This window comes from Alexandromys fortis, unplaced genomic scaffold (genome assembly GCF_014885135.2).
Source record: "Alexandromys fortis isolate MF-2015 unplaced genomic scaffold, M_Fortis_MF-2015_v1.1 scaffold_3, whole genome shotgun sequence".
Lineage (NCBI taxonomy): Eukaryota > Metazoa > Chordata > Mammalia > Rodentia > Cricetidae > Alexandromys > Alexandromys fortis.
In genome coordinates, this window is record NW_026067909.1 from 23,206,742 (window position 1) to 23,277,485 (window position 70,744).

The window sequence follows — 70,744 nt, forward strand, 5'->3', positions numbered from 1 at the left end:
CTGGTACATTCCTAGGTCCTACCCATCGCTACTTGCTCCTTCCCTCCACACTTCCCACTGCTTCATGTGAAGATGAGGCTGAGCTGAGTCTGAGATCTGAATGTCAGAGGGCCACCACAGCAAGGAGTCAGGTTATTACAAAAGGAGATCAAGAATGGTCCCTCACAACCCAAACTGGAATCTGAAAAGATCGGAGGTCATCTGCTGGGTATTTCAAGTCTCCTTCAATGGAAAATCCACTGTGGTTTGGGATTAGTTATAATCTTAGTAGATATCTATGCTAAGGAAATAAGGACATCATACTTATCAAGAAATAGTGAAAAGGCTGTATCCATTTACTTCTGAAATTTGAATGTCAGTATTTGCTTGCACTTAAATATAGCATTTTATGATTAAAAGCATATTACAGAATCCCAAATGGCAGAAAAATACTAAAAATGAAAGGTTAAATAAAAACCCTCTTTGCTTCCTACTTTGCAAATATAACCATTATTTATGTGACCAAAGGGGTCGCATAAAACCATTGAAAAACACATATATTGACAATAAATTACCTAACAGTAGCAAAATTACAGTTATGACACAGCAATGAAAATAATTTTATTGTTGAAGAACTATATTAAAGAGTCACAGTGTTAGAAGGGTTGAGAACCACTGCTTCAGAATGTTTTCACTATTTTACTTTGCTAATAGTCATGCAAATATTGTTTTAAATTTAGACTATATGATCGAACTTCATAGCCAGATCACTTATATGTTTTCATTAAATTGTTATCTTAAAAAACTTTAATAATTGTTTAAATGTTTTCATCATATATGTGTGTGTATTTTTACAAGTTTATGTGACTATGACCTTGCATAAACTCTTAGAAATGGGATATTGAAGCAAAACTTATTTCAAGATTTATTACATACTGTCAGTTACTTATTTGGAAACTGCCTATATCTTATTCTCTTACTAATATGTACGAAAGCATTTTAACTACTAATATTATTGCTAAGACTGATTATTAGGAATTATTTTGATCTTTGTCAGTGAGATGAGTAATAATCTTTCTGTTTCTATTAGTATACATTTTAAATCTTTTTTTCTGAGATTGAATTGTTTTTTCATATTCATTGATTATTTTTGTTGCTTCAAACTCACTTTTCTGCTATGCTGCTCATCTTTCTTAGTGATTTAAGAACTCCATGGATATTTAAGGTCACTAATCTTTGCCATATGTATCAAGAAACGGTTTCTGCTTATCATCCAGTAGCTGATATTCATGATTGTGTTCAATACTCTTCCTAATGTTCATGTTCACTTTCTCTTACGGATGTTCATTTTATTTGTATTTTTATCTAACTGTGTCTGCATTTCTGGTCAGGGCCATCCTTATCCCTGGATTGGAGGCAGTTCTGAAAGTCTGTGGCAGGCTTTCATTTATAATATGAAGAGTGGTTTTTGCCCCATCCAGAGATACAGGCTTCCCAAGCCCACAGAAATCCTGTTACTGAGCAGGGAATCTCAGATAAAAAGCACAGGTGTGACTTGATGCTGATTTTCTAAGGAACTGAGTCTGACAGACTTGGACAAGTAAATCACAGTATTGTGAGGAATGAAGATTTTGGGGATGCTAACAGGTGGGGAGCATCAGGCCACAGTAGAAGGATTCCTCTCATTCATTGGCTACAAAATTTCAGAGCTCTTAATGCCGACCTTGCCAGGTGTGTGGTTCTTAGAAGTCAGTGGTGGCTTGGGGGCTCCATTGCTCTTACCCTACCAAGGTGGGAGCCACGTTATTGCTTTGTTGATATGTTAAGTTGGAATGGTAGGTTTTGTTGAGGAAAAACAAACGAGTGAATGACTTGGTTGGCCTTTAAAGCATTTGTCTTATTTATGTACGTCTCTTTGGCTCCGTGTGATATGAGTTTCCTACAGATTCAGAATGCTTTCACAACATGGTTCACAGTTACTGTGAATAATTCTTTTGTATAGCTCCTCTGCATGTGATTGGCAAAGTGGTTTTTGTTTTGTCTTTGTTTTGTTTGGTTTTCCATAGAGAGAGCTGTTGATTTTGCTTTCCGATTTCCTCACTGTCTCACAGCTGAACTCTTCACGTTCATTACTTTTTGTGGTTCCCATTTGTTACTACTTTCAGTATTTGCTATGAGAATGCCTGGCTAAAGCAACTTAGGAAAGGAAGGATTTATTTTGGCTCATTCCTTGATGGATATAGCAGAGAAGACATGGTCTGTGCCATTCTTTGGTGGATATAAGACATTATAGCAGATAGGAGGTTCCTAGCAGCAGGTGCCTGGGACTACTCACCTTCTAACAGTTCAGGGCAACAAGAAGCCAAGAATTCACCAGAAGCAGGTCCGCCATCCAAACATGCTATCAACTGGGGCATTCAAGCGCTGGGTCCTAGAGGAACATTGCCATTATAAGGCTGCTCAACAGTTTTTCAAACACAAACACATAACTATGCAAAGAATTGTCATTTTGCTTCCTCATCTAATAGCACAGCCTAAAATTTCCCAAAACCTTCAGAGAACGTCCTCTTAACCTTACCCATCTTACCCATGGGAAACTCCAGTCAGATGAGAAAAAAAAATCAAACAACAACAACAACAAAAACTTCACCTTGCCAAGCAACTTGTGATAGACACCCCGTTGCTCTGAGGAACTTTTTTCTCAGTTAGCAGAACACAGTAAATGGCCTTGTGTCTTACCCATTTTCTTCCTTGTCCTTTCTTTCTTGACCCTTGATACTTCACAGGAGACGTAGCAACTTATTATATCTAAAAGCCAAAGGAGGATCAGATCTTTAAAAATAGATGTTTTGGAAGTTTTTGGACATGTGTGATACCTTCCGTAAAACCTTTGATTTTTCTTCCAGAACGTGATTAAGAATTTCAACTCATGCATTAAGCACAGGTTGCAATTTTTGCTCAGATGTCCTTAGAGATAGGAAATGAGTCTGTGTCTAGTAAAGAAACGGAAAGAATTTTAATGACTACACAAAAACCCAATGCGTCTGTGATCCTTCACCAGAGCATGCTCCTTTCAGGGTCCAAAATTGGTAAGATTCTGTTCAACTCAAGAAATAAATAAGATAGAGTCAGAGGGTGCTTATCTAGGCACACTGTGTTTTATCACTATTTGAAGCCCTGAAAACAGTCCCTGAGAAGATAGGGAAATTGAGAAAAAAGTTAAGCATAATTTGGGATTTTTGAAGAAGGCAAAGTGAGGAGGAAGAGAAGAAAATGAGGTAGGTAAAGAGAGAGGGAGAAGTAGAAGGAGGAAGGGAAGGAGGAGTGTGTGAGGAAGGACTTCAGGAGAGTCTTTTGAAATTCTTCAAAGTCTCCTGGCAGTGCCCTCCAGGAAAGCCAGCCTCTGAGCAGACAACTCAGATGTTAGAACACTGTCTGTTTCATCTCTCTCAGAAAACACAACAAAAAACCTTGCTCTTCTCTTCTCACCCCAGTGCTCTGGCCTGTAAATTCCCAACCTCCTGAATCGTCTCTGTTGGGTCCACTGAACCAACTTCCTCTCGCACTAGGAAATAGAACTGTTTCCCTGTCATTCAGAGCCATCCATTTCTAATTGGCTTACATGCTAAGCCATCGTTCCGAGGCTAGCTCTTACTACTCTGTCTTCTTGGCTTTGAACTACTGGGTATGAAGCACGTGGAGAATGCTGCCTTTCTGTAACAATGAGACTTTCATAAAGATGCAGAATCCTTCAGCTCACTCCTCTCTTTATGCTGATCTCACAGATCTGACATCGGTAATGTGCCCCTGAACTCCCCCTTCAGCTAACAGCATCTTTATCTACATCGGGGTGGCTCTCATTTGCCAATGCCATCCTGAGATAATGAAAAAAGAAGGTATATTGTACTTTGTTCCTAAAAATAAAGTACGGCTTCTCTGTTTGTATAAAGAGCTTCTGTCTTTGGGATAGCTGTAATTTTGCTGTGCCCAGTGATAAGTTCGTGGTCTTGAGCTCTGAAGTTGTAGTAACCAATGCATGACATCTTTTCAGTTAATCCATCTTTAGGGGTGCTTTGAAGAGGGTCTGTTCTAGAGAGGAGAAAATAGGACCAGACAATGGTCAAGTGGAAATTCAGCTTAAATTTAAGTCAAACTCATGCTCAGCAGCACTGTACAGCTTTTCTTTTCTGTGTATTCAATTCTTCTGTGAATATAGGTCTACGAATTGTAAGAACATTGAGCAGGGAATGTAAATATGAATGCATAAAGGTTTGGAGTTTGTAGGTCCTGATTGTAGCTCTGCTTTGGTTAAGAGAGAGAGAGACAATAGAGAGAGAGAGAGAGGTGAGAGCGAATAAACATGTTCTTTTGGTCTAATTGGATCTTCTGGAAAGATGTAGCAACTATGTAGTAACTAAAACTAAGGTGTTGGACCATACAGCCCAATCCCGAGTCCTCCCAGGTCTGACCCTGCTCCTGTGGGCAGCAGAGTACTTTATTCAGTCTCTTCCTTCTGGAGTGGTTGTTGCTGTGGGTTACACTGATGCTCTGATTGTGTTCTGAGCACACTGGTGCTAATCAACTGAGGGAATCTTTGAGTCAATGATTTCCAGGCCATTAGCACAGGCTCTAAGAGTCTTTAAAAATGTATTCCTTCCTGAAGCAGAATTGGATGCAGAGATGATGAATCGTCATTGTCAATTTGGCAGGATTTAAGAATGACCTAGAAGATATATTTTGGGGTATGCCATGAGGTCTTCCACAAAGGTTGAACTAAGTAGGAGCAACTCACCCTGAATGCGGGCTGCACTATCCCATCTACTGGAGTCTTAGACTGAATACAAAGAGAAAGGGAGACAGCAGAATGAGCATCACCTTTCAGTACTTCTTTTCCTGACTGCTGACAGGCTTGGCCAGTCTAAAACCTCCGCAACCATGGACATGGAGGGAGGGGTCCCCTTGCCTGCTTTCTCCCCAGCTTGAAGTCTGTGGAGTGCTGAGTGCCGTCATCTCCACTGTTTCTCTTATTTCAGTTTTCTCCCCTGTACTTGACAGCTCTTAAACTACTTGTGTTGCTTAATTAAGGCTCTCATCACAAAACAATGCCTACTACTTGTGTAATTGAAACAGTATCTTTTTTTTTTTTTTTTTTTTTTTTTTTTTTTTTTTTTTTTTTTTTTTTTTTTTTTTTTTTTGCACACAATTATTGAGGTGGAAAACCCAAGACCAAGAAGGTGACTAGGGTGTTTCATGCTCAGGCCTCCTCCTCAATGCCCAAGATGGCTAATGCTTGCTATTTTACCAGATAACTTTTCTTCTGTGAGCACAACCCTCTGCTGTTGCTCCTTACGAGAGGACTAGCTCTCTTGGTTAAGATGTTCATCAAGTCCAAAGGAAACTCCATTTTCCCAAGTTCTGGTGGTTAGATTAAAGCCACTATTCCTTAGGAACTTGTGAAGCCAGTTTCCCTCTAATCAAGAAGCTATTTCCCTTTTCACTGGTAGAATGGACAAATGGCTACCTGTGGTGCCTAGTAACATACCAAAGTGCCTGCTGGCCTCCAGGCTCCCTCTGCATCACAAGTACCTGTTAGGTATTTCAGAGTCAATACTGGCATCCTAGATCTTCTCACTTCCTCCTCTACCCTAAACGTCTCCAGCTCATGTGCTTCCTTCCCTCCAGCTACTTTTCCTTATAATCCTGCTGTTTTGGCTATGATTCCGCTTTTAATCTCTGTTTTGCCTGCACTTTCTTGGTCTTTGCATCTTACTCCCCACACCTCTCCTGCTCCTCTATTTCCCTGCTCTCTGCTCCTGTTTCTCTCATGGCCAGGTCCAGTAGGCTGGCCATGTTCAGTCTCTCTCTCTCTCTCTCTCTCTCTCTCTCTCTCTCTCTCTCTCTCTCTCTCACACACACACATCTACAATAAAATCCTTCTACTTAATGGTACCATGGAGCAGGCATGCCATCAGCTGATACACCAATAGCCTTATTTTGCTTTGATCACCTCTCTGAAAACTTTGCCTCTAAACACAGCTGCAGAGACCACATTTTTCCTAACTCCAGTTTTTCCCGTGCCCTCTGCAGGTTAGTGCGGGTAGCAAGTCCTCACTATTTTCTGTGCCCCAAAGTCTGGCTTTTTCAAGAACTTCTCCTGCCATGCATATCCTGAACGTCCAGAGTCTGATGACAGAGTTGGTCACCTGTCCACAGCAGGATCCACTAATGTTAGCAGAAGGCACAGTATCCTCTGGTCCCTGTGGAGTGTTCTTGACCCGTCCAGACACACCCAGAGGACGCTGTCCTTCTATTGTTCATTCTTCCCATTCAAGAAAAACACTGTTGCCATCTAGTTCCGGAATTTGTTCATGTGTGCTCACCAAGAGTGTGCAGAGAACACTGATTCTTGCACCTTTTTACTTTGCCCCTCTAGTATCCTTTTGGGGAGACTTAGCCACAATCCTTTATAGGGTATAGTGGGGAACCCCACTTTCCAGGCCCCTTCATGCTGACCCTTGGCCTTTTTGGAGAAAGTAGAACTCTTTCTTTGCCAATACCAAAGAGGGCACTTCTAGATTTCTTTGCCAATACCACAGAGGGCACTTCTAGCTCTCTTTGCCAATATCATAGAGGGCACTTCTAGCTCCTTCCGGGGACTTCAAACCTTTTTTGTTTTTAAAGAAGTCCTTTATGGAAGGACAAACAAGACTGGGGCATGAGTTTATACTAGTTAAAAAACAAAATAATATTGACATAAGGCCAGAGTAGAGACATAAAGGTAGAGTAGGTAGAAGGATTGATCCTCTTAGACTCCACAAAGGATGTCCTTATGTCTTATAGGTGATGACGGTTCTTATTATGAATTCTGAGGGTCATGCCTGAAAAAATATGATTACAGAGACAAAATAAAAATGAATTTATAACCAAAAGGAGCCATGCCATTCTGGGAAGGAACAGCCTTCCCTTTGCTAGGTATTGACAAGGAATGTAAACAAAACATTGCCAAACTCAGTTCCCTTGCCCAGTCCTTAACAGTCTTTGCTATTTACAAAGCACTCAAAGTTCCCAGGAAAGAGATTTGGTCATACTTCCTCATTCCTTTTCCTGTTAACCATAAGATTCTACAGTAAGTACTTAAAAACAATTAAATTGTGGTTTTTATATTTGTTTTTAACAAACAGTAAGCTGACAAATATCAGCACAATTTGATCCTAAGATTTTAAGAATATCTTGAGTATAAAAAGTGTTCAAGACCCTTACTTCAGATAACAAATTAGTAGATATAAAGAAGGCTTTTCCCATCTTTTTAAAGCCCGGGGAGCCAGAAGACACTGTTTCAAAACAGGCTATTTCCATAGTACTCTGAGAGTCTGAGAATCTTAAAGTTAAAATGTTTCAGAGACAGGATGCTAAGGACAGGCTTTAAAGTTTCATTTGTATAAATGTATGTTTTTAAGTAAAGGATCATCTGTATTCTAGGTCTCTAAAATCTAATTAAGCATTTTCAAATGCTTTTCAGAACAAAACAAAACAAAACAAAACAAAAAACTGCACTCTGTAGGTTTTCTTTGTGTGGTAGATTTTGTTTTGGTGATAATTTGAGCAGAGTTCTCAGTCGTAAGATGCTCATTCCCCCTCTTTCCTTTTAGCACGTTCACTCAGGAAATGAGAGGATCTCTCCTTTACTCAAGCTTCACGTAGACAGAGAATATTTGATGTCCTTATGAGGTCACAGTTTGCTAGTCTTTATTATAAACAACTCGTCTTGTGAAAGAAAATATTAATTTGTGGTATTCTTCACTCAGTTTTGTTACAGATTTTTCATAGGATTTAAGACAGTCAAACTAAAAGAACCCTCATTTAAAGATGGCTTGACCATCTTTTGTACCTTGTAAGTTCAAGAAAAATGAAATGTTCATTTTTGTTTTAAAACAATTTTTCAATGTGATGTTTACATTGCTTTATACATGTGCTAGCCTGAAATGTGACCATTTGTGCTGGCATTGGAAAGTCCAGCTAGGTAGGCAGAATTGCTGTGTGTGGTTGATCTTCACATGATGCATTAACTGATTACATTCATTTCAGTGTCAATCCCTGTAAATAAATTGGGAAAAATTATTTTAATTTTTCTCCCAGGTAAAAGGTGATACTTAAGCATGGTTATTTTTTTAAGGAGTGTACTGCCAAGTATTTTTGTCAAGTTCTGTCATTTTCTGTGCTTGCCATATATGCCACTGCCTTTTGTAAAGAACCTTGTGTATCCTTGAGGTAGCACAACAATGTTTTAAAATTTGTAACTGCAAAACAAACCTGTGTCTGACTTAATGTCGCTAATCTAAAGACTACAACAATGTTGATATCTCAATACTTCATTTATTCCCAAGAAAATAATATTCTGTCTTTTATAGAAGGGAGGAGAATGTTTGCATACATTTTTACTCTTTAAATAAAGACACTTATACTACCATAATAACAAGTAGGTATTTCTTTGGTGTTTTTTTTTGTAATTCTACACAAAAAAGTTATTTTCTATTTTTATTCAGATAAAAATATTTGTGCATAAGATGTAAAAATAGTAAATGAGAAAAATAAAACTTATACATCAAAAAAAGCAATCCTAATTCCAGAAGCCCACAAACACATGGAAATTAAACAATGTTCACCTGAATCATCAATGGGTCAAGGAAGAATTAAAGGGAGAAATTAAAGACTTCCTAAAATTCAATGAAAATGACCAGACAACATAGCCAAATTTATGGGACACAATGAAAGCAGTGTTAAAAGGAAAGTTCATAGCACTAAATATCCCACACTGTGAGGTAACAGAACATTTGAAAACTCTAGAACAAAAAGAAGCAAACTCACCCAAGAGAACTAGATGGCAGGAAATAATCAAATTGATAGCTGGAATCAACAAAATAGAAACAAAGAAAACAATACAAAGAATCAATGAGACAAAGAGTTAATTCTTTGAGAAAATCAACAAAACAGATATTTATTCAAACTAACCAAAATGGAGAGAGAAAGAATATCCAAATTAACAAAATCAGAAATGAAAAGGGGGACATAACAACAGTCATGAATGAATCCAGAGAATCATCAGGCCATATTTTGAAAACCTATACTCAACAAAACTTGACAACTTAAAGGAAATGGACAATTTTCTTGATAAATATCACTTACCAAAATTAAATCAAAACCAGATAAACAAATTATATAGACATATAACTGCTAAAGAAATAGAAACAGTCATCAAAAGTCTCCCAACCGAAAAAAAGCACAGGACCAGATGGTTTTAGTGCAGAATTCTACAAGATTTTTAAAGAACTAATGCCAATACTCCTCAAATTGTTCTACACAATAGAAACAGAAGGAACATTGCCAAACTCTTTTTATGAGACTACAATTACCTATATCCAAAACCACAGAAAGACATTACTAAGAAAGAGAATTAGAGACCAATCCCACGCATGAACATTGATGCAAAAATACTAAATAAAATACTGGCAAATCGAATCCAAGAACAAATCAGAACCATCATTCACCATGATCAAGTCGGCTTCATCCCAGAGATGCAGGGATGGTTCAACATATGAAAATCTGTCAATGTAATCCACCATATAAACAAACTGGAAAAAAAACCCACATGATCATCTCATTGGATGATGAAAAAGCCTTTGACAAAATACAACATCCCTTCATGATAAAGGTCTTGAAGAAACAAGAAGAAATACGAGGAACATTTCTAAATATAATAAAGGCAACATAATATACAGAAAACTAACAACGAACATCAAAATAAATAGAAAGAAATATAAAGTGATCCCATTGAAATCAGGAAAAAGAGAAGGTTGTTCACTCTCTCCTGATCTATTCAATATAGTACTTGAGGTTCTAGCTGGAGCAATAAGAAAAGAAGAGGAGATTAAGGTGTAACAAATCAAAAAAGAAGCCATGTGGGGTATAATATTTTAAATTTCAGATTCATTTTAAACATTTTCCTAAGTACCACGTATATGACCAACACTGTATCTACTCCACTTCTCCTCTGGCCCTCTTTCAACCTTCCAACTCCCCCCATGTCCCCAACCAAATTTACTATCACTTTTACTATAATTATTACTGACATATACATATGCCAACTTTTAAATGATTACATATATGCCGAAGTATATAGAACAGAATCCATTTAATGTTGCTTATATATCCATGTGTTCAGGGCTAAGCACTTACGTCAACAGCTGACAATAGGACTTTATAAAAATAAAAACATTCTGTAAACTAATAATAATAATCAGTAAAGAGGAAGATCATGGTGTGGTAAAAACCCTTTGCAAGCTATACATTTGATAAGGATTATTATCCAGGATATACAGAGAGTTAAAAAAACAAAAAACAGTTGATAAAATAACTCAATTGAAAAATGATCTATGGATCTGAGCAGAGAGTTTGGCAAAAAAGAATTCAAAATGTAAAAATGCCCAAAATGAGATCAAGAACCTTCAAGGTGGTATGACTGTACTGTGTGAGCCCAAGTCCGACCAAATTTCAGCAGGGAAATGGGAGCCCTAGCAGGGTTCCTATTGCCATGTCTTAGCTACTTAGAGAGGGGAGGGCTCTCTCTGAGTGCATCCCCTAGTAAATTAGCATGTGAGAAACCTCATATCCAAAACATATGGGCAGCACGAATTCATTCAAATGGATTAAAAAAAAAAAAGAACTTGGGTATGTAGGGAAGGGAGTGGATCTGGGAAGAGTTTGAGGAGAGCTGAGTGTTCTCCCAATAAGTTAATGGGTTATTAGAAACATCCAAAGAACTAATAAAAAATAGCTAAAAAGCATGCTTAAAGTGTAGTGTCTACTCTTACAGTTAGAGTACTTAGCGGTTTCCTCTAATCCCAGGAAGAACGGCTAAGATCAAGAAAACAACTGATAACAAATGTGGGTGAGGGTGTAGGGAAAGGGGAGCCCTCATTCACTGTGGTGGGATGCAAATTTGTGCAGGAACCATGGAAACCAGTGTGGAGACTTCTCAGAGACCATGAGGAAATCTCCATATGGCACAGCTGCACCGCTCCTTGGTAAACACCCAATGACCCAGCATCCTGCTCCACAGATACTTGTCAGTCATGTGCATTGCTGCTGTGCTCACAATAGTGGAGAATGGAAACAGCTAAATGTCCTTCAATAGAAGAAGGGATCGTGGAAATGTGAGACATGGTTCTGAGGGTGAGTCCCATGTAAAGAACAGCAGAGTTGAAAAACAGGAGAAGGAGCAAGAGCAGAGTCACCGAGATGTGACTTTGAACCTACCCTCTGCTCACCCTTGATGTGAGTACTAACCTGTAGCTACATAAAAGACTTCTTTTATAAGGGATGCATAGACGAATCTGAAATGAAGATTGGCAGAGTCCTGACTAAGTCACATAGAAAGCATCAAAGAAACAGATAAGTTTTCTGCACGGAAATTTATTGGAGGACAACCATTGAGGCTAATGACAGATGATGAGGTCTCAGCGCACATGATGATCTTGTCTCTGGTCTCAGCTGCAGCAGAATACGAAGCGCAATGGACCTTTGTTGCAAACCCCAGAGATTTGTTCAGAACGTTTGCAGGCATCTTTTCTACAGGTGCATTTCACCCTTCTTGAGTCTGAGGAAACAGAGAACACCAGGCAGTAAGTATGGTAGCCAGCAGTGTGCAATAGTGCACAACACTATAGAGACGCATGACACATGGTACAGAGCAGGTTTATTTGTATTGGTGACATCACACCCTACACCGTGACCAACTCCAAACACTGCGGAAGAATTTAACAAGTGTTGATCACATGTCGACTTGACATTCATTTCACAGTCCTTCAACTTTTAGTGTATTCCTAACCCAACACATTCATACACTGCCATTTGGTTCCTAAATCTATTCTTTTAAACGAAGCAGATTTTTCTTTCAATAGGAAAATAATCAATTGGATAGACAAAGGACTTATCAATATGTTTTATATTTTAAAACAATCCCACAGATAAATTTTTAGATGAAAAAACATAAAGAATCAACTATACATTTTTGACTCTCACTGTGACTTCATGAATACAACAGTGAAGATCCTATAGGACCAACAGAGAACCCGACCTAAATAACACGGCTCTCAGTGGGATTCCAGGGCACAACGTCAACCCTCTCAAGAGAATCCAGCCCCCTATGAAAATGGGCACCACCACTCACCTGCATCTTTAAGAGCAGAGCCTTCTGGGTCCCCAAAGGAAATGGACACATCCTGGTCCTCAACCCCTGGCTGCTCATCAGTTTTAGTCTCCTCAGCTGCTTCTGGGAGAGGATCAGCCTGGGCCTGGAAGGCCAGCAGGGCAAGGAGAGAGAGGAGAACTAGTGTCTTCATGGCTGAGAGTCACCAGAAAGAAGGGTGAGCAGGAGCCCAGTGTGTAGGGAGTGAGGAGCCCACCTGCATTTATAGGGCTGTCATGAGAAGGAGCCGAGACAGCCCTGTAGACAGAGAGGGCACGCACTGATGGGAACTGGGAGAGACTGTCGTCCTCAAGATGTTGTCCTTTGATGTTCGTGTGTTCTCACAGCTGCCATCATGGTGTTGGTCTGTGTGCTCAGTGACAGCGCTCCCTTCCAGCTGCTGATGATGAAAGGGCCTTATTATCTTCTTCTGTTTCCCATCTGCTTATGTATTTACCTTTCTGTGGTCAAGAAAGAAAAGAGGCAGGCATTTTCCAAGTTTGCAACCTTGCAGAACAAGGGGTTTTGTGTCCTGAGCCTGCAGGTTTCCAAAAGAACAGACCCCTGGGCCAGGCCTGAATACCTGTGGACTGGAAATTCGGTTCTTTGAATGATTCTGGGTATTAACACTTTCATGAAGGAATATTTGGTGAATCCCTTCGTTTGAGGCTATTATGGAGAGAGTAAGCTTGTCCTGGTGAGTTGAGGTCAAGAGGAGACGAGGGACAGAGTTGGTCAGAGTGAAGCTAGAACAGTGTTCTGAATGACCCAGTGTGACCTGAGTGCATTCCAGATGACTCCTCACAATCAGGTAGTCACCAAATGATGTGCCGGGCTTATGTTTCAGAGTCTGCATTTTCTAATTTTTAGAAAATTTGAACTTACATACAAGAAATAACACTCAAAATGTAGGGAGGTTGATATACTTTTATCCTTGTTTTCTTTCTTTTCTTTTTTTTTTTTTTTTTTTTTTTTTCTAAGACAGGGCTTCTCTGTAGCTTTGGTGCCTGTCCTGGAACTAGCTCTTATAGACCAGGCTGGCCTTGAACTCACAGAGATCCTCCTGCCTCTGTTTTCCAGTGCTGGGATTAAAGGCATGCGCCACCACTGCCCGGCCGACGTGCTTCTTTTTAATCCCGAGATTCTTCTACGCTAAGAAGCCAGTGCAGATCAGATATGAACACTCTTCTGTACGTGCTTTTACCCATTTCTCCTCACTATGTATATGCAAAAAGATACATGACATTCTACTAAATTCAGTCAGCATATGGCGTCCCAGTGTTAGTGCTAGCTCCTATTTACATGTTGATAAATATTATTCAGTTATTAAATTGCCTTTATTTACAGCTGTGTGCAATAACTAGCAAAGAGGAAAGAATACTATTTTACTTACACACACACAGAGTCATATTGCCTAATGGCACAATACTTCTTCAATATCTTTGTAGACTTAATCTCTCAGTCAAAAAGCATATCTTAAATTTCAGACACATCCCTCACAGTCTTCCTGATCCACAGAGTTGGCCGCAGTAGCGCTCAGTTAACTTGTATTGCCAATCACCACCGTGCTCATTGTAATGATTAATGCTATGACGTTTTCACTTTCAATCCTTCCCAGCAGTGTTCAGCACAGAACACTGTGCTGGTCATTCAAGACCCAGGGAAACTCAAACCACTGGAAGTTTTAAGTGAGGCAATCAAGATATCAATTGCTTTGCCGTTCTCATGTCTTATCATTTCACGTTCCCACCTCTGTTATGCCCCAAATCCTGGTAGCAGCAGCTGCTCTCTCTCTCGCTTGAAGAAAGACATATCTGCTCATATGGACACCAGGGAAGGCAGGGACCAGAATCTTCTGTCTGTGAAGTCAATGTGACCACTTGCCTTTTGGGTTTGTTGAGCTTTGCGGGGGGGGGGGGGGGGNGAATGTTTGCATACATTTTTACTCTTTAAATAAAGACACTTATACTACCATAATAACAATATATATTTCTTTTTTTTTGTAATTTTACACAAAAAAGTTATTTTCTATTTTTATTCAGATAAAAATATTTGTGCAGAAGATGTAAAAATAGTAAATGAGAAAAATAAAACTCATACAACAAAATAAGCAATACTAATTCCAGAAGCCCACAAACACATGGAAATTAAACAATGTTCACCTGAATCATTAATGGGTCAAGGAAGAATTAAAGGGAGAAATTTAAGACTTCCTAAAATTCAATGAAAATGACCAGACAACATAGCCAAATTTATGGGACACAATGAAAGCAGTGTTAAAAGGAAAGTTCATAGCACTAAATATCCCACACCGTGAGGTAACAGAACATTTGAATACTTTAGAACAAAAAGAAGCAAACTTACCCAAGAGAACTAGATGGCAGGAAATAATCAAGTTGATAGCTGGCATCAACAAAATAGAAACAAAGAAAACAATACAAAGAATCAATGAGACAAAGAGTTATTTCTTTGAGAAAGTCAACACAGCAGACAAACATTTATTCAAACTAACCAAAAGGGGGAGAGAGAGAATATCCAAATTAACAAAACAAGAAATGAAAAGGGGGACATAACAACAGTCATGAATGAAATCCAGAGAATCATCAGGCCATATTTTGAAAACCTATAGTCAACAAAATTTGACAACTTAAAGGAAATGGACAATTTTCTAGATAAATATCACTTACCAAAATTAAATCAAAACCAGATAAACAAATTATATAGACATATAACTGCTAAAGAAATAGAAACAGTCATCAAAAGTCTCCCAACCGAAAAAAAGCCCAGGACCAGATGGTTTTAGTGCAGGATTCTACAAGATTTTTAAAGAACTAATGCCAATACTCCTCAAATTGTTCTACACAATAGAAACAGAAGGAACATTGCCAAACTCTTTTTATGAGACTACAATTACCTATATCCAAAACCACAGAAAGACATTACTAAGAAAGAGAATTAGAGACCAATCCCACGCATGAACATTGATGCAAAAATACTAAATAAAATACTGGCAAATCGAATCCAAGAACAAATCAGAACCATCATTCACCATGATCAAGTCGGCTTCATCCCAGAGATGCAGGGATGGTTCAACATATGAAAATCTGTCAATGTAATCCACCATATAAACAAACTGGAAAAAAAACCCACATGATCATCTCATTGGATGATGAAAAAGCCTTTGACAAAATACAACATCCCTTCATGATAAAGGTCTTGAAGAAACAAGAAGAAATACGAGGAACATTTCTAAATATAATAAAGGCAACATAATATACAGAAAACTAACAACGAACATCAAAATAAATAGAAAGAAATATAAAGTGATCCCATTGAAATCAGGAAAAAGAGAAGGTTGTTCACTCTCTCCTGATCTATTCAATATAGTACTTGAGGTTCTAGCTGGAGCAATAAGAAAAGAAGAGGAGATTAAGGTGTAACAAATCAAAAAAGAAGCCATGTGGGGTATAATATTTTAAATTTCAGATTCATTTTAAACATTTTCCTAAGTACCACGTATATGACCAACACTGTATCTACTCCACTTCTCCTCTGGCCCTCTTTCAACCTTCCAACTCCCCCCATGTCCCCACCCAAATTTACTATCACTTTTACTATAATTATTACTGACATATACATATGCCAACTTTTAAATGATTACATATATGCCCAAGTATATAGAACAGAGTCCATTTAATGTTGCTTCTATATCCATGTGTTCAGGGCTAAGCACTTACGTCAACAGCTGACAATAGGACCTTATAAAACTAAAAACCTTCCGTAAACTAATAATAATAATAATTATTATTATTATAATAATAAATCAGTAAGAAGAAAATCATGGTGTGGTAAAAACCCTTTGCTAGTTATACATCTGATAAGGATTATTATCCAGGATATACAAAGAGCTAAAAATACTAAAACAGTTGATAAAATAACTCAATTGAAAAGTGATCTATGGATCTAAGCAGAGAGTTTGGCAAAAAAGAAATCAAGATGTAAAAATGCCCAAATTGAGATCAAGAACCTTCAAGGTGGTATGACTGTACTGTGTGAGCCCAAGTCTGACCTAATTTCAGCAGGTAAATGGGAGCTGGGTCCAAAAATCCCAGCCCTAGCAGGGTTCGTATTGCCATGTCTTAGCTACTTAGAGAGGGGAGGGCTCTCTCTGAGTGCATCCCCTAGTAAATTAGCATGCGAGAAACCTCACATCCAAAACACATGGGCAACATGAATTCATTCAAATGGATTAAAAAAAAAAAAAAGAACTTGGGTATGTAGGGAAGGGAGTGGATCTGGGAAGAGTTTGAGGAGAGCTGAGTGTTCTCCCAATAAGTTAATGGGTTATTAGAAACATCCAAAGAACTAATAAAAAATAGCTAAAAAGCATGCTTAAAGTGTAGTGTCTACTCTTACAGTTAGAGTACTTAGTGGTTTCCTTTAATCCCAGGAAACAGCTAAGATCAAGAAAACAACTGATAACAAATGTGGGTGAGGGTGTAGGGAAAGGGGAGCCCTCATTCACTGTGGTGGGATGCAAATTTGTGCAGGAACCATGGAAAACAGTGAGGAGACTTCTCAAAGACCATGAGGAAATCTCCATATGGCACAGCTGCACAACTCCTTGGAAAACACCCAATGACCCAGCATCCTGCTCCACAGATACTTGTCAGTCATGTGCATTGCTGCTGTGCTCACAATAGTGGAGAATGGAAACAGCTAAGTGTCCTTCAATAGAAGAAGGGATTGTGGGAATGTGGGACATGGTTCTGAGGGTGAGTCCCGTGTAAAGGACAGCAGAGTTGAAACACAGGAGAAGGAGCTAGAGCAGAGTCACCGAGATGTGACTTTGAACCTACCCTCTGCTCACCCTTGATGTGAGTGCTAACCTGTAGCTACATAAAAGACTTCTTTTACAAGGGATGAATCGACGATTCTGCTATGAAGATTGGCAGAGTACTGACTAAGTCACATAGAAAGCATCAAAGAAACAGACTCGTTTTCTGCAAGAAAATTTATTGGAGGACAACCATTGAGGCTAAGTATGAGGGTAACGGCAGGTGAGAGGTCTCAGGAGACATGGTGACATTCTCTCTGGTCTCAGCGGCAGCAGAATATGTAGAGCACTGGACCTTTGTTGCAAATCCCAGAGACTTGTTCAAAAAACCAGCAGAATTTTCTCCTACAGGCGCATTTCACCCTTCTTGAGGCTGAGGAAACAGAGAACACCAGACAGTAAGTATGGTAGCCAGCAGTGTGCAATAGTGCACAACACTATCGACACGCATGATACATGGTACAGAGCAGGTTTGTTTGCATTGGTGACATCACACCCTACACCGTGACCAACTCCAAACACTGCGAAAGAATTTAACATGTGTTGATCACAATTCGACTTGAAATTCATTTCACAGTCCTTCAACTTTTAGTGTCTTCCTACTCCAACACATCCATACACTGGCATTTGGTTCCTAAATCTATTCTTTTAAATGAAGCAGATTTTTCTTGCAATAGGAAAATAATCAATTGGATAGACAAAGGGCTAATCAATATGTTCTATATTTTAAAACAATCCTACAGATAAATTTTTAGATTAAATAAACATAAAGAAAATCTACTGTGCTTTTATTTTTTTTATTTTTTTTTTGGGTTTTCGAGACAGCGTTTCTCTGTAGCTTTGGTGCCTGTCCTGGAACTAGCTCTTGTAGACTAGGCTGTCGTCGAACTCCCAGAGATCCGCCTGCCTCTGCCTGCCAAGTGCTGGGATTAAAGGTGTTCGCCACCACCGCCTGGTCTACTGTACTTTTTTGACTCACTGTGACTTCTATGAATAAGACAGTGAAGATTCTAGAGGACGAATAGAGACCCCGACCTGAATCACATGGCTCTCAGCAGGATTCCAGGGCACAACTAACTTCAACCCTCTCAAGAGAATCCAGTCCCCTAAAATGGGCACCACCACTCACCTATATCTTTAATAGTAGAGCCTTCTGGGCTCTCAAAGGAGATAGACACATCCTGGTTCTCTACCCCTGGCTGCTCATCAGTTTTAGTCTCCTCAGCTGCTTCTGGGAGAGGATCAGCCTGGGCATGGAAGGCCAGCAGGGCAAGGAGAGAGAGGAGGACTAGTGTCTTCATGGCTGAGAGTCACCTGAATTAAGGGTGAGCAGGAGCCCAGTGTGTAGGGACTGAGGAGCCAGGCTGCATTTATAGGGCTGTCATGAGAAGGTGCTGAGACAGGCCCTGTAGACAGAGAGGGCACGCACTGATGGGAACTGGGAGAGACTGTCGTCCTCAAGATGTTGTCCTTTGATGTTCGTGTGTTCTCACAGCTGCCATCATGGTGTTGGTCTGTGTGCTCAGTGACAGTGCTCCCTTCCAGCTGCTGATGATGAAAGGGCCTTATTATCTTCTCCTGTTTCCCATCTGCTTGAGTATTTACCTTTCTGTGGTCAAGAAAGAAAAGAGGCAGGCATTTTCCAAGTTTGCAACCTTGCAGAACAAGGGGTTTTGTGTCCTGAGCCTGCAGGTTTCCAAAGAGCAGACCCCTGGACCTGACCTGCATATCTGTGGACTGGAAATTCAGTTCTTTGAATTTGGGGTATTAATACGTTCATGAAGGAATATTTGGTGAATCCCTCCTTTGGAACTATTATGGAGAGAATAAGCTGGTCCTGGTGAATCGAGGTCAAGAGGAGACGAGGGACAGAGTTGGTCAGAGTGAAGCTAGAACAGTGTTCTGAATGACCCAGTGTGACTTGAGCCCATCTAAAGAATGCATTCCAGATGCCTCCTCACAATCTGGGATTCACCAGATGATGTTCTGGGCTCATGTTTCAGAGTCTGCATTTTCTAACTTTTAGAAAATTTGAACTTACATACAAGAAATAACACTCAAAATGTAGGGAGGTTGATGTACTTTTTTCCTTGTTTTCTTTCTTTTCTTTTTTTCTGAGACAGGGCTTCTCTGTAGCTTTGACGCCTGTCCTGGAACTAGCTCTTGTAGTCCAGGCTGGCCTTGAACTCACAGAGATCTGTCTACCTCTGTTTCCCAGTGCTGGGATTAAAGGCATGCGCCAACACCGCCCGGCTAATATCCTTCTTTCCAATCCCGAGATTCTTCTATGCTAAGAAGCCAGTGCGGATCAGATATGAACACTCTTCTGTACGTGTTTTTACCCATTTCTCCTCACTATATATATGCAAAAAGATACATGACATTCTACTAATTTTAGTCAGCATATGGCATCCCAGTGTTAATAGTGCTAGCTTTTATTCACATGTTGATAAATATTATTCAGTTATTAAAATGCCTTCATTTACAGCTTGTGCAATAACTAGCAAAGAGGAAAGAATACTATTTTACATGCACACACACACACACTCACAGAGTCATATTGCCTAATGGCACAATACTTCTTCAATATCTTTGTAGACTTAATCTCTCAGTCAAAAATTTTGCACATCTTAAATTTCAGACACATCCCTCACAGTCTTCCTGATCCTCACAGAGTTGGCCGCAGTAGAGCTCAGTTAACTTGTATTGCCAATCACCACCGTGCTCATTGTAATGATTAATGCTATGACGTTTTCACTTTCCATCCTTCCCAGCAGTGTTCAGCACAGAACACTGTGCCGGTCATTCAAGACCCAGGGAAACTCAAGTCACTGAAAGGCAACCTTTAGGAAGAAGTTTTAAGTGAGGCAATCAAGATTTCAATTGCTTTGCCGTTCTCATGTCTTATAATTTCACGTTCCCACCTCTGTTATGCCCCAAATCCTGGTAGCAGCAGCTGCTCTCTCTCTCGCTTGAAGAAAGACATATCTGCTCATATGGAAACCAGGGAATGCAGGGACCAGAATCCTCCATCTGTGAAGTCAGTGTGACCACTTGCCTTTTGGGTTTGTTGAGTTTTGTGTGTGGGGGGGGGGGGTTGGAGAAAGCAGATCTCTATGAGTTTGTAGCCTACTAGACATTTTATGATCTTTGTGTAGGTTCATACATGCACTACGATGCTTTTCTCATATTTCCTTGTCCCAAACTAATATGGAAAAAAAATCGATATTTCAGTATCATACTAGCTTACATAAACTGAAAGCAGATGTGCACATGCCTAAGTAGTGTGTGCATGTGTATGTGGTCAAACGCTCACTGACTGAGGGGTTGGTACATTCATTTTAGTTTTTAAAAGAAAAATATTTGCTTACTTTTGTAAGTAATTTGCCTGCATGTACGTGTGTGTGTGTGTGTGTGTGTGTGTGTGTGTGTGTGTATGTGTATTTCTGTTGCCTATGGAGACTGGGATAGACAGTCCGATCTCCTTGAACTGGAGGTACAGAAAGCGATTATAGGCTTTAAAGTTTCATTTGTATAAACGTATGTTTTTAAGTAAAGAAACATCTGTATTTCTAGGTCCCTAAAATCTAATTAAGCATTTTCAAATGCTTTTCAAAACAAAACAGAACAAAAATCTGCACTCTGTAGGTTTTCTTTGTGTGGTAGATTTTGTTTTGGTGATAATTTGAGCAGAGTTCTCAGTGGTAAGATGCTCATTCCCCCTCTTTCCTTTTAGCACGTTAACTCAGGAAATGAGAGGGTCTCTCCTTTACTCAAGCTTCACGTAGACAGAGAATATTTGATGTCCTTATGAGGTCACAGTTTGCTAGTCTTTATTATAAACAACTTGTCTTGTGAAAGAAAATATTAATTTGTGGTATTCTTCACTCAGTTTTGTTACAGATTTTTCATAGGATTTAAGATAGTCAAACTAAAGGAACCCTCATTTAAAGATGGCTTGACCATCGTTTGTACCTTGTAAATTCAAGAATCATGAAATGTACCTTTTTGTTTTAAAACAATTTTTCAATGTGATATTTACATTGCTTTATACATGTCCTAGCCTGAAATGTGACCATTTGTGCTGGCCTTGGAAAGTCCAGCTAGGTAGGCAGAATTGCTGTGTGTGGTTGATCCTTCACATGATGCATTAACTGATTACATTCATTTCAGTGTCAATCCCTGTAAATATATTTGGAAAAATTATTTTAATTTTTCTCCCAGGTAAAAGGTGATACTTGAACGTCTTTTTTTTTTAAGGAGTATACTGCCAAGTATTTTTGTCAAGTTCTGTCATTTTCTGTGCTTGCCATATATGCCACTGCCTTTTGTAAAGAACCTTGTGTATCCTTGAGGTAGCACAACAATGTTTTAAAATTTGTAACTGCAAAACAAACCTGTGTCTGACTTAATGTCGCTAATCTAAAGACTACAACAATGTTGATATCTCAATACTTCATTTATTCCCAAGAAAATAATATTCTGTCTTTTATAGAAGAGAGGAGAATGTTTGCATACATTTTTACACTTTAAATAAAGACAGTTATACCACCATAATAACAAGTAGGTATTCCTTTGTTTTTTTTGTAATTTTACACAAAAAAGTTATTTTCTATTTTTATTCAGATAAAAATATTTGTGCAGAAGATGTAAAAATAGTAAATGAGAAAAATAAAGCTTAAACAATTAAAAAAGCAATACTAATTCCAGAAGCCCACAAACACATGGAAATTAAACAATGTTCACCTGAATCATCAATGGGTCAAGGAAAAATTAAAGGGAGAAATTAAAGACTTCCTAAAATTCAATGAAAATGACCAGACAACATAGCCAAATTTATGGGACACAATGAAAGCAGTGTTAAAAGGAAAGTTCCTAGCACTAAATATCCCACAACCGTGAGGTAACAGAACATTTGAAAACTCTAGAACAAAAAGAAGCAAACTCATCCAAGAGAACTAGATGGCAGGAAATAATCAAATTGATAGCCGGAATCAACAATATAGAAACAAAGAAAACAATACAAAGAATCAATGAGACAAAGAGTTAGTTCTTTGAGAAAATCAATAAAACAGACAAACATTTATTCAAACTAACCAAAAGGGATAGAGAGAGAATATCCAAATTAACAAAGTCAGAAATGAAAAGGGGGACATAACAACAGTCATGAATGAAATCCAGAGAAATCCAGGCCATATTTTAAAAACCTATACTCAACAAAACTTGACAACTTAAAGAAAATGGACAATTTTCTTGATAAATATCACTTACCAAAATTAAATCAAAACCATAAACAAATTAAATAGACTTACAACTGCTAAAGAAATAGAAACAGTCAACAGAAGTCTCCCAATGGAAAAGAAGCCCAGGACCAGATGGTTTTAGTGCAGAATTCTACAAGATTTTTAAAAAACTAATACCAATACTCCTCAAATTGTTCTACACAATAGAAACCGAAGGAACATTGCCAAACTCTTTTTATGAGACTACAATTACCAATACCCAAAGCACAGAAAGACATTACTAAGAAAGAGAATTACAGACCAATTTCACTCATGAACATTGATGCAAAAGTACTAAATAAAATACTGGCAAATCGAATTCAAGAACAAATCAGAACCATCATCCACCATGATCAAGTCGGCTTTATCACAGAGATGGTTCAACATATGAAAATCTGTCAATGTAATCCTCCATATAAACAAACTGAAAAAAAAACCACACGATTATCTCATTGGATGATGAAAAAGCCTTTGACAAAATACAACATCCCTTCATGATAAAGGTCTTCGAGAAACAAAAAGAAATACAAGAGACATTTCTAAACATAATAAAGGCAATATAATATACAGCAAACTAACTACCAACATCAAAATAAATAGAAAGAAATTTAAAGTGATCCCACTAAAATCAGGAAAAAGACAAGGTTGTTCACCCTCTCCTGATCTATTCAATATAGTACTTGAGGTTCTAGCTGGAGCAATAAGACAACAAAAGGCGAATAAGGGGCAACAAATCAAAAAAGAAGCCATGTGGGATATAATATTTTAAATTTCACATTCATTTTAAACATTTTCCTAAGTACCACGTATATGAACAACACTGTATCTACTCCACTTCTCTGGCCCTCTTTCAACCTTCCAACTCCCCCGATGTCCCCACCAAAATTTACTATCACTTTTACTATAATTATTACTGACATATACATATGCCAACTTTTAAATGATTACATATATGCCCAAGTATATAAAACAGAGACCATTTAATGTTGCTTATATATCCATGTGTTCAGGGCTAAGCACTTAGGTCAACAGCTGACAATAGGACTTTATAAAACTAAAAACCTTCTGTAAACTAATAATAATAATAATAATCAATAAAGAGGAAGATTATGATGTGGTAAAAACCCTTTGCAAGTTATACATCTGATAAGGATTATTATCCAGCATATACAAAGAGCTAAAAATACTAAAACAGTTGATAAAATAACTCAGTTGAAAAATGATCTATGGATCTGAGCAGAGAGTTTGGCAAAAAAGAAATCAAAATGTAAAAATGCCCAAAATGAGATCAAGAACCTTCAAGGTGGTATGACTGTACTGTGTGAGCCCAAGTCTGACCTAATTTCAGCAGGTAAATGGGAGCTGGGTCCAAAAATCCCAGCCCTAGCAGGGTTCGTATTGCCATGTCTTAGCTACTTAGAGAGGGGAGGGCTCTCTCTGAGTGCATCCCCTAGTAAATTAGCATGTGAGAAACCTCACATCCAAAACACATGGGCAACACGAATTCATTCAAATGGATTAAAAAAAAAAAAGAACTTGGGTATGTAGGGAAGGGAGTGGATCTGGGAAGAGTTTGAGGAGAGCTGAGTGTTCTCCCAATAAGTTAATGGGTTATTAGAAACATCCAAAGAACTAATAAAAAATAGCTAAAAAGCATGCTTAAAGTGTAGTGTCTACTCTTACAGTTAGAGTACTTAGTGGTTTCCTTTAATCCCAGGAAACAGCTAAGATCAAGAAAACAACTGATAACAAATGTGGGTGAGGGTGTAGGGAAAGGGGAGCCCTCATTCACTGTGGTGGGATGCAAATTTGTGCAGGAACCATGGAAACCAGTGCGGAGACTTCTCATAGACCATGAGGAAATCTCCATATGGCACAGCTGCACTACTCCTTGGTAAACGCCCAATGACCCAGCATCCTGCTCCACAGATACTTGTCAGTCATGTGCATTGCTGCTGTGCTCACAATAGTGGAGAATGGAAACAGCTAAGTGTCCTTCAATAGAAGAAGGGATTGTGGGAATGTGGGACATGGTTCTGAGGGTGAGTCCCGTGTAAAGGACAGCAGAGTTGAAACACAGGAGAAGGAGCTAGAGCAGAGTCACCGAGATGTGACTTTGAACCTACCCTCTGCTCACCCTTGATGTGAGTGCTAACCTGTAGCTACATAAAAGACTTCTTTTACAAGGGATGAATCGACGATTCTGCTATGAAGATTGGCAGAGTACTGACTAAGTCACATAGAAAGCATCAAAGAAACAGACTCGTTTTCTGCAAGAAAATTTATTGGAGGACAACCATTGAGGCTAAGTATGAGGGTAACGGCAGGTGAGAGGTCTCAGGAGACATGGTGACATTCTCTCTGGTCTCAGCGGCAGCAGAATATGTAGAGCACTGGACCTTTGTTGCAAATCCCAGAGACTTGTTCAAAAAACCAGCAGAATTTTCTCCTACAGGCGCATTTCACCCTTCTTGAGGCTGAGGAAACAGAGAACACCAGACAGTAAGTATGGTAGCCAGCAGTGTGCAATAGTGCACAACACTATCGACACGCATGATACATGGTACAGAGCAGGTTTGTTTGCATTGGTGACATCACACCCTACACCGTGACCAACTCCAAACACTGCGAAAGAATTTAACATGTGTTGATCACAATTCGACTTGAAATTCATTTCACAGTCCTTCAACTTTTAGTGTCTTCCTACTCCAACACATCCATACACTGGCATTTGGTTCCTAAATCTATTCTTTTAAATGAAGCAGATTTTTCTTGCAATAGGAAAATAATCAATTGGATAGACAAAGGGCTAATCAATATGTTCTATATTTTAAAACAATCCTACAGATAAATTTTTAGATTAAATAAACATAAAGAAAATCTACTGTGCTTTTATTTTTTTTATTTTTTTTTTGGGTTTTCGAGACAGCGTTTCTCTGTAGCTTTGGTGCCTGTCCTGGAACTAGCTCTTGTAGACTAGGCTGTCGTCGAACTCCCAGAGATCCGCCTGCCTCTGCCTGCCAAGTGCTGGGATTAAAGGTGTTCGCCACCACCGCCTGGTCTACTGTACTTTTTTGACTCACTGTGACTTCTATGAATAAGACAGTGAAGATTCTAGAGGACGAATAGAGACCCCGACCTGAATCACATGGCTCTCAGCAGGATTCCAGGGCACAACTAACTTCAACCCTCTCAAGAGAATCCAGTCCCCTAAAATGGGCACCACCACTCACCTATATCTTTAATAGTAGAGCCTTCTGGGCTCTCAAAGGAGATAGACACATCCTGGTTCTCTACCCCTGGCTGCTCATCAGTTTTAGTCTCCTCAGCTGCTTCTGGGAGAGGATCAGCCTGGGCTTGGAAGGCCAGCAGGGCAAGGAGAGAGAGGAGGACTAGTGTCTTCATGGCTGAGAGTCACCTGAATTAAGGGTGAGCAGGAGCCCAGTGTGTAGGGACTGAGGAGCCAGGCTGCATTTATAGGGCTGTCATGAGAAGGTGCTGAGACAGGCCCTGTAGACAGAGAGGGCACGCACTGATGGGAACTGGGAGAGACTGTCGTCCTCAAGATGTTGTCCTTTGATGTTCGTGTGTTCTCACAGCTGCCATCATGGTGTTGGTCTGTGTGCTCAGTGACAGTGCTCCCTTCCAGCTGCTGATGATGAAAGGGCCTTATTATCTTCTCCTGTTTCCCATCTGCTTGAGTATTTACCTTTCTGTGGTCAAGAAAGAAAAGAGGCAGGCATTTTTCAAGTTTGCAACCTTGCAGAACAAGGGGTTTTGTGTCCTGAGCCTGCAGGTTTCCAAAAGAGCAGACCCCTGGACCAGACCTGCATATCTGTGGACTGGAAATTCGGTTCTTTGAATGATTCTGGGGTATTAATACTTTCATGAAGGAAGATTTGGTGAATCCTTCCTTTGGAACTATTATGGAGAGAGTAAGCTGGTCCTGGTGAATCGAGGTCAAGAGGAGACGAGGGACAGAGTTGGTCAGAGTGAAGCTAGAACAGTGTTCTGAATGACCCAGTGTGACTTGAGCCCATCTAAAGAATGCATTCCAGATGCCTCCTCACAATCTGGGATTCACCAGATGATGTTCTGGGCTCATGTTTCAGAGTCTGCATTTTCTAACTTTTAGAAAATTTGAACTTACATACAAGAAATAACACTCAAAATGTAGGGAGGTTGATGTACTTTTTTCCTTGTTTTCTTTCTTTTCTTTTTTTCTGAGACAGGGCTTCTCTGTAGCTTTGACGCCTGTCCTGGAACTAGCTCTTGTAGTCCAGGCTGGCCTTGAACTCACAGAGATCTGTCTACCTCTGTTTCCCAGTGCTGGGATTAAAGGCATGCGCCAACACCGCCCGGCTAATATCCTTCTTTCCAATCCCGAGATTCTTCTATGCTAAGAAGCCAGTGCGGATCAGATATGAACACTCTTCTGTACGTGTTTTTACCCATTTCTCCTCACTATATATATGCAAAAAGATACATGACATTCTACTAATTTTAGTCAGCATATGGCATCCCAGTGTTAATAGTGCTAGCTTTTATTCACATGTTGATAAATATTATTCAGTTATTAAAATGCCTTCATTTACAGCTTGTGCAATAACTAGCAAAGAGGAAAGAATACTATTTTACATGCACACACACACACACTCACAGAGTCATATTGCCTAATGGCACAATACTTCTTCAATATCTTTGTAGACTTAATCTCTCAGTCAAAAATTTTGCACATCTTAAATTTCAGACACATCCCTCACAGTCTTCCTGATCCTCACAGAGTTGGCCGCAGTAGTGCTCAGTTAACTTGTATTGCCAATCACCACCGTGCTCATTGTAATGATTAATGCTATGACGTTTTCACTTTCCATCCTTCCCAGCAGTGTTCAGCACAGAACACTGTGCTGGTCATTCAAGACCCAGGGAAACTCAAGTCACTGAAAGGCAACCTTTAGGAAGAAGTTTTAAGTGAGGCAATCAAGATTTCAATTGCTTTGCCGTTCTCATGTCTTATCATTTCACGTTCCCACCTCTGTTATGCCCCAAATCCTGGTAGCAGCAGCTGCTCTCTCTCTCGCTTGAAGAAAGACATATCTGCTCATATGGACACCAGGGAAGGCAGGGACCAGAATCTTCTGTCTGTGAAGTCAATGTGACCACTTGCCTTTTGGGTTTGTTGAGCTTTGCGGGGGGGGGGGGGGGGGGGGGGGGGGGGTGGGTGGGGGGGGGGGGGGGGGGGGGGGTGGTGGGGGGGGGGGGGGGGGGGGGGGGGGGGGGGGGGGGGGGGGGGGGGGGGGGGGGGGGGGGGGGGGGGGGTAGGAGGCAGATCTTTATGAGTTTTTAGCCTACTAGACTTTTTATGGTCTTTGTGCAGGTTCATACATGCACTACGATGCTTTTCTCATATTTCCTTGTCCCAACCTAATAGGTAAAAAAAAATCGATATTTCAGTCTCATACTAGCTTACATGAATTGATAGCAGACTTACACATACCAAAGTAGTGTGTGCATGTGTATATGGTCAAACGCTCAATGAGAGAGGGGTTGGCACATTCTTTTTAGTTTTTAAAAGAAAAATATTTGCTTACTTTTATAAGTAATTTGCCTGCATGTACGTGTGTGTGTGTGTGTGTGTGTGTGTGTGTGCGCATGTGTGTTTCTGTTGCCTATGGAGACTGGAATAGACAGTCTGATCCCCTTGAACTGGAGGTACAGAAAGCTATGACTCATCATGTGGGTTCTGGAACCGAACCTGGGTCCTATGCCAGAACACCAAATGCTCCTCACCACTGAGTCATCCATCCAGACCCAAATTTTCTCTTATTAACCTTTGGCTGTTGTTCATAAATTCTGGAAATTTTCTCCTTGTAACATGTTACAAATCTTTAAGATTACTATTTTTCTTTGTCCTGCTTTGTTTGCTATACCAAACAACCTGAGTTTTAAATTTATTTAATACTATTTCTGAGTTTTATTTCTTTCAACTTAGTTTATAAAACTCAAAATTGGGTGTTTTAGTTATTTATTGGCATTAGTAAAATTACACTCATATTCTGTGGTTGAGACAGAGTTGTTTTTCCAGTGCCAGAGCTGAGAAAGTGCTACCTTCCCAGGGAGGGTTTTCAGGATCACCAATGTTCTGGCATCTAGTATCACATGTGGATGCCCAACAAGCAGTTAGAAAGCAGAGATCTGGATGGGGCTGGTCGGTCAGAGACCTTGACCTGATGGTGGAGAAAGGAAGGAGTCCCCATTGTTCCCTGCTGCGTCTCCTACGCTCTGCTGTATAGATCTTGTCTGAGTACCATCACGTATCCCAAGATTGCCTCTAGAGAACGGAAGTTACCTCCAATGGCCTCTGAAACCTCAGAGTGCAGCCGATCCACCTGTGCTCATGGGAGGGCCACTCCTCTCCCCCCTCACAAGCACTCATACTCTACTGACCCACAGGAGGTGCTGGGTAAGATGGGTCACAGCCCTGAGGACTTGTTTCTTCTTAAGGTCTCCTGGACTCTAAGATGGGAGGGGGTGTGACCGCTCCTGCACTTGCTTTGTGTCAGAAACCAGTGTGCAAAATGTCAACAGAACTCACAGTTACCCTTACTAATCAACTCTATTTCCTTAGCAGGGATTATACTTAGAATTTTTTTTTGATTTGTGATAACTGGCAAAAAATAAAAAATAAAATAAAAAACCTTTTCTTTGGGTATTTCTCAGGAGTGTAGGTTATTCACTGGTGGGTTCATGTCAAATTCCAAAGGAGGAAATTTGCAGAGGAGGAGACCAAGGAGCTCTTGAGAGACCATCTGCCTACCTTCCAAACTAGAGCCACTCTCTGGTTCTAAACAAGGAAAACAATAATCCTAATAAATGATGGAAGTTAGCACTCTAAAATGCAGAAGTTAAGGTGGAACCCAGGGTAGTGGAGAAGTACAGAGGATTTGGCCACAAGCCTGTTGCCTAAACTTTAGTGTTCCTGAGTAAGGCAATTAACCTCTTCCAAGTTACTTTACAAAGCCACAAAGTATTGGTCAATGAAAGCAGCAACTTTATTGGGTTGTTGTAAAAAAAAAAAAACCTCTTATCGCAATAGACAAAAAGCTCTTTGCAATCAATGAATATAAGCTCATACAAATATACTGCATATATTATATACTGTAAGAATGCTAATCAGCATCGTGAGTATCAAATTATCATGATTTCTGGGAAGTCAACCGAAGCTGTCCTGACTCCACAATGAACGAAAATTTAGTGTCCTCATGAGACTTAATAAGTTGTTAAGTTCAAGAGCACTTTAAGGTTTTATGCAATAGTTAATAATTTATATTTGTTGAACAAGCAAGGATCACATTTTACAGTTTCAAATACCTCAATAATTTTATGGCATTAGTAATGTCATTGCTAGAGAGAAATCACACAAAATAAACAGTTTTATAAGTTAAAGTAAAAATGTTCAGTGTTGCTGCAGAAGAGGAGGCATGACGTCTCACCTCAGGGTGGACGAGACGAGGACTAGCTGAGAAGTGAGGTGTAGTAGAAATATGGGTGGTGGGAAGAAGGAAAATAGGAAAAGCCCAGCAGAGTAATGTGCAGATAGTTCTGACCAGAAGACTAGGATGTTAGGATGCTTGATGGAAAGGAAGTTGAGTTTCATATTCGGCTAAGAAATTTCCTCAGACCATGGAGACAATCATCCCCACTTAAAGACGAGTGTTTAGGAGCCAATGAAGTCTTTTGGAATTTTATTATAAAATCGGCACAGGACATCTGACTCCAGTGCAGCTTACACCCCTTTCTCTGTGTTGCTGTGCTTTCCTGGGAGTCCAGAGTCACAGTAAGAAGCCATAACTTGTGCCTGCCACAGAGCTGGCTGCTATGAATCAGTAAGTGTGTGTTGTCCAATCGAAATTTCTGTGATGAGTGGAATATTTTGAACAACCTGGGTTGATACCACCAGTTGTTTACTGGAATTTCTTCAGAGATTCAGGGTAGGGATGAGCGATGGGATCTGGCCCAGTTGGTGGATGTGTTGATGGAGAAGATGTGATTTCAATAGGGACATGTCTTCTGAGCATCATAAAATAAAGTAATTCTCAGTAAGTATATAAACTGGAAGTTCTTCAATGCTTGTCCAAGGCCAAATGAAGTTAACCGTTTGATACTCTTTGGGATTAAACTAAAATAGGGGACCTCTCTATGGGACAAAAGCATGTGTTCTGTAACTGAACCCTGGGGTTCTACTAGGCTTTTTCTTTTGGATCAACAACTAGCTCCCAAATCATGGCCCAGAGACTTCTTATTAGTGATGAATGCTCAACCCAGCTGAGGCTCATTTCTGGCTAGTTTTTTTTTTTTTTTTTTTTCACTTAACCTGTTTCTCTTCATCTACCTTTTGCCTCAGGGATTTTTAACTTTCTTTCTTTGTGTCCTTCTCTGTATCTGCTGTCTTGTGACTGCCTGGCTGGTCCCAGCATCTCCCTATCTTTCTCCCCGATTCTCTCCTCTTGTTCCTCCCTCTTCCCATTCTTCTTCCTCTCATTCTTCTTGAGCTTAGATTTCTCCTTTTATTTATTCTGTCTGCCCACCTACCCCACCTATCCCTCTTCTCTGCCTAGCTATTGGCCATTAAGTTCTCTATTAGACCAATCGGGTGCCTTAGGCATGCAAGGTGAAACAGATGCAACAGGTCTTTGCATAATTAAGCACACATCCTTATATTGTTAAGCAAATAGAGAATAAACAAATTACTTCACCTTTACACAGTTAAAGTAATAGTCCGAAACATAGACAAGTGTAATACATCTTTTCCTAGTTAAAGCATTATTCTACAACATGGAGGAGTCGCGTGAAAATTTGTTTTACATTTATTTACTTATTGCACGTGTAGGCAGAACTCGTGTGTCACAGTCTATGTGTGGAGGTGAGAAGACAGCTAAGGGCAGTCTGTTTGCTCCTCCCACTGTGTGGATGCTGAGTCTTGACCTCAGGTTGTCATGTGTGGTGGTAGCATCTCTCCCACTAAGCCATCTCGTTGACCCTCATTTGTTTAATTTCAATTAACTAGCTTTCTTTGTGCACAGTGTGTTTCCTTGCCATTTTATCTCTTGAGTAGCCTTTCTCTTTGTTTCTCTCTCTCTAGTTCTCACTACACGAAGTCATTGATATTCCTTCTTGAGGTGTCTTGTATTCATTCTCTCAGAATGAGATTGTTTCAGGAGAATATGTGAGCCTATTGCATGAGAGATGCCTTTGGGATTGAGTCCAATGTAAATTAAGACAAAAGTAAGAGAGAAGAGGTCTATAACTGGGCCAGCAGAACCATTTTGAGCTTTTTTTTTTTTTTTTTTTGTCACTTTGCGTCTGGAATCTGTGCTCCTCTTTTCATTTGCTGCTAACTGGAGTCAGGGTTTTGTTTAAAACAGTTTCATTTAAAAGTCAGACACTTACATTCCAAAGACTCTTGACTAAGCCTCACATCTTCATGGGTAAGTACCATGTAATTTTCTGGTCTCAAAATGAGCACTACTTCCAATTTTCTCCATTCTTGGCACATGAACGAGCAGCATCTGTCACCCCTTATTTGTATCTAAAAGATTCGGAATCAGTCAAGTAAACTGTAGACTACTCACACAATGGCAGGACAAGTCTTGGTTAGACCCGCGGTTTCAGAGATTGTATAAGGCACTCAAAGAGTGACACACAACCTTGGAAAGACACTTAAGGTATCCATAATATTTGTCATATTGGCCTCATGATGGTCAGCAGCATGATCAGCTCTCACAAGTGTACTGTGGATGAGGACGGTGGACCATACATGATTTGTATGTATCACTGGGGCCGTGTAGTAATAAAGTCAGCATTTATGCTTCTAGATATGGAGCCTAAACAACTGTTGTTTTAGGCTATATGGAATATTTATATGTATTTTATTATATACATTTATCCACATAGTGGTATATATTGATGTTTTCCTACTTGTTAGAAAAACACAGAAGCAAATACAAATTGGAAAGTAATCTCAAATTTTAAAAATGAATTCAGAGATAATATATACCATAAATAACTTTAAGGCAAGGAAGCAATTTGATATGCTTCTTTTTTCATGCAAAACATGAATAAAAAGAATCTTACTGGAGCAGTTCAGTACAGAAAAGTGTCCTTGTGAGTACTGGTGGTTCCATGGAGAAGCAGGAATGGAGCACTTCCTAGCATGGCTGAGGCTGAGAAACATCTGGTAACACACTGTCTTGTGTAGTTTTGTTTAATGCGCGTTAATGCTCATCTCCTAAAAGTACAGGTCCGAGATCCGAGCCATGAGGCACAGCACATCGTTTGACGGCCCCCAAGTGCGAAGAGGCCCCTGGGATGCTCTCATAGATGTGCTCCGCTCACAGGGGCTTCTTCGGAACCAACTGCTCTGGCTTCACTCTGACCAACTCTGTCCCTCATCTCCTCCCGAGCTCAATTCACCAGGGCCATCTTACTCTCTCCATAATGACCAAGAGAAGCGATTCACAAACCCTTCCTTCATGAAGGTGATTGTGGCCCAGAATCACTCAAAGAACTGACTGTCCAGTCCACAGGTATTCAAGTCTGGCCCAGGGTCCATGCCTTCTGATAACAGCAGGCTCCAACTTCAAATCACAAAAACCCCTTGTTTCACGAGCATACTAAGTTGGTACATGCCTGCCTCATTTCTTTCTTGACCACAGAAAGGCAAATACTCAAGCAGATGGGAAACAGGAGAAGATAATAAGGCCCTGGAATCAGCAGCTGGAAGGGAGGAGAGTTACTGAACACACAGATCGACATCATGATGGCAGCTGTGAGAACACATGAACATCAAAGGGATCTTGAGGACGACAGTCTCTCCCAGTTCCCATCAGTGCGTGCCCTCTCTGTCTACAGGGCTGTCTCGGCACCTTCTCATGACAGCCCTATAAATGCAGGTGGGCTCCTCACTCCCTACACATTGGGCTCCTGCTCAGCCACCCTCCAGGTGACTCTCAGCCATGAAGACACTTGTCCTCCTCTCTGTCCTTGCCCTGCTGGCCTTCCTGGCCCAGGCTGATCCTCTCCCAGAAGCAGCTGAGGAGACTAAAAATGAGGTGCAGCCAGGGGTAGAGGACCAGGATGTGTCCATCTCCTTTGGGGACCCAGACGGCTCTGCTCTTCAAGATGCAGGTGAGTGGTGGTGCCCAGTTGATAGCGGGTTGGAGTCTCCTGAGAGAGGGTGGAAGATGGGCCCTGGAATCCTGTCAAGATCAATCTGGCTCCCTTGGTAACTCTGTCTTACTTCCCGTCTATTTCTTATTCATAGCAGTAATAGTGAGAGTGAAGTAAGTCAATTGGTTTCTTTCTCATAAGGCTTTTGCTCTGAAAATACACGTAGGAATTTAACCAGAATATAGAGCGATGTATTGAGGAGATCCTGATAGACAAAAGCAGTCTTAGGTATTTCTACATTTTCTTTGTCTATGGGAACTCGAATCATTGTAAAAGTACACTCAAGTATATGAATGGTGAGAAAGGGGGGATAAAAATTAACCCTTGAGAATGGATGTCAAGTCCTGCACATTACCAAAACTCCTTAAGTATGTTATTTCTGTTTGCATTGAATTGACCATCTGTTGGCTGTAATGATTCCAACAAAACATACTCATGCTGTATCGCACACCTTCATAGGACTGTATGCAATCCAATCCTGCTGACCTGCAAACTCAATTATTGATTCTTTCTGTGTGTTTCCAGCCTCAAGAAAGTTCTCGATATGCTACTGTAGAAGACGATACTGCAAATTACGAGAACGCATCAGGGGATTCTGCAAAAAAGGCCGCAAACTCTACTTTTACTGCTGCCGCTAAATATGGAGACCAGAAATGAGAAGATGATCATGCTCTCTGAGGCCCATGACAAGTCTTTGATTACCACACATTTGTGCTTCTCTTTTATCTCCAATAAAGCGCTTGTGATACACTCCCTGTGTGTTTGCATTCTTTCAGAATTTGCTATAAGGCTCAGTCTGTATTCTGGATATGAAATACTAGAATCTTCAAGGAAACCTTTGCCAATGAATAAATAATTCAGTCATTATTTACAAAATAGTGACCCCAAATACCAACAATATTTAGGATGGTCTCAGGGTTCATACACAAACTGTAAAGTGTTCATACACAATTCTGCTACATTTTGTTCTTAAGTTTTGCCTCTGCCTTCATGTAGATTCAACTTTCTCTCAAAAACATTGCCTACATGTGAAGAAAGACTATCACTTTTGGCTTCATGTTTTATAGTACTAATATCTTAATTTTTCAGAGAGCCACCATCTCCTTAAAAAGTGTTGAAATTTCGGTGAGCAGGCCTGGATTATGCCTCTGCCTTCTAAGCCCTGAGTTGTTTTTGGCTCCATAGAGACAACTTTACTATTGTTAGAAAAAAAATTCTGTACAGAGGCAGACTGGGTAGGAGGAAAAGCAAGGCACCCCACTCTCTGATGTGCACATTATCTGCAGCACCTCTGTCTGTGTATGACAGGATGTATTCTCTACACAGAAGACTGTTCTTCACATACAAAAAGTGATGTGCCCAATGACCCCTGTGCGCTCAGCAATGTACACTCAAGTGAGTTACTTTCTAGCTTTGGTGGGATTAATGCAGCTGGAAGTGGTTCCAAGAAAAATAAAGAAATCAACAGACAGTTCTCCCTCCAGCCTAGAGTCTCCAGGGGTGCTACAGGGTGCTAAGACTCAGTCTCGAGGGCGTTGCACGCTCCCTAAGGGAGCTATGTGTGATACCTGATGGAAACACAGAAGCAATGACCTCTTAGATTGCAGACTCCAGCAGCACAGACAATGTGGGTTCACAGCAGATGTTCTTGTGGGCATTCAATAAGGGAGGAGATGTGATGGGAGAATAGAACACCCCATCGGCCCTTGAGGAAGAAAGGATGCTAGAAGCATTTCACTTGGTAGCTGCTATAACTATCTGTGCTGGGCCATGGCAGGTACCAGGTGCACCAACTGAACCCATAGTAGAGAAAGTGTAACTCTAGCCAGTACACCTCTCCTCACCTCAAATATCACAGAATACGGATCAGTGAATTGCACACATAATACGCAGTTGTCAAAGTCACATAAGACACTCGTGTCCTGGGCCAAGTAAATTTAAAAGATTTAACAAAACGTGGCATCATATTTTGAAATGTAACTATCCAGGACATAGGTTTGTTTTCAGGTACAGTTAGCATAACTCCAGTAAGTGTCAATCAGCAAACACATGACACAATCATTGTTCTGTTGACTAACTTCCCCGCTAAAGTTCTTCCAACCTTTCTCCCTATTGCAAATTCTTGACCCTGGATGCACTAATCTCATGCATTCTTCCTTCACATTTTTGAAGTTTGGGATGAAACCTTCTTGTAAAATGAAAGAGCTCATTGTTTTTAAACTCGCCAATTGTAATGGGGGAAATTTATGGTGCATAATGGTAAGGGCTGATACAAACATGCAGACTGTGAAATGAATAAATTGGGGAATTAGCATGTCTGTCACCTCACACACTTATAATTTCTTTATTGTGAAACACTGAAATTCTACTGTCCTCGCTATTTTGAAATTCACAGTCCGTTACTACTTATAGTCATGTTATTGTATAGTAGTTGGCCAGAACTCATTGCTCCTACCTAAAATGTAATTCTGTACTCATTGATCAACCTCTCCTCAACATCTCCTGACCTTACCAGTCACCAATAGCAAGCATTCTATTCTCACTTTGCATGATGTTGGTTTTTTATCTTGTATGTGAGAACATGTTGCCTTCTCTTTGTGCATCTGGAGTTCACACAGTAAGTGTCCTCCAGGATCATCTCAGTTATTGACAATTCCACCTTTTTATGAAGAGTGTTCCATGTGTATACATGCAAACACAAACAATACACAATGCAATGTTTATGCAAACCACATTCTCTTTATCAATTCATTCGCTGTGGGACATGAAGGTCAATGCCATCTCTTGGCAATAAGGTACAATAATGTACAAGATACAGAGCAATAACACACAAAGATATCTACATCTCCAACTTATGCTCACTTTCATTTGAGAGTTTTGTTTTCTAAACTCTTTCTACAACCAGAAACAGAATATAAGGGATTGAGAAAATATATTTTTCTGTGCTTTGGGAACTTTCCTTTGTCACTCAAAGCTCCACAGATCATTTTAGAAATTTACAGGTTAGAGGAAAATGTTCTCCAGTCTCTGGCCCGGATGTTCACCTTCCCAGTCTCTCTTAGTGCTTTGCCACCTCAGATGACAGTGTCCCTCTCTCTCTCTTCAACCCTTTAACCACACTCTTGCCTTTGCATAGATTCACTCTCGTTTGGGAGTCCACCTAAGACTCCTGGTTTATACCCTGCCCCACTGCCTTCCAGTCTTCTGATGTGGGTGACCATGGTTATTTGGTAATTAGCCCCAGGAAAGTTGTGCTTTAGAATGACCTGAGAACTCTGATACCCAGACTATACCTAGAACAGTTGTAACCAATCCTTTTGTATTGAATGCTCTGATTGGAATTGATCGTGTTTCCCAAGTGTATTAACTGGAGTCTTGGATGCAGAGTTCAGGAACCACCTCAGGCTGAGGCAGCCTTCTGACTCAAGTCTTTGAGAACTGTAAGGAGGAATCTTGACTAGATTAAGTGGTTGGTTCAGGGAATAAAAGTGTGGTCCTGGCCTTTCTCTCTCTCTCTCTCTCTCTCTCTCTCTCTCTCTCTCTCTCTCTCTCTCTCTCTCTCTCTGTCTCTCTCTTTCTCTTTCTTTCATTTTTTTTTTATTTTCAAAACAATCTGAATTTGAATACCAATCCCCCAAAACTTCTACCAGGGAACTCCTACATCTGATAAACACCTTCAATAATGTGGAGGATACAAGATTAACTCAAATAAAACTAGTAACCCTCCTATATACAGATGATAAATGGTGTAAGAAAAAAATCAGAGAAACATTACTCTTTACAATAAACACAAACAACATAAAATATCTTGAGGTGATTCTGACCAAACAAGTGAAAGACTTGTATAACAAGAACTTTAAGTCTTTAAAGAAAGAAATTGAAGAAGACATCAGAAAGTGGAAAGATTTCCCATGCTCTTGGTAGGATCACCATAGTAAACAAAAATGGTAATCGTACCAAAATCAATCCACAGTTTCAATGCAATCCCCATCAAAATCCCAGCACAATTCTTTACAGACCTTGAAAGAACAATATTCAACTTCATATGGAAAAATAAAAAACCCAGGACAGTCAAAACAATCTTGTACAAAATAGAAACTTCTGGAGGCATCACCATCCCTGACTTCAAGCTTTATTATAGAGCTATAATAAAGAAAACAGCTTGATACTGGCACAAAAACAGACAGGTGGACCAATGGAATTGAATTAAAGACTCTGTTATTAATTCACAGTCTACGAACACCTGATTTTTGACAAAGAAACTAAAATTATACAATGGAAAAAGAAGGCATCTTCAACAAAACTTCCTTGGTAGAAGTTTTTGGGGATTGGTAATTCAAATTATGGTTCTGGCATAACTTGATGTTGACCTGTAGAAAAATGCAAATTGAGTCATATCTGTCTCCATGCACAAAGCTCCAGTCCAAATGGATCAGAGACCTCAACATAAATCTAGCCACACTGAACCTCATAATAGAGAAAGTGGGAAGTAGCTATGAACGCATCGGCACAGGAGATCCCTTCCTGAATATAACCCCAGTAGCACAGACACTGAGATCTCCCTTTTTTTCTGGTGGCTCTGATATGATGGCAGAGTGAATGAAGTGCAGATATATGGAATTTTACTAGCTTAAATTCACAGCAAAAAATCACTTTCTGATTTCCTTCATGTTCTAGCAATTGGCAAGGTCATACACCTCTCACTAAATCTCTCTGTAAGGACAGAGACCTGAACCACACTCGGGTTACACACTAATCCTGCATCCCCACTGTAGAAATTCAGATGAAAAATAAGTGATGTTCACCACAACATCCCAGTGAGTACAGGGCATTATGCCACGTACTCGTTATATGTTCCCAGTTATTCCTGAGAAATTAAGTGAAATGATGTAGTCCCACTTCACAAATAATACATTGACCAGGCAAAAATTGACATCTAAAATAATCCATAGGTCACAGGTTCTCTCGCTATATACATGCCAAAGCTCTGTTCTTCTACTGCTGTGTCAGAAATCATTGCAGTAAGAAATGGATTCCGTACAGCGCATGCATGTGTTCTAACTCAAATTTACCACTTGGACATTGGTCAATGCCATGGGCAAAAGGAGAAGTGGTTCTCTCGGATTTGGAGAGTTTACTGCAGAAGAACTCTCCAGCTTGGTAAGCAAGCCTTACTGGTTTCAGTCAGGAGGAAGCTCAGCAGGACCGTGAGCTGAGACAAGACGCGCAGAGTATTAATTTCCATCCTGACTCAGGAGGAGGTAACCACCAGACAGATGTCCCTGTCTGAAGCTGAGTGGGTTTTAATCATGGATATTTGTAAACATTATAAATCTAACCAGTTTGCCATGAGCAAGGTGGCTCTAAGTGTTTCTGTTCTACCACCATAAGAGGCCTTGGTTCCTCCCCTGTGGTCTCCTCCACAAGACTCAGAGTTTCTCAAAGTATGGCAGATGGGTTCCAGTGTGAGCATATGTCTTAGTCCATTTAGTTCGACATAACACAACACTATGTATCAAGCCATTGATAATCGTATTATACACAACAGATGGTACCAACTTCCTGCAGTTCTGTAGGCTATGAAGTCTAAGATGAAAGTGTCAAAAGGTTTACTCTGTGGTGATGTCCCATTTCCTGATTGATAAATGGCGGTTTCAGGAAATGTCCCCACCTGGTAAAAGGAACAAGGCAGTTCCTTCAGCCTCTTTTATGAAAGAATTACCCCATCCATGGGGGTTCTTCCCTTTTAACCCAATCCCCTGACAGAAGACCCCACTTGTAAATTTCATTAACTTTCGGAGTAAGATTTCCACACGTTAATTTTAGTGAGACTTAAACATTCAGACAACAACATCATCCAATAAGAGGAAAATTAAAATATTAATATTTAAATCTTGGAAACAAAAATACAGCATGGTGACATGCGTGAGATTTTGTTACTGGTCAAGAAATTACCAAAAAAGATGCTCAAGAGGAGCTGGGGCAAGCCTGCATTCTGAGAGCAAGTGTCTCAGGATTTGAGGTCACTTTTAAATGTTGTTTTTCCTCCTAGGAACTGTCTGGTGAGAAGCTGGTGCATCTCCAGCATGCAATGTCCATTCTGATCATGCTGGTTCTAACACAACCTTATAGAGGACCAGTATTGGTTTACACATAAAGCCTCTGAAGACATGTCACTTGGTTAGACTGTCGACTGCCAGTCTCTCTGCTATCAGTCCAGTCTGTGGGACATCCAGAAGGCACTATGTCTCCAGTAACAATCTCATGAGTGTTATGCCCATGTTGCTCTAGATAACTGTTTGTCCTCGACTAGTGCCCAAGAAAGGTTGCGTCTGGTTCCTCCAGAGAACGACATGATGTCGACATATCAATCACACTGGAGACTCCATCAGTAACTACAGTCACACTGCAAATCTAATGTACAATCTTATCATAGTGCAACATCCTTGCTCCTCTGAATGGCTTAATCAGCTCTAATAGGGAGGCTTAACTATCTCTAAGAGTTGTGACCTAGGTCCCGGAGAGGCTCACTGAGAATTAGCTTTCAAATTCTTCTCTACAAATTCATTGACTATTTCAGTCATTTTCACCAAGTATAAAGCATGATTCGTAAGCCACGCATTTCCTTCGTGCTCTTTCATATTGTCTGACATCAGTGATCTCACACGCCCGTGCAGCACCGGCTCAACTGTGTAAGCAGTGATGGGCAAGCAAGTGCTGTCTAGTTCTGAAAAGGAAGATAAGGGGTCCCTCTGGGAAGTCCTGCCTTGGCCCAGCTTTTCCAACTTGCGTAACCATCCTTGCACCACAGATGCTGGAAGCACCCAACAGAAATTAACCACAAAAAAAAGGGCATCCCAACTGGCTATTAAATAGGGCAAGTCTGCTCCATGAGGGCACAGCTGCTGTTGCCCCCAAGATCTGAACAGAGGAGTGCCATCTCTCCTGCTCTGCTCTCTGCACAGCCCAAGGATCTGTGAGTAACGAAATTCCCTTAATTTTCAAAGTATGGGCATGTCATTGAGGCCCAGCTGCAACTGATTTCCTAAAGGCAAGTTTGCCCTGGGATGCCCACATATGCAGAGACACTTCTCAGGCTCTCCTATGTGGGCTTCTGGTGGCTTCTAAGGACAGTGGTTACTGGTTAAGGGGAAATTCACAAAGCTTTCTTCAAAACACAGATGTTTTCCTTGTCATTCAGGTAGGGAGAATAATATAATCTGAAAAATGTCTTTCTGTTTTAAGGAATATCTCTTTGGGTCACTTGCCATTTGTCGTCTAACTTGGTTTTGGCTTCTGAGTTGCACACATTGCCCGTATATGGACAATAGTTTCTTATCAGGTTGTGCTTTGCCAACCTTTCCCGACATGCTCGAGTTGGCCATTTCACTCCCATGCTCATTCGCTCCCCTATGTAGAAGCTGTACAGTCCAGCACAATCCCATTTGCCTGCCTTTGCTTTGTTCCCATACAAGAAATATCTGTTCCATTCTTGCTCTGTACTTTCTTCTCGTAGTTTTATACTTTCAAGTCTTGTGTCTTTAATTCATTTTATTGGAGATCAACATCCGATTGTGCATCAAGTCATTGGGTTGTGTGCTTTAACTCTGACTGTCTCAATTGGCACTCATAGATGCAGAGAGGTAGAAAGAAGAATCATTCCTCCTTTTTGGATCAATGTTTTACCTAGCATCACAGGAGTTCATTTCGTCCATAGTTTGATAAGGTCAATGTGCTATCAGAACCAACCCTATAAAGCCTTGATTAACACGCATCATCAGGATCCATGTCTGACCCCAGAGTCGACAACTTCAGAAGGCCTCAGAGTCCATCCTCAGAGAGGTAGAGTCTTTGTGTCCTTGAACTTAAAGCATGAGAGTGCCGCTTCTTCTCATCTATTTTAACATTAAAAAGTAAACACTCATTTCAGTGCTAAGTACAAAATCCAAAACAACAGCGGAGTCCTCCTCATCCTCACCAGCTTAAACCAAAGGTGGAGGCACTCGAGATGGAAGCCGTGAGAACGAGAGCATCAGGAGAACCTTAAGGACAGATCTGCTTCCTTATCACTGTTGACCTTGTCCAACTGCAGGGCCTGTCTCGGACCCTTCTCTTCACATACCCCCCCCACATGGTTACTGATTATTCCATCCGCTAGGAAACCTACGGCCATGAGGACCCTCATTCTACTCATCGCCCTTCTCCTGCTGGCCCTGCAGACTCAGGCAGAACCTCTCCCAGGAAGAGCTGAGGAGGTTCTAGACCAGGAGCAGCTGGGAGAGGATGAGCAGGGTGTATCCATCTTCCTAGGAGGGCGTGACAGCACTGCCCTCCAAGATGCAGGTGAGCGGCGCCAGCGTGTTAGAGATAGGAGCGGGGAGAAGGGGTGGAGCTAAGCTCTGAAATCAGCTCACCCAGGGGAATGAATTACTTCTTTATTTTTTTACATTCAACAGCAAGAGCTCAATAAATCAATTTCTTTCTGCAAAGATTATTGTTCCAAGATAATTTTATGACTATCACTGGGTTTAATACATAAAACGATTAGTAACTGTTTTTTTTTCTATATCTAACTTGGTAGACTTGGTCAGATGGAGAATATTTTATTGTGTCTATTATATTTTAGTATCTGGAGGTTTGTGTTTAGATTTTTATATAATGGCCGGATGCACAAAGTATGTGTGATGGTAGGAGAACAAAAATGAAAAGAAACAGAATTAAGACAAATTGTTATTGGTCTTTAGTTTTGTGCAGGGCCGATGTTTAACATGCATATTTATTCATATTGATTGTGATTGCTCAGGCTGTTGTCAGTAATGATGAATGTGGGGGACCCACTTCACCTAGCACATGTCTTACCCAGGGTCTCTTCCATCCTGCTGACTTGGGCACTGAGTGCTTCCTGTGGTTTTTGTATCCCCAGATGTGAGGTCAGGCGTGACCTGCTACTGCAGAAGAGGAGGCTGTCATTTTCCAGAACGACTTCTTGGCTTCTGCAGGGACCGCCGTAACACTGTCTACCGACTCTGTTGCCGCCGATAATTAAGAACAAGATGACTACGTTTTCATAGTAGTCGAAAACCTGAAGGATACTGTTTGTCCCATGCTGTGTCCTTGAGTTTCTTCCTATTTTCTATCTAAATAAAGTCCTTGCAGCAAGCTTTTTCTCTGTGTGCTTGTGCTTGTCTGTTGCCTCCAAGGAAGACTCTGAGAATCAAGTACCAAAATACAGTAAAGAAATTCTGAACTGCAGATCATAGGAATATCAAAGCTATATCACACAGGCTTCTGGTGATTAATAAGAGAGGTCGGTTCTATTGTAATAATTTCCATCTCTTATCTTATTACTCCGCCTCATTTAGATGAGAACCACATTCAAAGCCATTGGCAATGGGGAGGCAAAAAAACATCATGATTATCTTCAAATTTCCATAGTCTCAATGACCTGACTTCTCAAAGATGCCAGCATCCTCATTTTGAATGTTAGGATTTAGCTGAATATGCTGAGATCATATATGTATGTGCCCATAAAGCCCTACATTTGTATCACCTTCACAGACACAACTTTAAGTAGCATTAGGAAAGGTTAGCACATGCTGCCTTCCACTGTCCCAGAGAGGCGAGGTAACAAGGAGAAGTCAAACAGGGACTCACGGATGTCCCTGGGAAGAGGAAGTAGAAGAGATTTCCTGGGTAAACTGGGGGCAGGCGAGGGTGGGAACATAAGGGATCAGGGGCAGAATAGAAGGAGAGAGTGATCAAAGAGGGGACAATTTGGGGGCCGTGTAGAAACCTGGTGCAAGGGAAATGGCCACAAATCGACAAGAATGACCCTAGCTAAGACTCCTAGCAATAGTGGAGAGGCGGTCTGAACTGGCTGTCTTCTGTAATCAGATTGGTGACAACCCTAATTGTCATCTGAGAGTCTTTGAGTAGCTGATGGAAGCAGATCCAGAGATCCACAGACAAGCACTGGGCTGAACTCCATAAATCCTGTTGAAGAGAAGGAGAAAGGATTGTAAGAGCCAGGGTGTCAAGGTTATCACAGAGACAACTAACCTGGGCTCATAGGAGCTCAAAGACACTGGACCGACAGTTAAGAAGTCCACATGGAACTGATCTAGGCCTTTTACATATGTGTAACAAAAGCATAGCTTGTTCTACTTGCGGAACTCCCAACAGTGGGAGCCCTGCCTTCTCTGATGCTTTGACAGGCTTTGGGGAACCTGTCCCAAATATTGGGTTGCCTTACCAAGCCTTAATAGGATAGAGCTCAGTTTTACCTCAACTTGATATGCCTTGCTTTGTTGACACCTATAGGAGGCCTGCCCCTTTCAGAACAGAAACAGAGGAGGAGGAGATTGAGGTGAGGCAGAAAGGGAGGAACAGGGAAGGATGGGAGGAGAGGAGGGAGAAGGAACTGCAGTCAGGATGTAAAATAAATGGATAAATTTAATTAATAAAATACTTCTGGAAAAGAAAGGTTAACAGCAAAGACACTAAGTAGGAATTAAAGCAGGAAATCCCACCCAGATATGTTCCTTGTCAGACTATGTCTGCCCACATCCAGTGAAGATGGGATTGATATACGTAGCCCAGGCTTTTAGAAACACGAAACCCATGTGTTCATGTCTTTATCTATACCTTAAGATAACTAGGTGTAGGTGTCTTAAGAAACCTTTATCTATACTTCTCAATTAGTGCTAAGCAGTTGGAAAATGTGCCTGACATCGCTCACATAACAAGACATGCCAGGACACAGGAAGGTACAGCAGGAGGGACCAGGTGCCAGAGAACAGGGTCCTCAGTCGCCACCCCAGATCATGCCTCTTGTCCAGGTGAACTTAGCATGGTGGACTACAGAGGGAACCGGAGGCCCTGAGCTTCCAAACTTTAACAACCATCCACAAATCCATCAGACATACTTAAATGTGGACATGTGAGAACGTATGGAAGTTACTAGTTTAACTCTAGCAGAATAGGTTCCCAGGCCTTCCAAAATCAGAAGGGATAAGAAGGAGTCATGGTTGTTTTTATGAACTCTACCCTCACTGATGTTCAGAAGATCTTCTAATTCCCAGATTCCAGCCTCTTTTATGGAGTCTCTTTTGTTCTTCTTGGAGTGCTTGCTTTGGATCTAATGTGGTCACTGTGAAGAGTTCAGAAGACTGGAACTTGATGCCTACTGCTCTGAAGACTCTGGGGAAAGAAGCTGTGCCACCTGCCACGCCATCTGTCCTCTTCTGATGGAGCTGGTCTTTCTTTACTGCGAATTCGTGGTCAGTGTCTCACGCAGAAAGACATTTCAGTATGGAAGCTCCCTGGAGCAGCTGAGCATAGGCAAACCGACCTGGGACGCAACAGACACTGTTTCAATGCGGCCTCCTAGACGACTGGCGGTTAAACTGGCTTAACTGTGGGAGTGAGAGTGGAGTGAAGAGTCAGACACAGAGCAGAGCCGAGACCTGCATGACTGCCATCCTGGAGGCTCCTCTTTAGTCTAATGCCATCTGATGGGCGGGGTGGGGGATGCTTATCTTGTTTGTGTTTGGTCACTAGAAGGTGGATCACAGAAAACTGGATCCTTCAGAATAGGGTTAGAGTTTAGTGTTTGCCTCTGTGTAAGGGAAGGCATGGAAATGTGGACGGGAACCGCACAAGGCTCCCTTATTCTCCTTTGACCCTTTGATGATCCAGGATTTCTGCTTACACCACATGTTGCATCTCTTTGATGGCTGACTATGACTATGAAAAAATGATGATAAGCTCCCTTGATCCCCAGCAGCTTAAATATTTATCAGCTGCCATGTTATTGCTCTCTGCTGTAATCTACTGTTTTTAGAACAGATCAGGAACATTCATTGATCCTCAAAACCACATCCTGCACTTCCATTAATATATATCCATGCAATTTAATGGAACTCATCCAAAAAGGGCTAGAGAGTGTCTAAATATCATGACTCTGCAGTAATGTCAGGGATGGCCTTTGAGGAACAGTCTCTGTATCCAATGGAGGAGCTTCCGTCCTGACTCATCGTGACCTAGGTATCTAGTGTTTTCTAAAAACCAAGTTTCTTTCAAACACAATTGAGATTGGGCCTCATGGCACAGGCTTATGACTCCAGCACCAGGGTGAAGCAAGTAGGAAGACAGCAATGCCCATGCCAGACTGGGCTGTCTAGTAAGACCCTGGCTCACATAAGCAAACACGCCCACCACAGGGGCTGTGATCACTCTACTGACTTTTCAGAGAAGCTAAATAATAAAGTGAACCCAAAGAAAAACATATAGTCATCCTCCTGGATATTAACCTTCATCCTGTGACGAAAGGAGACAGAGACAGAGATCCACATTGAAGCACCGGACTGAAATCCCAAGGTCCAAATCAGGAGTAGAAGGAGAGAGAGCACAAGCAAAAAACTAAGGACTGTGAGGGGTGCACCCACACACTGAGACAATGGGGATGTTCTATTGGGAACTCACCAAGGCCAGCTGGCCTGGGTCTGAAAAAGCATGGGATAAAACTGGTCTCGCTGAACATAGCGGACAATGAGGACTACTGAGAACTCAAGAACAATGGCAGCGGGTTTTTGATCCTACTGCACGTATTGGCTTTGTGGAAGCCTAGGCAGTTTGGATGCTCACCTAACTAGACCTGGAAGGAGGTGGGAGGTCCTTGGACTTCCCACAGGGCAGGGAACCCTGATTGCTCTTTGGGCTGACGAGGGAGGGGAACTTGACTGGGGGAGGGGGAGGGAAATGGGAGGCAGTGGCGGGGAGGAGGCAGAAATCTTTAATAAATAAATTAATTAAAAAAGCAAATAAAAGACTGCAACACATATAAGTATCTGTATAAATATGCACATATAGATTTGATGAATTTTTCTCATCTGGGCTGATAAATCTCCCTCCAAGAGCCAAAAACTATCTAACAAAATCTCCCATACCAGGCATGGGAAGCCTGCTTTTGAGTTGGTGATTAGGGTTATCCAAGAGACTACTTAAATAGCAGTCTGTTCATGGCTCTCACAAGATTTTGGGGCCTAATTCCGCATAGTCTTCCTCACGGTTGAGACTGATGGACATTGTCCCCTAGGTAGATTATGAATACAGTAATCATCAGATTTGAAGCACTCTGGCACTTGTTGGGCTTTTAAAATTTATATAATGATTGAGAAATAATTTTTTGGTTTCTCTCTGTGGGCTTAAGTTAATTCTGTTGTTTATTTCGAGTCAGTCAACAGAAAGCAGCGCGTAGCACCTGAGAAAGGCCTGGTAAACAGCGCTGCGGGAATGAGAAGCAGGAGCTCCCGTCAGTACTCGGGCACTGTCTGAGACGCTTGTAGTTGGCTCAAGGGACAATGGTTGGCAACGGTGTGATTTTAAAAAGAATCTTTGAAAATCCAAAAAAAAAAGAAAAAAAAAAAAGCAGTCTGTTGCTATTGTCTTTGGTTGCCCTCTAGTGGTGGAAGATAAGTTCCTTATTACTGAAAACCCACGACCACCATTTTACGAAGCCAGCACAATGACTAACTCCACTTACGTATCTGTTCTTATATTCACAGATGAATGTAGTCCTTTCCACTCGTCAAGGAAACATTTCTTTGCAACCAAGGGAGACCATTACAGAAAACCATAACCAAGCAATATGTAGAGTCCAGTCCCAACAGATACATCTACAAAACAACTGGCCCACCTAAGGCTCAAGGGCAGGAAGACTGGAAGAGAGAGATGATTAGGCAGTTTGCTATTATATATTGTGTCTCCAAAAAATGTCAGAAGTTACACCCTTAAAGTCTCTCCAGAATGATTTCCTAAGCATGAGATGAAGAAGGACAATAACAATAGATATGCTGAAGTGGATGTGGGAAAGACCAGGAGTCATCAGCCCTGCACAAAAACTACAGGCAACCAGAGAATACGTAATAGTAGAAATAGTCTTCATTGGTGGAAAGCATGACAATTATTTATCCAATAATGAATGATCATCACTGAAAACATCATGAAAGTAACATATTCATGGAGGCAAGGTGTATTTATGTAATTAGGAACACATATGTACAAACACATGTGTATCTAACAACAATTAATAAAAGCAGAGGCCATAAATCTGAAAGAGAGAAGGGAAGGGTTTGTAGGGAAGAAAGGAAGGAGAAAATGATGTAATTGTATTTTATTCTCAAAAAATAAGAGACATTTGAAGGCTTATTTCAGAGATAATGGTTATGTAAATGGTACTGTGATCACCTCACGGTGTATACATGTACCAAATCACGTTGTAAAAGAGGTGGATGAATCCCAGTTCTTGCCTTTTGTTGCCTTTCGTTCATAGAGATGTGAACATCTACCCCTCCTACAACTTTAGGGGTGGCTAAACGCTATGGTGAGACCACTGTGAAGGGTTCTGCATGTGTTATCCCCAAACTCCCGCATAACAGCTGTAGGACCTGGATGAGTTCTTCACACTACAGTGCTAACAGCTGGCAGGGCTACCCACATGTGATCAACAGTTTCTCTCAAGTTCTCTAAATTCTGAAGGCTCCAAGGGTCATCATTTGTTTTTGTAAACAAGCAGCTTCGTTGGTACTCAATATCTCATACATTAACTCATACATTCCTTTGGTCACACCTTCTTGGGGCTACCAACCCTACTCTCCAGAGAATCACCCTTCCTGTCTACAGACGCTATGGAAACTCAGCTAAGGCTTTCTGGACAGCAATGCCACCATCTGGCCATGAAGTGCCCTTGCAGTGCGGACACCAGGTCTGTGCTTAAAGTAAGGGAGCGTCTAAGGAGAAGGGCAATGCCAGTGCTTGGTCTTTTCCTGGTTGTTGATCAGTCTTAGGTTTGGAGATAAATATGAGGCCAGTGAAAAAGAGAATTGTGGGACACAGTCCAGGAATGGTGTTGTGTGGAGAGAATTGTGAATGCTTGTGTGGCAACTCCAAGATAGCAAACCAAGAGTCCTGGGACCTCGGTTTCTTCAAAATGCGAACTGTTCTTGGAATGTGTTTTGGTGCCCATCCCAGGTGTGGTGGGTAGGAATGAGTTTACATCAGATTAGTCCTTAATTGCTTCCTGCTGTTACTCATTTAAATGTTTAAACTATCCTTTATAAGCCCCTACGGAAAGATACATTTTTGTCAAGTGTGGCTTGTCCTTGTGGTTGTACAGAGTTTGAAATCACGGGAACGTTACTCACGTGGCCTTTCTTAGCCCTCAGAATATAAATTGTCTGGGGCTCCGAATAATGTTGGGTGTGGCATGAGACTTTAGTCTGCCTACCTTTGGACTCCATCCTCTCAGGCCCCACTTCAGATGAATGCCCCCCACATTGCCTAAAGCATTATTATCACATACCACCACGCACAACCGAAATGTCCTATGAGAGTTGAATAAAGAAAATAATTCCTTAAAGAAAATTGACACGAATCAACTCAAAGGTGTTTTGGAGGTATTTTTGTCTCCTATCACTTTGTTAGGGATTTTAAAAATTCTATTTTTATCTTACTGGACTTTTGCTTGTATGTTATAGTTTTCAGTGCTGTGGTGTTTTAATGTGTTTTCTTTGTGTTTGCGTGTGTGTCTTGAGTGTCTCATGCTTTTTCTTTGTTTGTTTGTTTATTTCATTCCTTTTTGTTTGTTTGTTTGTTTTGCCTGTTTGTTTTCAAAACAGAGAGAGAGAGAGAGAGAGAGAGAGAAGGCAATAAGTTGGAGTGGAGGAGAAAATATGGGAGGAGATTCAAGAGGAAAAACCGTGATCAGAATTTATTGCAAAAAAGAACAATTTCAATAAATGTCAGAAACAAAGCCAGAAATGTTGGTGTTATGTGTACAAGGTGACTGTGAAAGGAAGCACGTACTGAGTCTGAGGCCCGTCCTGGGGTTCTGCACCGCAATGGACAGAAGTCTGAATGTCTTTGAAGGAGAGGGAAAAAATTAGCTTTCTGAGTGCAGAAACTGGTCAGGTCAAGATTAGAGATGATAGTCTAGATCAACTTTGGATCTTTGATTAAAAGGTTTATGTGTTTGCTCAGGATGGAAAGAAGGCTGTGCACAGAAGAGAAGAAACAGGAATATCCCAGGAAACTGTCCTTGATGTCACCAAAGACACTTCTCAATGTCTGACCCATCAGTGCCATCTCCAGTCCTATTTCCTGTGCTCTTACTGGGCAAATGCACATGCTGTTTACGTCAGGACAGCAAGGTTCATGAACCACTGCTCGCCACTCGGAGAGAGTAACCTTGACTCAGGATGTGGTGTAGAAGGCCTGTGTTTATGCCAGGAAATCACTAATACAGAGTGTCCTAGGTTTACAAAGTCAGTGGGAATGATAGAGGATTTATGAACTATGGAATCAAAGCCAGAGAAATCTGTAAGCTTTCAAAAATTTTGTAAAACCTAGGAAACGGTGCCAATTTATTAAATTTATGAATAGTTATTAACACTAATCTTGACCAAAATGCAAAATGAGCAATAACAAGAGTATACCAGGAACTACAATTTATTCTTTCCATGCAAACTGAGTACTAACTAATACAAAAAACTGAAAACCTTCCCTATAGCAAATAAAAATAGTAAAAAATCAGTAAAGAGGAAACTCCCAGTAAAGACCCTTAGTAAGCTATACATCTGATAAGGATTATTATTCAGCATATACAAAGAACTAAAAAGATAAAACAGTTAGAAAATAATACAATTGAAAATGAGCTATAAATCTGAACAGAGAGTTCAGAAAAAAGAAACAAAAATGGGGGCTGGAGAGACGGCTCAGAGGTTAAGAGCACTGGCTGCTCTTCCAGAGGTCCTGAGTTCAATTCCCAGCAACCACAGAGTGGCTCACGACCATCTGTAATGAGATCTGGTGCCCTCTTCTGGCCTGCAGACATCCATGCAGACAGAATGGATAAATAATAAATGCAGACATAATAAATAAATCTTTTTAAAAAAAAGATTATTCCACAACACCTGGCCAAAGGAAACACATTATTAAAAAAAAGAAACAAAAATGTCTTAAATGAGATTAGGAATATTCCAGGTAATATTCAAGGTGGTGTGCCTGTACTGCGCAAGCTCAAGTCTGAGCAGATTCCAGCATGGAAATGGGAGTGGGTACAAAAACCCCTTTCCTAGCAGGGGCTGGATTGCCAGGTGTTAGCTAGAGAGGGGAGGGCTCTCTCTGAGTGCATCCCCTGGTAAATTGGTCATGTGAAAAGCCTCACATCTAAAAACATATGGACAGCACAAATTGGTCCAGATGGATTTAAAAAAGAAAAAAGGGACCCGAACTTGGGTTGGTAGGGAAAGGGGTAGACCTGGGAAGAGTTTGGGGAGAGGTAAGTACTCTGCCAACAGGTTAACAGGTTTTGGGAAACTTTCAAAGGACTAATAAAAATAGCGAAGATGTATATTTAGACATGTTCACCAAGGTCAACAGGGAAATGTAAATTAAAAGTTCTCAAATGTTTTATCTAATCTCAGTCAGAACGGCTAAGATCAAGAAAACAACCAATAACAAATGTGGGCAACGGTGTAGGAAAAGGAGGACCCTCATTCACTGTGGTGGGATGCAAATTTGTGCAGGAACCATGGAAACCAGTGCGGAGACTTCTCAGAGACCATGAGGAAATCTCCATATGGCACAGCTGCACCGCTCCTTGGCAAACGCCCAATGACCCAGCATCCTGCTCCACAGATACTTGTCAGTCATGTGCATTGCTGCTGTGCTCACAATAGTGGAGAATGGAAACAGCTAAATGTCCTTCAATAGAAGAAGGGATCGTGGGAATGTGGGACATGGTTCTGAGGGTGAGTCCCGTGTAAAGAACAGCAGAGTTGATAGACAGGAGAAGGAGCTAGAGCAGAGTCACTGAGATGTGATTTATTTTTTTTTTTATCTAACCTCCTGTTCACCCTTGAAATGACTACTAAAATGTAGCCAATCCTTCCTTTATAAGGGATTCATTGAAGATTCTGCTACCTAGCTCAGCAGAGTCCTGACTAAGCCACATAGAAAGCCTCAAAGAAACATAAAAACAGACTTTTTTTTCCCAGAAGGAAATTTATTGGAGAAATAGAAATAATGGAGGCCAAGTTCGAGGGTAATGAGGTGAGAGGTCTCAGAGCACATGGTGATCTTCTCTCTGGTCCGAGCGGCAGCAGAATACGAAGCGCAATGGACCTTTGTTGCACAATCCAGAGACTTGTTCAGAACGTTTGCAGGATTTTTTTCTACAGTAGCAGCTCACACTTCTTGAGGCTGAGGAAACAGAGAACACCAGGCATTAAGTTAGGTAGCCAGCAGTGTGCAATAGTGCACAACACTATGAAGATGCATGATACACAGTACAGAGCAGGTGTGTTTGCACTGGTAACATCACATCCAGCACCGTGAGCAACTCCAAACACTGGGGAAGAACACATTTAACAAGTGTTGATCGCATGCATGACTTGACACCCATTTCACAGTCCTTCAACTTTTAGTGTCTTCCTGACCCAACACACTCATACACAGGCATTTGGTTCCTAAATCTATTCTTTTAAACAAAATAGATTTTTATCTCTATAACAAAGTTGTCAATTGGATAGCCAAAGTGCTAATCAATGTGTTCTATATTTTAAAACTATTTCACAGATAAATGTTTAGATTCAAAAACTTAAAATCAATTTTACATTTTTTTTTATGTCTCTTACTTACTCCTCCATATAAGACAGTGAAGATCTAGAGGACCAACAGAGAACCCGACCCGAACCACACAATTCTTGACAGGATTCCAGTCCCATCTTCCACCCTCTCTCAGGAGACTCCAACCACTATCGCACTGGGCACCAGCACTCACCTCCATCTTGAAGAGCAGAGTCTTCTGGATCCCCAAAGGAGATGGACACATCCTGGTCCTCTACCCCTGGCTGCTCATCAGTTTTAGTCTCCTCAGCTGCTTCTGGGAGAGGATCAGCCTGGGCCTGGAAGGCCAGCAGGACAAGGACAGAGAGGAGAACGAGTGTCTTCCTGGTTGAGAGTCACCTGGAGGAAGCACCAGCAGAAGCCAACCTTGGGGATGTGAGGAGTCAGCTGCCATTTATAGGGCTGCCGTGCTAAGGTACAGAGACAAGCCCTGTAGATAGAGAGGACACACACTGATATGAACTGGGGGAGGCTGTTGCCCTCAAGATTCCATGGATGTTCCTGTGTCCTCACAGCTGCCATCATGGTGTTGGCCTGTGTGTTCAGTGGCAGCCCTCCCTTTCAGCTAATAATGATGCTTGCTATCGTCTCCTGTTTCCCATCTGTGTGAGTATTTACCTTTCTGAGGCCAGGAAAGAAAAGAGGCGGGCATTTTACAAGTTAGTAACCTCCTAGAACAAAGGGTTTTGTGTTCTGAGCTTGGAGCCTGCTGTTTTCAGAAAATGTGTACCCTGGACCAGACTGTAATTAATAAAAACCCAGAGACAGATATTGAAGTTCAACCTGAATGTCAGAAAAGCCAAACAACCGGTCTTTGGCTCTTAACCTCGGACTCAGTTCGAAGTGGCAATCCTGCCTCCAGGAATCCTCAGAATGAGACTGTCTCCGAGAGCTGTCTTCTCTTGGCTTATATTCCTCTCTAGGGCTGGTATTAAGGGTGTTCACTACGGCAAACTAATGTAGCTTTTGGGATTAAAGGTGTGTGTCAGCCCTGCCTGGTCTGTATGGCTGATCAGTGCAGCTGTTTTACTCTCGGATCTTCAGGCAAGCTTTATTTATTAAAATACAAATGAAATATCACTACAAATAAGGCAATCAAGTTTTGGTGTGCACCATAGTTTTCATTCTCTTGTTATTTCACATTCTCTCCTCTGTCTCTTCCCACATCTGACAGCAGCAGCTCTCTCACTTGAAGGAAGACATCGGCTCATGTGGACACCAGAGAGGTAGAGACCAGAATCCTCCGTCTGTGAAGTCAATGTGGCCACTTAGCTACTTCTGGGTTTGTTGAGCCTTGGGGGAAAAGCAGATCTTTACTTTGTGAGTTTATAGACTGCTGGAGTTTTTACAGTCTTTGTTCATACATGCACTATGATGCTTTCCTCATATTTCCTAGTCCCAACCAATCTAACAGGAAAAAAATCGATATTTCAGGATTATACTAGTTTACATTTTCTCATGAATGGGCAGCAGAAGTGCACACGCCTAAGTAGTGTGTGCATGTGTATGTGGTCAAATGTTCACTGAGGGAGGGCTTGGAACATTCATTTCACTTTCATTAAGAAAAATATTTACTTATTTTTATTTTATAATATAAGTAATTTGCTTGCATGTATGTATGTGTTATCTGCTGCCTCTGGAGATCAGAATAGGCAGCCAAAACCCCTAGAATTAGAGATACCGAAAGCTATGAGCTGTCATGTGGGTTCTGGGACTAAACCTGGGTCCTCTGCAAGAGCAGCAAATGCTTCTAAACACGGAGCCATCCCTACAGACCTATTTTTTTTCCAAATAATCTTTAGCTGTTGTTTATAAATTCCGAAAACTTTCACCTTGTAACATGTTACAAATTTCTAAAATTGTCCTTTTTCTCTGTCCTTCTCTGTTTGCTATACCAAACAAACTGTTTTAAAATTTTTTAATATTATTTCTGAGTTTTCTTTCTTTCAACTTAAATTTATAAAATTCAAACTTGTGTATTTTAGTGATTATTGAAGCTAGCAAATTTCCTCTCATATCCTGTGATGAAGAGAGGGTTGTCTTTCTTACCCAGTGCCACAGCTGAGTAAGTTCCACCTTCCCAGGGAGGGTTTTCAGGATCACCAATGTTCTGGCATCTAGTATCGCATGTGGATGCCCAACAAGCAGTTAGAAAGCAGAGATCTGGATGGGGCTGGTCGGTCAGAGACCTTGACGTGATGGTGGAGAAAGGAAGGAGTCCCCATTGTTTCCTGCTGCGTCTCCTACGCTCCGCTGTATAGATCTTGTCCGAGTACCATCACGTATCCCAAGATTGCCTCTAGAGAATGGAAGTTACCTCCAATGGCCTCTGAAACCTCAGAGTGCAGCCGATCCACCTGTGCTCATGGGAGGGCCACTCCTCTCCCCTCTCACAGGCACTCATATTCTACTGACCCGCAGGAGGTGCTGGGTAAGATGGGTCACAGCCCTGAGGACTTGTTTCTTCTTAAGGTCTCCTTCTTAAGGTCTAAGATGGGAGGGGGTGTGACCGCTCCTGCACTTGTTTTTTTTTTTTTTTTTTTAAATATTTTATTTGTATTTTATGTACATGGTGTTTTGCCTGCATGTAGTCTGTGTGAGGGTGTCAGATCCCTAGAACAGGAGTTATAGACAGTTGTGAGCTGCCATGTGGGTGCTGGGAATTGAACTCAGGTCTCCTCTGGAAGAGCAGCCAGTGCTCTTAACCCCTGAGCCATCTCTCCAGACCCTCCTGCACTTGTTTCGTGTCAGAAACCAGTGTGCAAAATGTGAACAGAACTCACAGTTACCTTAATAATCAACTTTATTTCCTCAGCAGTGATCATACCTGGAATGTTTTTGATTTGTGATAATTGTCAAAAAAAAAAAAAAAACCCTTTTCTTCAGATGTTTCTAGAGAGTGTAGGTTATTCACTGGTGGGTTCACATCAAACCCCGGAGGAGGAAATTTGCAGAGGGAGAGACCAAGGAGAGGTAGAGACTGTGGAGGTAGCACCTGACAACAGATGTCTTCCAACCTTGAGCCACTGTTGGGTTCTAAGCAAGGAAAACAAATAATGCCAATAAATGATGGAGGTTGGCACTCTAAAACGCAGAAATTAAGGTGAAAAGCAGAGTAGTGGTAAAGTACAACGGATCTGGCCACACCCTGTTGCCTAATCTTTAGTGTTCCTGAGTAAGGCGATTAGCCTCTTCCAAGTTCCTTTACAAAGATACAAAATATTGGTCTATAAAAGCAGTGACTTTATTGGGTTATTGTAAAAACTCTTATTGGGATAGATTAAAAAGGTCTTAGCAATCAATAAAGATAACAAAAACACACTGCATATATTATATACTTTGAGAATGCTCCCTGACATTTTAAGTTTCAAATTATCATGTTTTCTATGAGGTCACACAAAGCTGTCTGGACTCCACAATAAATGAAAATTTAGTATTCTCACCTTACTTACCAAGTAGTTAAGTTCAATAGCATTTAAATGAGTTTATCTAATGGTTAATGATTTATATTAGTTAAACTGGTGAAGATTATATTTTCTAGCTTCAAATACCTCAATAATTTTATGGCATTAGTCATCTCACTGTTAAAGAGAAATCGCAGAATGTAGGCGGTTTTCCAAGGTCAGGTAAAAAGGTTAAGTGTAGCTCTAGAGGGGTGAGTTATGACGTCTCACCTCAGGGTGGGCGAGACGAGGACTAGCTGAGAAGTGAGGTGTAGTAGAAATATGGGTGGTGGGAAGAAGGAAAATAGGAAAAGCCCAGCAGAGTAATGTGCAGATAGTTCTGACCAGAAGACTAGGATGTTAGGACGCTTGACAGAAAGGAAGTTGAGTTTCATATTCGGCTGAGAAATTTCCTCAGACCATGGAGACAAACCTCCCTCTGTTAAAGGTGAGTGTTTAGGAGCCAGTGAAGTCTAGAGGGATTTTATTATGAAGTCAGCGCAGGGCTTCTGATCCCAGCGCAGTTTACACACAGTTCTCTGTGTTTCCGTGATCTAATAGGAAACCAGCGTCCTAGTAAGAAACCATAATGTGGGCCTGCCATAGAGTTGGCTGCTAGGAGCCAATGTGTGATGTCTATTTGAAATTTCTGTGATGAATGGGATATTTTTTTAAAAAAAAATTGGTGGTTTTTTTTCATGATATTGTCAGTTGTTTACTGAAATCTTTTCAGAGATTTGTTGTAGTGATAAGCAACGTCATCCGGCCCAGTTGGTGGACGTGTTGACCATGCCGTGTTGATGGAGATGTGCTTTCAGTATGGACATGTCTTCTGAGCATCACAACCCAGAGTAATCCTCAGTTGGTATACAAATTGGCAGTTCTTCAATGTTTGTCCGAAGCCAAATGCAGTTAACTGTTTGAGACTCCTTGGGATTAGGCTAAACTAGAGACCCATCTGTGGGACTAAAAGTATGTATTCTATAACTGACCCTGAAGTTGTACCAGGCTTTTTCTTTTGGATCACCAACCAGCTCGCAAATCATGACACAGAGACTTGGTAGTTATGTATGCTTAGCCTAGGCTATGCTCATTTCTGGCTAGCTCTTTTTCTTGATTCAACCTGTTTCTCTTTATCTACGTTTGCCTTGGGGCTTTTTACCTTTCTTTCTACATGTCCTATTCTATGTGCTGTCTGACGACTGCCTGGTTGGCACTGGTTTCTCCCTCTTTTTCTCCCTTGTTCTCTCCTCCTCTCTGCTTAGCTATTGGCCCTTCAACTTTTTATTAGAACAATCAGGTGTCTTAGATAGGCAACATGAAACAGCGGCCACACATCTTTACACAACTAAACACACGTTTTTACATTGTTAACCAAAAGGAGTATAAAAATACAATACCCTTTTACACAGTTAAACTAATATTCAACAACATGGTAGAGTCAGTCTCATGAAGGTTTATTATTTTCTTAAAATTTCTTTGACATTTATTACTTATCGTATATGTAAGGAGAACTCATGTGCCACAGTACGTGTGGAGATGTCTGAGGCTAGCTAATAGCAGTCTATTTGTCCCTCCCACTGTGTGGATCCCGAGTCTTGAACTCAGGTTGTCAGGTGTGGTGGTAGCATCTCTCCCACTAAGCCATCCCCTTGACCCTCATTTGTTTAATTTCAGTTACCTGGGCTTCTTTGTGCACAATGTGTTTCCTTGACATTTTATCTCTTGGATAGCCTTCTCTTTGTTTTTCACTCCAGCTCTCACTGCATGAAGTCACCGATATTCCTTCTTGAGGTGGCCTGTATTTATTCTATCAGAATGAGATTGTTTCAGAAGAATATGTGGGCCTACTGCATGAGAGCTATTCTTGTGACTGAGTCCAGTGTAAACTAAGACAAGCATAACTGGGTCAGAATCATTTGAGCTTCTTTTTCTCACTTTGTGTCTGGAATTTGTGCTCTTCTTTTCAACCTGCTACTAACTGGAGCCAGGGTTTTGTTTAAAACAGTTTCATTTAAGGGTCAGACACATATAATTCAAAGACCTTAGACTAAGCCTCAAGCATCATGGGTAAGTGCCATCTAATTTTCAGGTCTCAAAGAGAGCGGTGCTTTACTCTTTTTCCATCCGCGGTACACAGAATGAACAGGATGGATCACCCCTTATATGCACCCTAAAGATTCAGAATCAGTCAAGTAAACTGTAGAATACTACCATAAGGGCAGGACAATCTTGGTTAGGCCTGGAGATTCAGAGAGAATATAAGGAACTGATCAATAAAATTACCAGTGAATTGCCGCACACCGCGCCCCTGTTTCTGCGCTCTGTGCGCTGGCACCCAGTTCGCGAGCTTGGGGCAAGGAGGCTGGAGGTTAAAATACACAGACACACACAGACAGAGAGACAGCGACACGGGTCATCCTTGAATTCCCCAAGAACGCCCCCTTTATTGTGTTCAGGGGCAGATTATATAGAGATAGTTACGCCCCAGCCAAACCCACCAGAAACCACTCTCCTGCCATCAGGAACTCCTGAAGGTCTCATGCTCAGAGCAGCTGTAGGCACTCAGATCAGGGGATTACAAGAAATTCAGGATCTGGGGTCTCACTGCTCCCAACAGTAAATGATATACAGTCTTAGAAAGATACTTGAGGTATCCATGATGTTTGTCATGTTGACTTCATGATGGTCTGCAGCATGATCAGCTCTCACAGGTGTACTATGGATGGGAACAGTGGAGCATGTATAATTTTATATGTATCACTGGGGTAGTGTAGTAATAAAACCAGCATTTCTGCTTGTAGATATATAGTCTAAACAATTGTTGTTTTGGGCTATATTGTATATTTATATGTATTTTTTAATGTTCATGTATCCATATAATCATATATATGGATGTTTTCCTGCTGTGGGAGTCCCCTCTGTGTGCTGTAATTACCATTAATGAATAAAGAAACTGCTTTGGACATCTAGCAAGGCAGAACTTAGGTAGGCAAGGACAGCTAGGCTGAATGCTGGGAGGAAGAAGGGTGGAGTCAGAGAGATGCCATGGAGCCCCACTGGAGACAGACATTGGAACTTTAGCTGATAAGTCACAGCCACACGGTCATACACAGATTAATATAAATGAGTTAAATTAATATGTAAGAGTTAGCCAGTAAGCAACTAGAGCTAATGGGCCAAGCAGTGATTTAATTAATACGGTTTCTGTATGATTATTTCGGTTCTAAGCTAGCCGGGCGGCTGGGACCCAAGAAGTGGCTCACTCCCTCAAACATTTTCCTGCTAATTAGAAAAGCATAGAAACAACTAAATTCTACTCATTAGGAAAGAATCTCAGTTTTTAAAAATGAATTTAGAGGTAGTATACACTGTGACTAATTTAAGGCAGGAGAAAAACATTTTTTTGCATGCTCACCATGAGTAAAATAATCTTCCTGGGGAGTGCAGAACAGGATCCTGGTGAATACTGGTGGTTGCCTGGAGCTCGAGGACCAGAGCATTTCCTAGCGTGGCTGAGGATGAGAAACAGCTTTCAACACTTCTTACTGTGTGGTATTTATTGCGCCTTAATTCTCACCTCCTAAAAGTACAAGTCCAAGATCTGAGACGTGAGTCAGAGGGCATCATTTGATGTTCCCGAAGTATGAGGAGGAGGCACCTGGAATGCACTCATGAGATGTGTTCAGGTCATGGTGGCTTCTTCAGACCAACTTGGCAACTTGGTCTAGCATCACTCTGACCAACCCTGTCCCTCATTTCCTGGTCATCTCGATTCACCCAGGCCATCTTACTTTCTCCATAATGGGCCCAAAGGAAGCGATTCACAAAGTCTTCCTTTGTGAGGGTGATAATACCCCAGAATCAGTTAAAGAACTGGCTTTCTAATCCACAGGTATTCAGGTCTCAGAACACAAAAATCCTGTGTTCCGTAAGGTTACAAGCCTGTAAAATGCCCACCTCTTTTCCTTCCTGATCACAGGAAAGTAAATACTAAAGCAGATGGGAAACAGGAGAAGATAGCAAGGCCATTTTATCATTGTTAGCTGGAAGGGAGCGCTGTCACTGAGCACACAGACCAACACCATGATGGCAGCTGTGAGAACACACGAACATCAAAAGATAACATCTTGAGGACAACAGTCTCTTCCAGTTAATATCAGTGCGTGTCCTCTCTACCTACAGGGCCTGTCTCTGCACCTTCTATGACAGCCCTATAAATGCAGGCGGGCTCCTCAGTCACCACACACTGGGCTCCTGCTCACCCTTCCTCCAGGTGTCTCTCAGTCATGAAGACACTTGTCCTCTTCTCTGCCCTTATGCTTCTGGCCTTTCAGGCCCAGGCTAATCCTCTCCCAGAACCAAATGAAGAGGCTAAAAATAAGGAGCAGTCAGGGGTAAAGGATCAAGATGTGTCCATCTCCTTTGGAAGCCCAGAAGGCTCTGCTCTTCAAGATGCAAGTGAGTGGTGATGCCCAGTTGATAGCGGGTTGGGTTGTAGCCTCCTGAGTGAGGGTGGAAGATGGGCCCTGGAATCCTGCTGAGAGCTGTTTGATTCGGGTAGGTAACTTCTGTTGGTCCTCTAGGATCTTCATTGTCATATTTGGAGGAATAACATTGAGAGTCAAAAAGTATAATTGATCAATGCTTGTTAAATGTATGATTTCCAGTGGTTGGAGTTGGTCCCGGGGGCTGGGTGTGATGTCGCCAACACAAATAAGCCTCCCCTGTACCGTGTATCATGCATCTTCATTGTGCTGTATGTGATTGCACACTGCTGGCTACCATACTTAATGCCTGATGTTCTCTGTTCCCTCAGCCTTTAAAAGGGACTTCTCATGCTCCTGTAAAAAATCCTGTAATTTTTATGAAAATGTCGCTGGATTCTGCAGCAAAGGTCTTATACGTTATCTGTTCTGCTGTAAATGAGACCAGAGACAAGATCACCACGTGCCCTGAGACTTCGTCATCTGTCATTATCTTATACTTAGCCTCAATGATTTTTCCTTCTCCAATAAATTTCCTTGCAGAAAAAGAATTTGTTTTTGTTTCTTTGATGCTTTCTATGTGACTTAGTCAGGACTCTGCTAAGTAGCAGAATCTTCAATGAATCCCATATAAAGGAAGTCTTGGTTACAGGTTAGTAGTCAATTCAAGGGTGAGCAGAGGGTAGGTACAAAGTCACATCTCGGTGACTCTGCTCTTGCTCCTTCTCCTGTCTATCAACTCTGCTGTCCTTTACATGGGACTCACCCTCAGAACCATGTCCCACATTCCCACGATCCCTTCTTCTATTGAAGGACATTTAGCTGTTTCCATTCTCCACTATTGTGAGCACAGCAGCAATGCACATGACTGACAAGTATCTGTGGAGCAGGATGCTGGGTCATTGGGCGTTTGCCAAGGAGCGGTGCAGCTGTGCCATATGGAGATTTCCTCATGGTCTCTGAGAAGTCTCCGCACTGATTTCCATGGTTCCTGCACAAATTTGCATCCCACCACAGTAAATGAGGGCTCCCCTTTCCCTATACACTCACCCACAATTGATATCAGTTGTTTTCTTGACCTTAGCTGTTCTGAGTGGGGTTAAATGAAACCTCTAAGTACTTTTAATTTGTGTTTCTCTAACTGTTAAGAAAGTTGAACACTTTTAAAAAATACATCTTAGCTATTTTATAGTTCTTTGAAGGTTTCTAACAACCTGCTAACCTTTCTGGTGAATACTTTTTCTCCCGAAACTAGATCTAGTTCTCCCCTTTCCTTACCTACCCAAGTTTGTGCCCCCCTTTTTCCCCCGTCTGGACCAATTTGCACTGCCCACATGTTTTCAGATGTGAGATTTTCTTATGGCCAGTTTACCAGGGGATGTACTCAGAAAGAACCCTTCCCCTCTCTCAGTAGCTGACACATGGCAATACAAACCCTGCTAGGGGTGGGGTTTCTGAACCCCACTCCCATTTCCATGCTGGAATCTGGTCAGACTTGGGCTTGCGCAGTGCAGGCACACCACCTTGAAGATTTCTGATTTTATTTTAGGAATTTTTATTTATTTTTTTAACCAAACTCTTTGTCCAGATTCATAGCTCATTTTTAATTGGGTTGTTTTCTGAACTGTTTTTATTTTAAGTTCTTCGTATATCCTTGTTAAAATTCTTATTAGATGTGTAGCTTACAAATTTTCTTTACCTCACCATGATTTCTCTTTTCACTCTACTGATTATTATATTATTATTTGCTATAGGAAAGATTTTTAGTTTTATAAGATCCTATTTTCAGTTTTTGGCCTAAATCGAAAGTGGTTAGCCTGGACACGCAGACATATAAGCAATGTTAAATGGACTCTGTGATACATGTCTGTGTACATATGCATTTGAACCTTATGCACATGTGTGTATATATTTAATAATTATGATTAAAGCCGGGCAGTGGTGGCACACGCCTTTAATCCCAGCACCCGGGAGGCAGAGGCAGGCGGATCTCTGTGAGTTCGAGACCAGCCTGATCTACAAGAGCTAGTTCCAGGACAGGCTCCAAAACCACAGAGAAACCCTGTCTCAAAAAAAAATAATAATAATTATGATTAAAGAAGAGATAGTCTATTGGGGACGGGAACATGGAAGGAGTTGGGAGGGTGCACGAGGACAGAAGTGGAGTAGATGCAGTGTTCTTCATGCATGTGGTTCTTAGGAAAAGTTTTAAAATGGCAGACATTGTTGACTCCCCATGGGAGACCTCACTTCTCTGAGGAGTGGATGGGAATGGGGTAAGGGGAAGGTGTGGGGAGCAGAAGGACGGGAGGGAGAGGAAATTGAGATTGTTATGTGAAATAAAAAAAGGATTATCTTAAAAAAAAGATTATCTTCAGATAGTCAAAGAAAGAAATGAATCTGAAATTTAAAACATCATATCCCACATGGGTTCTGTTAGAGGCCTCATCAAGCTCCACTGTGCAAATGCACATGCTGTTTATGTCAGAATAGCAAAGTTCATGGACCGCTGCTCGGAGAGAGTGATCTTGACTCAGGGCATGATGTAGAAGGCCTGTGTTTATGCCAGGAGATCACTAATACAGAGCTTCCTGGGTTACAAAGTCAGTAGAAATGATAGAGGATTTATGAACTATGGAATTAATGCCAGAGAAAAGTATAAGCTTTCAAAAATTTTGCAAAATCTTGGAAACAGTGATAATTGTTAAATTTATGAAGAGCTATTAATACTACATATTAATCCAAATGCAAGTTGATCAATAACAAGATTATACAAAGGAACATCAACTAATTCTTTCCATGCAAACGAAACACTAACTCATACAAAAATGTAAATAGCACTTCAATGGCGTACCAATTTTCTTCCTACCAACTTAGGAAATATTTTTTTAAAATTATCTTTCCAGGTGGTGTGGCATATCCCTTAAATCCCAGCACCTGGGAGGCAGGGGCAGGCAGATCTCTCTTAGTTTGATGCCAGCCTGGTCTACAAAGTGAGTTCCAGGACAGCCAGGACTACAGAGAGAAACTGTGTCTTGAAAAACAAATAAACAAATACATATCAATATCTATCTATCTATCTATCTATCTATCTATCTATCTATCTATCATCTATCTATCATCTATCTATCTCTATACATTTAACACTTATTGATTGCTTTCAGCCCCAAAGACTGGGGGAACTCAATGAAATCACATCATATACCTACTTGTGCAAGGACGGGGGGCAGATAGGTGAAGAGGGGAAGAGTCTAAAACTGGTCTTGAGGATACAGAACTTCCACCTCCATCTGGTCCAAAATCAATCTTAAATATGTACCAATAGAACAAAATCTATATCAATGTATTTTTCTCTATGTCATAGCCTCCTTTTTTAATAGAAATTGAATGTGACCATTAGTAACTTATAATTAATCCCCTTTAAATGAAAATAAACATTTACCAACAATCATTTTGAGAATTTGGGTGCAGTTTTCTTCAATCTTTTTCCTGCTGTTTGTTGGCTGAAGTGATGTAAGGGTTCATGCAGACCTTTCAGAGGGGCTAGTTCCATCGAACCGTATTAGCCAAGAAGAAATCCACAGGTTCTCATCTTCTCTGGAAACAAAAGCAGAAACTTTTTTCCAAACTAACATATCCTTAGATTCAAATTTTGAAGTCAAAATACCTTAAAAACATATATGTTAGTTTAGCTTAGCAGTCCCCAGAATCAAATGTCTCTCTGCAGTTAGCTCATTAACAGTCAAAAAATTAAAAGAAAACACAATAATATACATAATCCAGATGTTCTGTGTATATTCCATTGTTATGTGGCTTATTTTTAACTCTATTACTTTATAATACTTATTTTACTATCTTTCCTTCTTTAATCTATGATTGTCTGTACTCTTGTCTATTCTCTCTCCCAAGCCTATGTACATTTTTTAAACATACTGTGACCCATTAAGAAGTTTATTTTTGCCTCAATCTGTCTTTATTGCATATCTGTAATCATTTTCTGATCAGAAGAGCCTTTTTTCCGTGCTAAGTGGGCATGGGTAGGAACAACTCCATGGCCCTGCCTGTGGACTCTACCCCATCCAACATGGTGAAAGTATGTTTACTGTCTCTGGGAACCATACTTACTGCCCAGTTCCAGGGACGCGGAGGGTCTATGTAGCCATTAAGCAAACTTGTATGACTCTGCTCACAAATGCTAAGGGCGCTGTAGCAGAACCTCCCAAAAGAACCAGAGCCTTTCATGCTGTCAGTACAAACCAGGAAACTGTTTCTTAAAGAAGCCACTCCGTTTTTGCTGATAACACTGAGTCAGGAAGCCTTCCTTTGAAGAAGATGCACTTGCCTCTTGCACACAGAGCTCACCCGAGAAAATGCTGCTACCAAGAAATCATGCTTAACTCTGTTCTTTTGTGTCTAGAATTCCTTTCCAAGATCTGTCAGGTTTCATGTGGACATAGGTGGCCCACATGGGTTATCATTTTGTAAGCAGAGACTGCTCATTCGTTCCCCACTGCTCAAACCTGATTAATCACACGGAAATTATTTATTTTAACACTGCTTGAACAATGACTCAGACATATTTCTAGCTATCTCTTATATCTTGAATTAACCTATTTCTATTAATTTATGTAACACCACGACTTCAGCAGCTACATGGCATCTCTTTAATTCCACCTACTCTCCTCTCTATATCTCTGCTCAGATTTCCTACCTGGCTTTGCTCTGCTAAGTCATGGACTGAAACAGATTTATTCATCAACCAATAAAATCAGAACATATATACAGAAGGCTATCCCTCATCAATCAGAGGTGGCCAGTTCTGCATTAAACACAAGCTGGAGGAAAAGACATTGAGCAGGGCTAACACCAAGGCTTCTGGAGGACATTCTGTTGAGCACAGCATCTCCTAGACATGTAGAATCTGGGAGGTCCCTGACAGAATCCATGTGAGATGTGATGTTTTAAATTCAGTATCATTTTAAACATTTCTGAGAACCACATGCATGAACAACACAGCACTACTCTATTTCTATCTTCCTTTCCCCTTCCAGTGCCTCCCAGATCCCTACAGCAACTTTACTACCACTACTTTAATTATAAATATTGCATACATATAAACATGTACAAAAATATTAAAGTAATACATATACTCACATGTATGTATAACAGAGCACACTTATCACTGTTTATATGCCCATGTGTCCAGGGCTAATTACTTAGGACTTAGGCCAACAACTGATAATAGGACCTTATAAAATAAAAACCTTCCTTTAGGAACTTTAGGGTATGGTGAAGACCTTTTGCAAACTATTCACCTGATAAGGGTTACTAGCCAGCATATGAAAATAGTTTAAAAAAAAGATAAAAATAAAACAGTTAAGAAAGCAACCCACTTAGAAAATGAGCTATGGATTTGAACAGAGCGTTTGGGGGAAAAAGAAATAAAAATGCCTAAAATGAGATGAGGATTCTTCAAGTCGGTATGTCTGCACTGTACAATCCCAAGTCTGACCAAATTCCAGCATGGACATGGGGGTTGGGTACAAAAATCCTGCCCCTAGCAGTTGTTGGATTGCCAGTTGTTAGCTACTTAAGAGGACGAGGGATCTTTCTGAGTGTATCTCCTGGTAAATTGGCCATGTGAAAAACCTCACATCTAAAAACATATGGGCAGCACAAAGTGTTCCAGAGTGATTTAAGAAAAAAAAAAAGAATGTGAACTTGGGTAGGTAGGGAAGGTGGTAAACCTGGGAAGAGTTTGGGGAGATAAATATTTTCCCAACGGGTTAACAGGTTGTTAGAAACTGTCAAAGAACTAATAAAAATAACTAAGAACTCTAAACATGATCAACATTGTCAACAGTTAGGGAAATGTGAATTAAAAGTACTTGGAGGTTTCATCTAACCCCACTCAGAACAGCTAAGGTCAAGAAAACAATTTCAACAAATATGAGTGGGGGTGTAAAGAAGGGGAGCCCTTACGCACTGTTGGTGGGATGCAAATTTGTGCAGGAACCATGGAAACCAGTGCGGAGACTTCTCAGAGACCATGAGGAAATCTCCATATGGCACAGCTGCACCGCTCCTTGGCAAACGCCCAATGACCCAGCATCCTGCTCCACAGATACTTGTCAGTCATGTGCATTGCTGCTGTGCTCACAATAGTGGAGAATGGAAACAGCTAAATGTCCTTCAATAGAAGAAGGGATCGTGGGAATGTGGGACATGGTTCTGAGGGTGAGTCCCGTGTAAAGGACAGCAGAGTTGATACACAGGAGAAGGAGCTAGAGCAGAGTCACTGTGATGTAGATTTGAACCTAACCTCTGTTCACCCTTGATGTGACTACTAATATGTAGCCAAGACTTCCTTTATATGGGATTTATTGACGATTCTGCTACCTGGCTCAGAAGAGTCCTGACTTAACCACATAGAAAGCATCAAAGAAACATAAAACAAATTCTTTTTCTCCAAGGAAATTTATTGGAGAAGGAAAAACAATTTAGGCTAAGTACAAGGGCAATGACAGATCATGGGGTCTCAGAACATATGGTGATCATGTCTCTGGTCTCAGCGACAACAGAATAGGTTCCTTCTGTTGCAGCTTCCATAGACATGTTCAGAAAGTTCGCAGTGATTTCTACAAGAGCATGTCAAGACGCCTCTTCTGGCTGAAGAAATAAAAAACATCAGGCATTAAGTAAGGTAGCCAGAAGAGTGCAATAGTGCACAACACTGTGAAGATGCAAAATACATGGTACAGAGTAGGTGTGTTTGCATTGGTAACATCACACCCAGCATCGGGACCAACTCCAAACACTGGGAAAAAAATACATTTAACAAGTAAGTGTTGGTCACATGAACAACTTGACACCCATTTCGCAGTCCTTTCAACTTTTAGTGTCTTCTTGACCCAACACATTCATACACTGGCATTTGGTTCCTAAATCTATTATTTTAAATAAAAGAGTTTTTTTTTCCTTTCTATAACAAAATTATCTGTTGAATAGACAAAGGACTAATCAATATGGTCTATATTTTAAAACTATTCCACAGATAAATTTTTAGATTAAAAAAACTTAAAAGAAAGAAAATTGATTATAATCTTTTGACTCTCACTGTTACTTCAAAGAATAAGACAGTGAAGATCATAGAAGATCAACAGTGTTGATCAAGAGTGCCTGAATCACAGAGCTCTCAGTGGGATTCCAGTCCCATCTTCCACCCTCTCTCTGGAGACTTTAACCCACCATCACACTGGGCACCAGCACCCACCTCCATCTTGAAGAGCAGAGCCTTCTGGGCCCCCAAAGGAGATGGTCATACCCTGGTACTCGGCCCCTGGCTGTTCATCAGTGTTAGTCTCCTCAGCTGCTTCTGGGAGAGGATCAGCCTGGGCCTGGAAGGCCAGCAGGGCAAGGAGAGAGAGGAGAACGAGTGTCTTCATGGCTGAGAGTCACCTGAAGGAAGGGTGAGCAAGAGCCAGAGTGTGGTGACTGAGGAGTCAGCCTGCATTTATAGGGCTGTCATAGAAGGTGCAGAGACAGGCCCTGTAGATAGGGCACACTCTGATGGGAACTGGGAGAGACTGTTGTCCTTTGATGTTCCTGTGTTCTCACAGATATCATCATGGTGTTGGTCTGTGTGCTCAGTGACAGCGCTCCCTTCCAGCTGATAATGATGAAAGGCCCTTGCAGTCTTCTCCTGTTTCCCATCTGCTTGAGTATTTACCTTTCTGTGATCAATAAAGAAAAGAGGAGGGCATTTTCCAACTTTGCAAGGTCATGGAATAAGGAGTTTTGGTATTCTGAAGTTGGAGCCTGCTGTTCTTAGAAAGTGTGGACCCTGGACCAGACCCAAATACCTGTAGATTTGACAGTCAGTTCTTTGAGTGATTCTCAGATATTACTACCCTTGCAAATTCGTTTCTTTGGAGCCATTATGGACAAAGTAAGATGGCCCTGGTGAATCAAGCTCAAGAGGAAATGATGGACAAATTTGTGGTCAGAGTGAAGCTAGAGCAGGTTATTCTGAAGAAGCCAGTGTGACCTGAGCACATCTCATAGTATATTCCAGAAGCCTCCTCACAATCAAATCAATGATGTGATGTAGCTCATGTCTGAGATCTTGGACTTTTTACTTTTAGGAGATTAGAATTAAAGTAAATAAATAAAACCACACAATAAAGTGTGTTACCAGCTGTTTCTCATCCTCACGCCATGCTAGGAAATGCTCCATGAAACCACCAGTATTCAACAGGACAATTGTATGTACTGAACTGTTACCTTTATCCTACTACGTGACAGGACGGCACTACTCCTCTATGGCAGCGCCTGCACTACAGGACCATTCGTGAGCCAGGCAACGGCCTGGGGATTTAAACACACGAAGACACACATACAGAGTGACACGGGTCATCCTTGAAACAGGAATGCCTCCTTTATTGTATGCAGGGGCAGCTTATAGAGGGATCCTTAACTGATAGCCACGCCCCAGCCAAACCCACCAGAAACCACTCCCCTGCCATCAGGAACGCCTGATGGTCTCGAACTCAGAGCAGCTGCAAGAATAACACGTTGTTTACAAGAAATTCAGGATCTGGGGGGTTCATAGCTCCCAACAGCATATCAAAGTTTTCTCTTGCCTAAATTATTCGTGGTATATGCTATATCTGAATTAATTTTTACGAATTGAGATCCTTTTCCAATACATAGAATTTTGTTATCTCTGTGCTTTTTTTCCAAAAACGAGGAAAACATCAATGTACATCTTTATATGGACACATGTATAACAAAACCACGTATAACTATATTATACAGCCTAAAAGTAACAATAGTCTTGACAACAGATCTAGAAGAAGATACTACACTACACCAGTGATACATATAAAATCATATATGCTCCGCTATTCCCATCAATAGTACACTTATGATAGTTGATAATGCTGTTGACCATCATGAAGCCAATATGACGAACATTCTGGATACCTCAAGTGGTCTTTTAAAGACAGTGTGTCTTTCACTGGTAACTACTTTGATCATTGTCTTATATTCTTTCTGCATCTTCAGGCCTAACCAAGACTGTTCTGCCATTATGGGAGTAGTCTACGGTTTACTGGACTGATTCTGAATCTTTCGGGTACATATAAGGAGTGATTCATGCTTCTTATTCTGTGTACCAAGAATGGAGAAACACTAAAGTACTGCTCACTTTGAGACCTAGAAATTACACGGTACTTAGCCATGATACTGTGGGGCTTAGTCAAGGGTCTCTGGAATGTAAGTGTTTGACTCTTAAAGGAAACTGTTTGAAACAAAACCCTGGCTCCAGTGAGTGACAGTTTCCAAGAAGAGCACAGATTCCAGATACAATGTTCAAAAAGAAGCTCAAGTGATACTGCTGGCCTAGGTAGATGCCTCCTCTCTCTTATGTCTGCCTTAATATTTTTTTACAAAAATCATCAATGTGTATTCTTTTAATATGTATTGTAGAGTTTAAACAGATTTAATTTTTAAAAAAACAAATAAAACAAAAATAACACCACACATTAATTTTTAATTATTACAAAGTCAGATTTGTGTGACTTCAAAGGAAACATGATAATCTGAAATTAAAGATGTCAGGTAGCATTCTCAAAATACATAACATATGCAGTATATTTGTATTAGTTTATATTTATTGATTTCTAAGTGCTTTTTTATCTATTCCAATAAGAGGTTTACACAACAACCCAATAAAGTTGCTGCTCCTATTGGCCAATACTCTGTGGCTTTGTAAAGGAACTTCGAAGGGGTTAATTGCTTTACTCAGGTTAATTGCCTAAAGATTAGGCAACAGGGCTGTGACCTGATCCCTTGCACTTAACCACTACCCTATGTTCCATCTTAACGTCTGCATTTTAGAGTGCTAACTTCTGTTACTTATTGAGATTGTTTGAAAGCTGCTACAGCCCCTCCAGATATCAGTGTGGCAATTTCTCAGAAAATTGGGAAACAACTTTCCTCAATACCCAGCAATACTACTTTTGGGTATATACCCAAAGATGTCAACCGTGCCACAAGGACATGTGCTCAACTATGTTCATAGCAGCATTGTTTGTCATAGCCAGAACCTGGAAACAACCTAAATGCCCTTCAACTGAAGAATGGATAAGGAAAATATGGTACATTTACACAATGGAGTACTACACAGCAGAAAAAAATAACGACGTCTTGAATTTTGCAGGAAAATGGATGGAGCTAGAAAACATTATTTTGAGTGAGGTAACCCAGACCCAGAAAGACAATTATCACATGTACTCACTCATAAGTGGTTTTTAAACATAAAGCAAAGAAAACCAGCCTATAAAAACAATCCCAGAGAACTTAGACAACAATGAGGACACTAAGAGAGACTTACATAGATCTAATCTACATGAGAAGTAGAAAAAAGACAAGATCTCCTGAGTAAATTGGGAGCATGGAGACCTTGAGGGGAGGGTTGTAGGGGAGAGGGGAGAGGCAAGGAGAGGAACAGAGAAAAATGTAGAGCTCAATAAAAATCAATTTAAAAAAAGAGC

The 70,744-nt window shown here is 40.9% G+C and overlaps 7 protein-coding genes across 7 annotated transcripts; 2 read left to right on the forward strand and 5 right to left on the reverse strand.

Annotated features, from left to right (window-relative positions):
• Positions 1-11,452: 11,452 nt before the first annotated feature.
• LOC126498576 (alpha-defensin 9-like) lies at positions 11,453-12,380 on the reverse strand. Its single transcript, XM_050137347.1, has 2 exons — positions 12,206-12,380; positions 11,453-11,632 (listed from the first exon to the last, which is right to left on the reverse strand). The coding sequence occupies exons 1-2, from the start codon at positions 12,375-12,377 to the stop codon at positions 11,523-11,525; spliced, it is 282 nt and encodes a 93-aa protein (XP_049993304.1). The 5' UTR covers positions 12,378-12,380; the 3' UTR covers positions 11,453-11,522.
• A 4,872-nt stretch (positions 12,381-17,252) lies between these two features.
• Positions 17,253-18,361, reverse strand: LOC126498713 (alpha-defensin 9-like). Its single transcript, XM_050137606.1, has 2 exons — positions 18,190-18,361; positions 17,253-17,433 (listed from the first exon to the last, which is right to left on the reverse strand). Exons 1-2 carry the CDS (start codon positions 18,359-18,361, stop codon positions 17,324-17,326), a joined length of 282 nt encoding a protein of 93 aa, XP_049993563.1. The 3' UTR covers positions 17,253-17,323.
• Positions 18,362-24,636: 6,275 nt separating this feature from the next.
• LOC126498692 (alpha-defensin 9-like) lies at positions 24,637-25,764 on the reverse strand. The gene is made up of 2 exons (XM_050137577.1): positions 25,576-25,764; positions 24,637-24,819 (listed from the first exon to the last, which is right to left on the reverse strand). Exons 1-2 carry the CDS (start codon positions 25,745-25,747, stop codon positions 24,710-24,712), a joined length of 282 nt encoding a protein of 93 aa, XP_049993534.1. The 5' UTR covers positions 25,748-25,764; the 3' UTR covers positions 24,637-24,709.
• Positions 25,765-33,357: 7,593 nt separating this feature from the next.
• LOC126498569 (alpha-defensin 9-like) lies at positions 33,358-34,237 on the forward strand. Its single transcript, XM_050137338.1, has 2 exons — positions 33,358-33,529; positions 34,097-34,237. Exons 1-2 carry the CDS (start codon positions 33,358-33,360, stop codon positions 34,207-34,209), a joined length of 285 nt encoding a protein of 94 aa, XP_049993295.1. The 3' UTR covers positions 34,210-34,237.
• A 6,199-nt stretch (positions 34,238-40,436) lies between these two features.
• Positions 40,437-42,735, forward strand: LOC126498736 (neutrophil antibiotic peptide NP-1-like). The gene is made up of 3 exons (XM_050137634.1): positions 40,437-40,547; positions 41,730-41,914; positions 42,495-42,735. The coding sequence occupies exons 1-3, from the start codon at positions 40,462-40,464 to the stop codon at positions 42,611-42,613; spliced, it is 390 nt and encodes a 129-aa protein (XP_049993591.1). The 5' UTR covers positions 40,437-40,461; the 3' UTR covers positions 42,614-42,735.
• Positions 42,736-51,678: 8,943 nt separating this feature from the next.
• Positions 51,679-52,587, reverse strand: LOC126498811 (alpha-defensin 9-like; the record flags this gene model as incomplete). The annotated part of the gene is made up of 2 exons (XM_050137714.1): positions 51,679-51,832; positions 52,413-52,587. Coding segments are annotated over 2 exons (315 nt in total), but the record flags the coding sequence as incomplete, so codon positions are not given.
• Positions 52,588-66,601: 14,014 nt separating this feature from the next.
• On the reverse strand, positions 66,602-67,865 carry LOC126498809 (alpha-defensin 20-like). Its single transcript, XM_050137713.1, has 2 exons — positions 67,462-67,865; positions 66,602-66,857 (listed from the first exon to the last, which is right to left on the reverse strand). The coding sequence occupies exons 1-2, from the start codon at positions 67,631-67,633 to the stop codon at positions 66,757-66,759; spliced, it is 273 nt and encodes a 90-aa protein (XP_049993670.1). The 5' UTR covers positions 67,634-67,865; the 3' UTR covers positions 66,602-66,756.
• Positions 67,866-70,744: the final 2,879 nt, after the last annotated feature.

Bases quoted from the DNA above. Each gene is read 5' to 3' on its own strand.
- LOC126498576 (XM_050137347.1), bottom strand. From the start codon at position 12,377: ATGAAGACACTAGTTCTCCTCTCTCTCCTTGCCCTGCTGGCCTTCCAG. The intron at 11,633-12,205 runs GTGAGTGGTGGT...CTGTTTCCTCAG, and splicing joins CTCTGCTCTTAAAGATGCAG to ACTCAAGAAGGGTGAAATGC.
- LOC126498692 (XM_050137577.1), bottom strand. From the start codon at position 25,747: ATGAAGACACTAGTCCTCCTCTCTCTCCTTGCCCTGCTGGCCTTCCAA. The intron at 24,820-25,575 runs GTGAGTGGTGGT...CTGTTTCCTCAG, and splicing joins CTCTACTATTAAAGATATAG to CCTCAAGAAGGGTGAAATGC.
- LOC126498713 (XM_050137606.1), bottom strand. From the start codon at position 18,361: ATGAAGACACTAGTCCTCCTCTCTCTCCTTGCCCTGCTGGCCTTCCAT. The intron at 17,434-18,189 runs GTGAGTGGTGGT...CTGTTTCCTCAG, and splicing joins CTCTACTATTAAAGATATAG to CCTCAAGAAGGGTGAAATGC.
- LOC126498736 (XM_050137634.1), top strand. From the start codon at position 40,462: ATGAGGGCACAGCTGCTGTTGCCCCCAAGATCTGAACAGAGGAGTGCC. The intron at 40,548-41,729 runs GTGAGTAACGAA...TCCATCCGCTAG, and splicing joins TCTGCACAGCCCAAGGATCT to GAAACCTACGGCCATGAGGA. The intron at 41,915-42,494 runs GTGAGCGGCGCC...TTGTATCCCCAG, and splicing joins CACTGCCCTCCAAGATGCAG to ATGTGAGGTCAGGCGTGACC.
- LOC126498809 (XM_050137713.1), bottom strand. From the start codon at position 67,633: ATGAAGACACTCGTTCTCCTCTCTCTCCTTGCCCTGCTGGCCTTCCAG. The intron at 66,858-67,461 runs GTGGGTGCTGGT...TTATTTCTTCAG, and splicing joins CTCTGCTCTTCAAGATGGAG to CCAGAAGAGGCGTCTTGACA.
- LOC126498569 (XM_050137338.1), top strand. From the start codon at position 33,358: ATGAAGACACTTGTCCTCCTCTCTGTCCTTGCCCTGCTGGCCTTCCTG. The intron at 33,530-34,096 runs GTGAGTGGTGGT...GTGTGTTTCCAG, and splicing joins CTCTGCTCTTCAAGATGCAG to CCTCAAGAAAGTTCTCGATA.